Source organism: Nelumbo nucifera, chromosome 1 (genome assembly GCF_055504915.1).
Source record: "Nelumbo nucifera cultivar China Antique chromosome 1, China Antique-T2T, whole genome shotgun sequence".
NCBI lineage: Eukaryota > Viridiplantae > Streptophyta > Magnoliopsida > Proteales > Nelumbonaceae > Nelumbo > Nelumbo nucifera.
In genome coordinates this window covers 145,386,097-145,458,185 of record NC_142649.1, presented here as the reverse complement: position 1 = coordinate 145,458,185, position 72,089 = coordinate 145,386,097, and the positions used below count along the sequence as shown (strand labels likewise).

Genomic DNA, 72,089 nt, shown 5'->3' with positions numbered 1-72,089 from the left:
AAGTTTTTCCAATATCATGTGCTTTTTGGTATTATAGTCGAACCCTTTTTATTTTTAAGCCGTTTTAATCATTATCATATTTATTTTATTTACTATGTATATATAATATTAGAGGTATGTCTTATTTTCTATAAAACTTTAGTATTTTTTTTGCATTTTCATCTATTTTTATATAATTATTATGATATAATTAAATGGTTAAGTTATTAATTTACCACTTAAAAAGTTGTTCTACTTCTGAGTAATTTTCAGAAATAGCTGCTACATCATAAAATAACTGCAACCTCGTAAAAAAATAATTGTCATTTATGAGTGCAGTTGTTCTTGTTTTGAAAAGCAATACCATTCATTTTTCGAAAGACCACCGTATTCCCTCAAAATAAAGAAAACAATTGAAATTTTGGATTTAAAAGGAATTATTTATGAAGCAAAAAAAAAAAAAAAAAAAAAAATTCAAAATGCACACACGTAAGTGTTTTAATTTCAACAAAAAATAGTTTAGTGCCTTTAGGCTACTACTATTCAGCGTATTTCACACACTAAAGTTTTCTATAAACCTTCTCCTATTTATCATACCAACCCACATTTAAATAGACTTAAGTTTAGTGCATAAATAAAAATTAAAGTATAATAAAAAGTGAATAATATTATTTATTAATGACAATCTTAGTGGATAGAGCTTTTGTTTCCTATAAGCAGAAAGTCATAGATTCGACCCTTATCTGGCGCGCATTAAAAACGATTGACAATATCTTTTAGTGTCAAAGCGTTATAGATTTTTCCTTTGAAAATTTATTATTTATATACTTGTTAACGATATATATTATAAAAAAATAAAAAATAAAAAACACTAAAAAATCAAACTGACCAACCGGTTTTACGAACAAAAGAAAATGTCCAACGTTGCTGCAGGGCAATAAATCATGCATAAAATCGTTGTTTTTCATGCATGGTTCAAAATTTCATTATTGAAAAAAAGAAAAAGAAAGAAAAATAATTCATTATTGGCTCTGTCTCAATACTTGAAACATTAAGTAATTTAAAATTTTAATATTTTCGGCCTTGCTGAGACTGGTCCCTGTAATATTTAAGAAAAATAGGAAGCACATTGCCGACATCTTGAACTTGATCACAAGTTGGAATTTTCTTCTAACCAAAAAATTGTATCACAAAGTTGTAAATATGGTCAATGAACACTTAAAAAATTTTTTGACACCTGTCCGTTAGAAGAATACCCTTTACCTGCCCTCGAAAAAGATTAAAATCACTTTTGATGAAAAAAGGAAAAATCTTAAATTGTAGATTTGAAAATATGCAATCAAGTTCATGAGCTAGCATACATGCTTAAAGACCTCGTAAGAGAGTGGAAATCATCGGAGTTGCAAAGTGTGGACTATTCCCATGGCATCACAATAAATAGTAATGACGTTGATATTTCTTCTTTTTGCTTCTTTAAGCCCTAGAAAAGTTGCCTTTCATTCAGCTTCAGCTACATCTTGTGCTTGCACTTGCACTATACTAGTTGCAGAGCCATCACCCTCTTATCATTGTGTGAATAATAAGAGAAGGCACCATCTGTATACAAGGTATAAGGAGACATAGATTGCCCTTCCTCCTGGATTTGTAAATGTAGGGGATTCTCTAGTGAAATAATGTATTTGTGACTTAGTTTTAACTACCCAGATTGGATCAAGACAAAGACTTTCATGTATTTTCTTGTTTTTTGATATCCCATATACATTTCAATTTCAATGCAATGGCCACTTCGCCAAATAAACACTTTTTCCACTCTTAGTAAAGTCCATCTAACTACTTTTTAATGTGGCCATTAATAGAGGTGTTTTCATTAGTTGGGAGACAAAGATTCAACAGTAAACCACACCAAACTACCCTTGCACTTAAAAAAGAGATGCAATTCTGATTCCAATTCCTTTTCGCACAAAACACAAAACCTATCTTCATTTTTGAGAAAAAAACAGCTTGTCTTTCGTGGGTACTACCTCCCACAAAACTTTCCAAATGAACATTTGGAGCCCAGACCAGAAAAACCGGCAACCATTCAGCCCCTGGGTCCAATTATGTACGACCATGTCAATAGACAACCCTTCTTCCGTGCATAACTGGAAAGGAAAATTTTTCTTTTTGTCATGCCCCGAGGGTTGGTCCTTCAAGTCGGGGTGGGGAGAGTTTAGCTAAGTTGTGGAGAAGAGTGCCACCATGCTCACGACTAAGGAGAATGATGGTCTCGCGTAGTTGCTCGACCTGGGAATAGTCTGAGCCCAACCCTTGGTGGAGGAGGAGGTTCCACTAGTTTTTGTGGGGCTCAGCCCTGCTCCCCTCGGTAGGAGAGACCCTGCGGTCCTTTAACACGTCCTTTTTCCCCCTCCCTTTTTCTTCTCTCTTCTTTTTTTCTTGACAATGTACATGTATTCGGCTTGAGGGGCCATGAAACAAATTTGTAAAGCCAAAGGAATTTTTTGTGCATAATGAAAATCAGAGGAATTTTTTTAATCTTTTGCTTTGACTGTTGCACTTGTGTTTTGTTGTCAAAGGGTCGTTGCCCCTCCAAAAGAAAAAACACAGCGTGAGACAAGCGTAGTTCTCTTTGGTTTAATTTGTGCACTCAGAAGCTTGGCGAAGGAGTGGCCGAGGTGAAGCCTCTACAGTTAGACCGGGGCTTGCCTGGCCTAGCTCCCTTCTAAGTGTCTACTTTGGCAAGGCCAAAGAGGCCCGTGATGGAGGGAGGCCAAAGTAGAGCGTGAGGCTCACCTGCTCTCTCCCCTTTCCCTTATACTTGGGTAAATAGCAAGATGACTTGTCGACGCGAGAGTGGGGGCCAAGGCTTAGCCGAGGCTTGCTTGCCTCCCATTCTTCTAAGTGTTGAATTCGGTGAGGCCAAAAAGGCCTGCCGTATTACGAGGTGATCAAGACAGAACAAAGGCCCGTCTGGCTCCGCGGGGCCTAGGCAGAGCCGAGGCTCGCCTGGCTCCCGTATCCCTGCATACTTTTTTCGACGAGGTCGAGTGCAATGCTACGAGGGGTCTGGCTTCCTTTGCTGTTAGCACTAAGTGTGAAGGTTTAGGAGGCTAGTCACCGTCGTGGCGGGGAGCTGAGGCACATGGGAACCCCGTCCGTCCTGGCGTATTTCTGATGCACTAAGTTATAGCTAAGGTGTTCACTACTTATTCGTTAAGTTTTGGCGTCGGTCTAGCGAAGGGGTATAGCCTCGGAGGAGGCCGTGTGCCCCTGCCAGTCGTGAGGCCGAAGAGTTATAAGGACTTAGTAGGTACACGCTCTGAGCATTTAGCCGAAGAGGAACTTTGATTTATTCATTCCACAATTTCAAAAAGATGTTACACTCATTTGTAGTACATCCAGAGGTTCTCCGAATTCCATGTCTAAGGTACAACTCTTTAATCCATGTGTTTCAGGTGGAAAGTGTCGGGGCCGACGACTCACTTGATTCTGTAGGGGCCTTCCCAGTTGGGGCCCAGCTTCCCTACTCCGGGTTCGGGGACCATGACTTTTCTGAGGACAAGGTCTCCATCTTGATAGTGTCTTTCTTTTACATTGGAGTTGTAGTAGCGGGCCACTCGCTGCTAGTAAGTGGCTACCCTTATCTATGCTTGCTCTCGGGCTTCTTCCAGTAGGTCTAAGTTTGCTCTGAGGGCTTCATCGTACTCGGTTGCATCATATGCTTCAACTTGGAGTGTCGGCTGGCCGATCTCTGCTGGGATTACTACTTCTGTGTCGTAGTTTAAGCTGAATGGGGTTTCTCCCGTGGCTGTCCGAGGCGTAGTTCGGTAAGCCCAGAGTACACTATTCAATTCTTCAACCCACAAGCCTTTAGCTTGGACCAATCTAGTCTTCAATCCATCCAGTATTGTCCTGTTGGTAACCTCGGCTAGGCCAATGGTTTGGGGATAGCCTACCGAGGTGTACTGTTGCTTGATGCCGAGAGAGGCACACCACTCCCGGAACTTGGCGTCATCAAATTGCTTTCCATTGTCGGTGACCAGCATATAGGGTAGGCCAAAGCGGCAGATGATGTTTTTTTCAAAAGAAGTTTTGGATGGCTCACGCCATGTTGGCGGCCAAAGGCTCGACTTCTACCCACTTGGTGAAGTAGTCTACTATGCAATAAGATACTTTTTGCCCCCCGTGGCCGGAGGAAAAAGGGTCAAGGAGGTCCATGCCCCATTTGGCAAAGGGCCATGGGCTGCTGAGGGCCGAGAGAGTGGTGGCCGGCCTGTGGCATAAGTTGGCGTGCCTCTGTAGTCGATTCATTCGGTTAAACGCTAAGGCGGTGTTTGGTTTGAAAGAAAAAGATAGAAAAAGGAGCTACCTTTTCCTTCAAAGCGAACGTAGTCTAAAGTTTTAGATAACACTTGAAATTTGAAAAGCAACAAAATAATTAAATTAAAAAAGTATATATTATAGATTCACAAATCACAAAAAGTGACTGAAGAAAACGACCTAGATCTTCTCATTGGCCAAGAGTGGATTCGGCCGAGTGGTTTCCTGGTCTTTCAAAAAGTCATGGAGTTTTAGCAGCTTTTGGGTAATTTGAACGCCTTACCGTTTCGGAGGGTTTTAGACAGACTGAACCGCTTCGCTTTGGAGAAGCTATAAAAAAGAATATAGCTAGCTTTTGGAAAATTTATTTCTCAGCTTATGAAAGCGTATATTTGATCTCTAGTTTTTTTCACTAAATATGACTTTCTGTGTGGGGCTGCTGATTATTTGCAACGCAAGAAGCCGCTGTGTGAATGTGCACCCAAACAGGCATTAAATTTCCGACTTCTCATCATTCAATATCAACTATTGTCTTGGAAGCCATGACCATTATTCCTTTTCTTTTCCTCTAATGTGGTTGCCACATTTGACCCATCAACTAATTCTCAGACCGGTGATGGAGACTCCAAACCCACCCCCAGCTTGTAAGGCCATTTTGTAGCTTTCTTTGATGTTGCAATAACCTCTTATTTTCTCCTTTAAACCTTTTGTTCTGGATAATTCTCCTCTTAAGCCAAGTACTGGGCATAACCACATAAGAATTATTCAGTATGACTGAACGTAATTATATATATAAAAATTAAAAAAAAAAAATTATTGTTGATAAGGGCAACTTTTAGACCCTAATATAATAAAACTAAAAATAGAGTAACATGGTCTAATTCTCCTACAGTCCCACTGTCCAATAAAACAACAGAAGGTGCCTTCTTTCTTCAAATTTACAAATTAAAAATGCAATTCTTCAAACTTGTGAAATGTCAAACGCATTTATTTGTGGGGCATCAGCTCACATGATATTAAATTAGTTTTTTAGGGAGAAGACCCACCACAGTAGCTTATTACTAGTTAGGTCCTTATGCGTCACAGATTTCATGCATTCCTCTTTTTTATTTTTTTAGGATCCGTTTGATTTACAGTCGGAATTGGAATTAGAATTGGAATAAGCAGAAATGAGATTTTATTTCTAAGGGAGAGGTAGGTGTTGGTGCTTGGAATGGTCGAGGACAACAAAGTAATTTCGCCCCTGTACTCTGAAAGCTGGCTGAAGGCTTTGAGGACTCGGAGAGGTCGCTACTGAGGCTGAGGTGTGTAGGCCGAGGAGGGATGGACCCCGAGTACGGTAGAAGCCGAGAGTAGATGGCCAAAGTGCTGCAAGGCAGAGATTCATCAGAGGCCCCGAGTGAGAACCCGACGCAGAGTCTCCAACGGTCAATTTAGTACAGGGTACGAAGGGAGAGTACCAGGACAAGATCCTGGTAGATAATTCTAGACTAAAGTCACATTAGCAGTTGTTGCAACAACCATTATGACAATAATTGTAGGTCTTGAGTTTTTGTAACCCCCTTACCTGGAGCGGGGTACCCCTATTTATACTTGAGCTGCCTGGAGTTAAGTGGAGATGAACACCTGAGATGGGAGCCATACGGGGGCCTATAGCAGGTTTGGTAGGGTCATGGGAGCGCATCGCGGTTGGCTCCGTACAATGGGGGCAGGGAAACCCCTGCTGTAGTGGATCTCATTCCTTGATCTGGCGCTCGTGGGTAGGGCCTCCCAGCCTCAAATGGGCTGGGTTGGGTCACCCCACATCACTTGCCCCCCACTACCAAGGCCGGAGTGGAAAATTCAGCTTCGGCTATTGGGAGTAATAATGGTGAGCGCAAGTGGGCCCAACAACCGAAGTGTACCTTGTGGTGGCATCCTCTTTTGTGTCTCTGCCTGGTTCATCTTTATGAGTTGGGCCGAGGCTGTGAGTGGTTTACGGCATTGCTGCTTCGGACAAGTTATTCACCCGGAGCGTCGTTTTGCCTTCCGAGGGTGAGTGTTGTTTCGCCTTTCGAGGGTGAGCATCTAGGGATGCGGTGCGGCTGGATTGCAGGTGTGGAGGCGTTTGGCATCCGTTGGATTAGGAACGATTTGAGCCATCGCAAGCGCGTCGTCTCACCTTCTGAGGTTGAGCGTCACACTGCGTGCCATGATTGGGTAGTGGAGGCAGTGGCTTCTTAGCCGTTGGATCTCGAGAAATTTTGGCTGTTTGTTCCTCTTTAAATAGGGCCCTTAGCGGCAACATTCTTGTCGTTTTCCTCCAAGAGCCTTTGCCTTCAAGTGAACTCAGCTTCCAGACTCTCCAACCTTCAACACTTTACTCTCACTCTTTCTTCCTCCACATTTCTTAGGTAGCTTTAAACAATGTCTTTCTCAGATTTTGGTCCTGAGTTCTGTGATCTTCTATAAGAGTCGGAAGGGAGATCTTCCTGTTGCCTTCTCCCCTTTCCCCCTTGAGTCCTTCTACTCTTGCCCCCCTTCGGCAAGAGGTCATGGTGCTCCGATGAAGGGTAGCCCCTGAGGGTGCCGAAGGCGCCGTCAAGGCGAGGACCCTCCCTGTTAGAGTGCCGCTTCTGTGACACCAAGGGAGGCCGAAGGGGTTTGCCCAGCCGAGGGGGAGGGAACCCTAGACCATGTTCCCGGGACGAGGGCTGCCCAGGTAGTAGCTGAGACTGATGTCCTCCGCCTGGGTTTCGAGAACTCTCTAGATGGGGGGACCAGGTCAAAGCTCTAGCAAGGTAGTACTTCATTCCCTCGTCCTATGGTATGAGGGTGCCCGAAGTAGGCGAATGGCCGTGGACTCCTAAGGAGGGGGAGATCTGTGTCTACCAACATTTTCTCAAGTTTGGTCTTCGGTTTTCCCTTCATCCGCTGATTTCTGAACTATTAAGGGCGTATGGGGTTACTCTTAGCCAATTGGTGCCCAACGCCATTAGGACCATAGTGGTCATGCTGGTGGTGTCACGGTTCCAGGGGGTGGAGCTGACGCTAAGGCTCTTTCGAGCGTTCTTTGTGCCAAGGAGGCATTCTTCCAAAAACGGCATGTACTACCTCCAACCCCGTACGACCATGTCAATAGACAACCCTTCTTCCGTGCATAACTGGAAAGGAAAATTTTTCTTTTTGTCATGCCCCGAGGGTTGGTCCTTCAAGTCGGGGTGGGGAGAGTTTAGCTAAGTTGTGGAGAAGAGTGCCACCATGCTCACGACTAAGGAGAATGATGGTCTCGCGTAGTTGCTCGACCTGGGAATAGTCTGAGCCCAACCCTTGGTGGAGGAGGAGGTTCCACTAGTTTTTGTGGGGCTCAGCCCTGCTCCCCTCGGTAGGAGAGACCCTGCGGTCCTTTAACACGTCCTTTTTCCCCCTCCCTTTTTCTTCTCTCTTCTTTTTTTCTTGACAATGTACATGTATTCGGCTTGAGGGGCCATGAAACAAATTTGTAAAGCCAAAGGAATTTTTTGTGCATAATGAAAATCAGAGGAATTTTTTTAATCTTTTGCTTTGACTGTTGCACTTGTGTTTTGTTGTCAAAGGGTCGTTGCCCCTCCAAAAGAAAAAACACAGCGTGAGACAAGCGTAGTTCTCTTTGGTTTAATTTGTGCACTCAGAAGCTTGGCGAAGGAGTGGCCGAGGTGAAGCCTCTACAGTTAGACCGGGGCTTGCCTGGCCTAGCTCCCTTCTAAGTGTCTACTTTGGCAAGGCCAAAGAGGCCCGTGATGGAGGGAGGCCAAAGTAGAGCGTGAGGCTCACCTGCTCTCTCCCCTTTCCCTTATACTTGGGTAAATAGCAAGATGACTTGTCGACGCGAGAGTGGGGGCCAAGGCTTAGCCGAGGCTTGCTTGCCTCCCATTCTTCTAAGTGTTGAATTCGGTGAGGCCAAAAAGGCCTGCCGTATTACGAGGTGATCAAGACAGAACAAAGGCCCGTCTGGCTCCGCGGGGCCTAGGCAGAGCCGAGGCTCGCCTGGCTCCCGTATCCCTGCATACTTTTTTCGACGAGGTCGAGTGCAATGCTACGAGGGGTCTGGCTTCCTTTGCTGTTAGCACTAAGTGTGAAGGTTTAGGAGGCTAGTCACCGTCGTGGCGGGGAGCTGAGGCACATGGGAACCCCGTCCGTCCTGGCGTATTTCTGATGCACTAAGTTATAGCTAAGGTGTTCACTACTTATTCGTTAAGTTTTGGCGTCGGTCTAGCGAAGGGGTATAGCCTCGGAGGAGGCCGTGTGCCCCTGCCAGTCGTGAGGCCGAAGAGTTATAAGGACTTAGTAGGTACACGCTCTGAGCATTTAGCCGAAGAGGAACTTTGATTTATTCATTCCACAATTTCAAAAAGATGTTACACTCATTTGTAGTACATCCAGAGGTTCTCCGAATTCCATGTCTAAGGTACAACTCTTTAATCCATGTGTTTCAGGTGGAAAGTGTCGGGGCCGACGACTCACTTGATTCTGTAGGGGCCTTCCCAGTTGGGGCCCAGCTTCCCTACTCCGGGTTCGGGGACCATGACTTTTCTGAGGACAAGGTCTCCATCTTGATAGTGTCTTTCTTTTACATTGGAGTTGTAGTAGCGGGCCACTCGCTGCTAGTAAGTGGCTACCCTTATCTATGCTTGCTCTCGGGCTTCTTCCAGTAGGTCTAAGTTTGCTCTGAGGGCTTCATCGTACTCGGTTGCATCATATGCTTCAACTTGGAGTGTCGGCTGGCCGATCTCTGCTGGGATTACTACTTCTGTGTCGTAGTTTAAGCTGAATGGGGTTTCTCCCGTGGCTGTCCGAGGCGTAGTTCGGTAAGCCCAGAGTACACTATTCAATTCTTCAACCCACAAGCCTTTAGCTTGGACCAATCTAGTCTTCAATCCATCCAGTATTGTCCTGTTGGTAACCTCGGCTAGGCCAATGGTTTGGGGATAGCCTACCGAGGTGTACTGTTGCTTGATGCCGAGAGAGGCACACCACTCCCGGAACTTGGCGTCATCAAATTGCTTTCCATTGTCGGTGACCAGCATATAGGGTAGGCCAAAGCGGCAGATGATGTTTTTTTCAAAAGAAGTTTTGGATGGCTCACGCCATGTTGGCGGCCAAAGGCTCGACTTCTACCCACTTGGTGAAGTAGTCTACTATGCAATAAGATACTTTTTGCCCCCCGTGGCCGGAGGAAAAAGGGTCAAGGAGGTCCATGCCCCATTTGGCAAAGGGCCATGGGCTGCTGAGGGCCGAGAGAGTGGTGGCCGGCCTGTGGCATAAGTTGGCGTGCCTCTGTAGTCGATTCATTCGGTTAAACGCTAAGGCGGTGTTTGGTTTGAAAGAAAAAGATAGAAAAAGGAGCTACCTTTTCCTTCAAAGCGAACGTAGTCTAAAGTTTTAGATAACACTTGAAATTTGAAAAGCAACAAAATAATTAAATTAAAAAAGTATATATTATAGATTCACAAATCACAAAAAGTGACTGAAGAAAACGACCTAGATCTTCTCATTGGCCAAGAGTGGATTCGGCCGAGTGGTTTCCTGGTCTTTCAAAAAGTCATGGAGTTTTAGCAGCTTTTGGGTAATTTGAACGCCTTACCGTTTCGGAGGGTTTTAGACAGACTGAACCGCTTCGCTTTGGAGAAGCTATAAAAAAGAATATAGCTAGCTTTTGGAAAATTTATTTCTCAGCTTATGAAAGCGTATATTTGATCTCTAGTTTTTTTCACTAAATATGACTTTCTGTGTGGGGCTGCTGATTATTTGCAACGCAAGAAGCCGCTGTGTGAATGTGCACCCAAACAGGCATTAAATTTCCGACTTCTCATCATTCAATATCAACTATTGTCTTGGAAGCCATGACCATTATTCCTTTTCTTTTCCTCTAATGTGGTTGCCACATTTGACCCATCAACTAATTCTCAGACCGGTGATGGAGACTCCAAACCCACCCCCAGCTTGTAAGGCCATTTTGTAGCTTTCTTTGATGTTGCAATAACCTCTTATTTTCTCCTTTAAACCTTTTGTTCTGGATAATTCTCCTCTTAAGCCAAGTACTGGGCATAACCACATAAGAATTATTCAGTATGACTGAACGTAATTATATATATAAAAATTAAAAAAAAAAAATTATTGTTGATAAGGGCAACTTTTAGACCCTAATATAATAAAACTAAAAATAGAGTAACATGGTCTAATTCTCCTACAGTCCCACTGTCCAATAAAACAACAGAAGGTGCCTTCTTTCTTCAAATTTACAAATTAAAAATGCAATTCTTCAAACTTGTGAAATGTCAAACGCATTTATTTGTGGGGCATCAGCTCACATGATATTAAATTAGTTTTTTAGGGAGAAGACCCACCACAGTAGCTTATTACTAGTTAGGTCCTTATGCGTCACAGATTTCATGCATTCCTCTTTTTTATTTTTTTAGGATCCGTTTGATTTACAGTCGGAATTGGAATTAGAATTGGAATAAGCAGAAATGAGATTTTATTTCTAAGGGAGAGGTAGGTGTTGGTGCTTGGAATGGTCGAGGACAACAAAGTAATTTCGCCCCTGTACTCTGAAAGCTGGCTGAAGGCTTTGAGGACTCGGAGAGGTCGCTACTGAGGCTGAGGTGTGTAGGCCGAGGAGGGATGGACCCCGAGTACGGTAGAAGCCGAGAGTAGATGGCCAAAGTGCTGCAAGGCAGAGATTCATCAGAGGCCCCGAGTGAGAACCCGACGCAGAGTCTCCAACGGTCAATTTAGTACAGGGTACGAAGGGAGAGTACCAGGACAAGATCCTGGTAGATAATTCTAGACTAAAGTCACATTAGCAGTTGTTGCAACAACCATTATGACAATAATTGTAGGTCTTGAGTTTTTGTAACCCCCTTACCTGGAGCGGGGTACCCCTATTTATACTTGAGCTGCCTGGAGTTAAGTGGAGATGAACACCTGAGATGGGAGCCATACGGGGGCCTATAGCAGGTTTGGTAGGGTCATGGGAGCGCATCGCGGTTGGCTCCGTACAATGGGGGCAGGGAAACCCCTGCTGTAGTGGATCTCATTCCTTGATCTGGCGCTCGTGGGTAGGGCCTCCCAGCCTCAAATGGGCTGGGTTGGGTCACCCCACATCACTTGCCCCCCACTACCAAGGCCGGAGTGGAAAATTCAGCTTCGGCTATTGGGAGTAATAATGGTGAGCGCAAGTGGGCCCAACAACCGAAGTGTACCTTGTGGTGGCATCCTCTTTTGTGTCTCTGCCTGGTTCATCTTTATGAGTTGGGCCGAGGCTGTGAGTGGTTTACGGCATTGCTGCTTCGGACAAGTTATTCACCCGGAGCGTCGTTTTGCCTTCCGAGGGTGAGTGTTGTTTCGCCTTTCGAGGGTGAGCATCTAGGGATGCGGTGCGGCTGGATTGCAGGTGTGGAGGCGTTTGGCATCCGTTGGATTAGGAACGATTTGAGCCATCGCAAGCGCATCGTCTCACCTTCTGAGGTTGAGCGTCACACTGCGTGCCATGATTGGGTAGTGGAGGCAGTGGCTTCTTAGCCGTTGGATCTCGAGAAATTTTGGCTGTTTGTTCCTCTTTAAATAGGGCCCTTAGCGCCAACATTCTTGTCGTTTTCCTCTAAGAGCCTTTGCCTTCAAGTGAACTCAGCTTCCAGACTCTCCAACCTTCAACACTTTACTCTCACTCTTTCTTCCTCCACATTTCTTAGGTAGCTTTAAACAATGTCTTTCTCAGATTTTGGTCCTGAGTTCTGTGATCTTCTATAAGAGTCGGAAGGGAGATCTTCCTGTTGCCTTCTCCCCTTTCCCCCTTGAGTCCTTCTACTCTTGCCCCCCTTCGGCAAGAGGTCATGGTGCTCCGATGAAGGGTAGCCCCTGAGGGTGCCGAAGGCGCCGTCAAGGCGAGGACCCTCCCTGTTAGAGTGCCGCTTCTGTGATACCAAGGGAGGCCGAAGGGGTTTGCCCAGCCGAGGGGGAGGGAACCCTAGACCATGTTCCCGGGACGAGGGCTGCCCAGGTAGTAGCTGAGACTGATGTCCTCCGCCTGGGTTTCGAGAACTCTCTAGATGGGGGGACCAGGTCAAAGCTCTAGCAAGGTAGTACTTCATTCCCTCGTCCTATGGTATGAGGGTGCCCGAAGTAGGCGAATGGCCGTGGACTCCTAAGGAGGGGGAGATCTGTGTCTACCAACATTTTCTCAAGTTTGGTCTTTGGTTTTCCCTTCATCCGCTGATTTCTGAACTATTAAGGGCGTATGGGATTACTCTTAGCCAATTGGTGCCCAACGCCATTAGGACCATAGTGGTCATGCTGGTGGTGTCACGGTTCCAGGGGGTGGAGCTGACGCTAAGGCTCTTTCGAGCGTTCTTTGTGCCAAGGAGGCATTCTTCCAAAAACGGCATGTACTACCTCCAACCCCGTACGACCATGTCAATAGACAACCCTTCTTCCGTGCATAACTGGAAAGGAAAATTTTTCTTTTTGTCATGCCCCGAGGGTTGGTCCTTCAAGTCGGGGTGGGGAGAGTTTAGCTAAGTTGTGGAGAAGAGTGCCACCATGCTCACGAGTAAGGAGAACGATGGTCTCGCGTAGTTGCTCGACCTGGGAATAGTCTGAGCCCAACCCTTGGTGGAGGAGGAGGTTCCACTAGTTTTTGTGGGGCTCAGCCCTGCTCCCCTCGGTAGGAGAGACCCTGCGGTCCTTTAACACGTCCTTTTTCCCCCTCCCTTTTTCTTCTCTCTTCTTTATTTCTTGACAATGTACATGTATTCGGCTTGAGGGGCCATGAAACAAATTTGTAAAGCCAAAGGAATTTTTTGTGCATAATGAAAATCAGAGGAATTTTTTTAATCTTTTGCTTCGACTGTTGCACTTGTGTTTTGTTGTCAAAGGGTCGTTGCCCCTCCAAAAGAAAAAACACAGCGTGAGACAAGCGTAGTTCTCTTTGGTTTAATTTGTGCACTCAGAAGCTTGGCGAAGGAGTGGTCGAGGTGAAGCCTCTACAGTTAGACCGGGGCTTGCCTGGCCTAGCTCCCTTCTAAGTGTCTACTTTGGCAAGGCCAAAGAGGCCCGTGATGGAGGGAGGCCAAAGTAGAGCGTGAGGCTCACCTGCTCTCTCCCCTTTCCCTTATACTTGGGTAAATAGCAAGATGACTTGTCGACGCGAGAGTGGGGGCCAAGGCTTAGCCGAGGCTTGCTTGCCTCCCATTCTTCTAAGTGTTGAATTCGGTGAGGCCAAAAAGGCCTGCTGTATTACGAGGTGATCAAGACAGAACAAAGGCCCGTCTGGCTCCGCGGGGCCTAGGCAGAGCCGAGGCTCGCCTGGCTCCCGTATCCCTGCATACTTTTTTCGACGAGGTCGAGTGCAATGCTACGAGGGGTCTGGCTTCCTTTGCTGTTAGCACTAAGTGTGAAGGTTTAGGAGGCTAGTCACCGTCGTGGCGGGGAGCTGAGGCACATGGGAACCCCGTCCGTCCTGGCGTATTTCTGATGCACTAAGTTATAGCTAAGGTGTTCACTACTTATTCGTTAAGTTTTGGCGTCGGTCTAGCGAAGGGGTATAGCCTCGGAGGAGGCCGTGTGCCCCTGCCAGTCGTGAGGCCGAAGAGTTATAAGGACTTAGTAGGTACACGCTCTGAGCATTTAGCCGAAGAGGAACTTTGATTTATTCATTCCACAATTTCAAAAAGATGTTACACTCATTTGTAGTACATCTAGAGGTTCTCCGAATTCCATGTCTAAGGTACAACTCTTTAATCCATGTGTTTCAGGTGGAAAGTGTCGGGGCCGACGACTCACTTGATTCTGTAGGGGCCTTCCCAGTTGGGGCCCAGCTTCCCTACTCCGGGTTCGGGGACCATGACTTTTCTGAGGACAAGGTCTCCATCTTGATAGTGTCTTTCTTTTACATTGGAGTTGTAGTAGCGGGCCACTCGCTGCTAGTAAGTGGCTACCCTTATCTATGCTTGCTCTCGGGCTTCTTCCAGTAGGTCTAAGTTTGCTCTGAGGGCTTCATCGTACTCGGTTGCATCATATGCTTCAACTTGGAGTGTCGGCTGGCCGATCTCTGCTGGGATTACTACTTCTGTGTCGTAGTTTAAGCTGAATGGGGTTTCTCCCGTGGCTGTCCGAGGCGTAGTTCGGTAAGCCCAGAGTACACTATTCAATTCTTCAACCCACAAGCCTTTAGCTTGGACCAATCTAGTCTTCAATCCATCCAGTATTGTCCTGTTGGTAACCTCGGCTAGGCCAATGGTTTGGGGATAGCCTACCGAGGTGTACTGTTGCTTGATGCCGAGAGAGGCACACCACTCCCGGAACTTGGCGTCATCAAATTGCTTTCCATTGTCGGTGACCAGCATATAGGGTAGGCCAAAGCGGCAGATGATGTTTTTTTCAAAAGAAGTTTTGGATGGCTCACGCCATGTTGGCGGCCAAAGGCTCGACTTCTACCCACTTGGTGAAGTAGTCTACTATGCAATAAGATACTTTTTGCCCCCCGTGGCCGGAGGAAAAAGGGTCAAGGAGGTCCATGCCCCATTTGGCAAAGGGCCATGGGCTGCTGAGGGCCGAGAGAGTGGTGGCCGGCCTGTGGCATAAGTTGGCGTGCCTCTGGCATGGGTCACACCTTTGCACCAATCTAGCTGCGTCCTTGTGGAGGGTAGGCCAGAAGTAGCCTTGCCTTAGAACTTGGGCTAGGGCTCTCTCGCCGAGGTGGTTACCTTAGATGCCTTCGTGAATTTCTTGTAGCACATAATTGCCCTCTTCCGGATTGAGGCATCGAAGGTAAGGCAAGGTGAAGGATCTTTAGTATATCTTTCCCTCCAAAAGGGTATAGTGGGCTACCTGTTGCTGGACTGAGGTTCGATCCATCCATGAAGTTGACGATAGTATATCTGTCTTCGGGCAGCTATTCAGTTGACAAAAAGTTGACGATAGGATCCATCCATGAAGGTTCGATCTCTATGGAGAGCACTTGAACTTCTCGATTGAGGGCCGAAGTAGCTTCTTGACGTGCATGATTCGACAAAGGGATCCGCTCGAGGTACTTGCCAACTTGGAGAGAGCGTTGGCTCATGCGTTCTTGGCTCGCGGGACCCGTTGCAGGGAAAAGCGCTGAAAGTGGTGGGCTAGATCTTGGACATTGGCGAGGTACTTGGCCATGCTTTGTTCTCTGGCCTCGTACTCACCGTTCACTTAATTCACCACCAGCCAAGAGTCGCTGAAGACTTCGACAAGGAGCTTTCATCGAGGTTGAGCCCCGTCGTCCACATGATCCCCCTCAACATTTTCTGCGGTCTAGCAAAGGGCTCGGCTGAAGGTGCACTCCTCTATGAAATCTGCCAGGGCTTGTGCTTTGATCGCGAGCCTCGGCTGGTACTAGATGTCAAACTCCGACAGCTCGATGGCCCACTTCGTCAGGCGTCCCGAGGTCTCAGGTTTGGCAAGGACTGCCTTGAGGGGTTGGTTTGTTAGGTCCACTACAGTGTGGGCCTGGAAATACAGCCGGAGTTTCCTTGCCGAAATCACGAGGGTGAAATCCAACTTTTCTATCTCAGGGTACCTGGTCTTGGCGTCGCATAGGACCTTGTTGGCATAGTACACTAGCTTCTGCACGCCATCTTCCTTCATGAGGACTAAACTGACTGCTTCATCCCTGGCCGAGAGGTATAGGTACAAGGTTTCCCCCTCAGCCGACCGGGCAAGAAGGGGAGGCGTAGTAAGGTATGCCTTGAGCTTGTCAAAGGCATGTTGGCACTCCTCCGTCCACTGGAACTCTTTCAGCTTCTTGATGGCAAGGAAGAAGGGTAGGCAGTTGTCGGATGGCTTTGACATGAAGCGATTGAGGGCTGCTATTCGGCCGGTGAGTTTTTGGGTCTCCTTCACCATCCACGGGGGTGCCATATCTAGTATAGCCTATATCTTCTCAGGATTAGCCTCAATGCCTCTCTGAGTGATGACGGAACTTAGGAATTTGCTTGATGTAACGCCGAAGGCACACTTGTTGGGGTTGAGTTTCTTGTTATACTTCCTTAAGGTGTCGAAGGTCTCAGCTAGGTCTGAGATGTGGGTCTCGACATTCAGGCTCTTCACTACCATGTCATCCACATAAGCTTCGACATTCCTCCCCATCTGCTCTTTGAACACCTTGTTGACAAGGCACTAGTAGGTGGCCCAAGCATTCTTGAGGCCGAAGGGCATCACACGGTAGCAGTACATGCCACGTTCAGTGATGAATGAAGTTTTCTCTTCATCATCTGGGTGCATCTTTATCTGATTATATCCGGAGAAGGCATCTATGAATCTAAGTAGCTCGTACTCTGCAGTGACGTCAACGAGGTGGTCTATCATCGGCAAAGGAAAACTATCCTTGGAGCAGGCTCGGTTAAGGTCTCTCGGATGAATCCGACGTCGAGTAGCTTTTCAACTTCCTCCTCTATGGCCTTCCAACGTTCCGGTGCAAAGTTCCTCATCTTTTGTCGAACTAGCCTAGAGCTCGGGTCCACGCTCAACTAGTTCAGATAGGCTCTCGGGGGGAAGGTTGGACTCGACGCGGACTATTTTGTCGGGTTTGTCCTCGTCTAGGGGGACTGAGACAAGGTCCTCGGCCAGCTAGCCTCGGCTTGCTGGCTCCTCCCTAAGGTCGAGACCCTCTAGTGGCAGAGCTTCTTTATTCATGCACTTCAGCGCTGCCACATAGCACTGGCGGGATGCATGCTAGTCCCCACGAACGACCCCGATGCCACGCTCGGTGGGGAACTTCAAGGTGAGGTGGCAGGAAGAAATGGCTGCCCGGAGTGCGTGAAGGGTTGGCCTCCCCATGATGGCATTATAGGGTGAGCCAATCTTCACGACTAGGAACTCTGTCATCCTTGTCACCTACTGGGGCTCCGTCCCTACTGTGACCAGTAGGGAAATCTTGCCCTTTTGTTTGACGATGCTGCCGGAGAAGCCGACAATTGGGGCATCTACTGGCTAAAGGCGCTTTAGAGCTATCTTCATCTTTTCAAAAGCTTCGTAGAAAAGGATGTCGGGTGAGGAGCCACTATCAATAAGGATCCTTTTGACTACGAAGTTCGCAATAACGGTCGAAACCACCAATGCATCGTCATGGGGGACTACTACCCCCTTCAAGTCCTCGTTCGTGAAGGAGAGGGGTTCTTGTTTTTGCTTCTTAGGCGCTGGCTCCTAGATGTTTAACTGCCTGGCATAGGCTTTATGAGCCAAAGTCGTGTTTCCACCTGAGGTCGTGCCTCCCACTATGATGTCAATGATGACTGCTGCTTGCTAGTGCTACTGATGTTGTTGCTAAGAGGACGAGGTGCCAGAAACATGCTAGAACATGCTAGAAAATGCTAGAGGATGAGGCACCAGGAACACTCTTTTGAGGGCGTCAGCTGCTGATGAAGCGCATGAGAAACATGCTAGAAAATTGCTCCCATGAGCTGATGGACTGAGGTGGGAGGCTTGAGAACCACCACCGAGCGACTCCCTTGAATGTTGCCTGGAAAGTCTAGCACGTCAAGGCATCGGAGTACCCATGTAGGATCATGAGAGCCTTGAAGCTTTCCAGGTGGTCGTCCAGGTCAGTGTTCCCGTCGTACTTCTCTAAGGCGAGAGCTTTGAAGTTTGGGGGTAGAGGCTCAATGATGATATCAAGGGAGAAGGAATCCATTCTCCCTTGGTAGGAACTTTGTCTGGCCGAAGTGTCGGTTCGACCCTCCTTGACTTGTTTGAGCTCGGCTTTGACGGCACCGAGCTTGGCTCAGAGCTCGGTGAACATGGGGTTGGGCTTGGCCTGGGCGCCATCCCAGTCTTCGCGAACGCAATGATGCTCGGCGTAGGCGCTAGACTGATCGGAGTTGAGGCCGTGTGCTTCGCGCCTGGCATGACGGTCGTCCAGGACATCTCGGAGGTCCAAGACGTGAGGGGAAGAGGCTCGGCACCAGCCCTCGGCTCGGGAGTGCACGCAGGGGCGACCACGACGCCCTCCTTCGTCCCTCGGGTCGGTCCTCCAGCGTCAGTGGTGTTGCTCGGAGGGTTGGTGGCTGTCCTCCAACTGTTCTGGTTCTTCCTCCATTCTACTGAGAGGTTTAAAGTTCCCCTCCCTTTGGCTGGGAGGTATGAGGGTGCTAGAGCGTGGGTCGGCTGGGCGACTGCTGCCAGACTCTAAGGGCTCGGCCCACCGTGCGTAGCCGAGGCTTGGGGCCGACTGGGTGGTGGACCCGCGCCGGCCCGACTGTTTTGACTCCCCGGTAGGTCGGCAAGGGGAGCATGGTAAGGATGCTCCTGAGTCCAGCAGCAGGCCGGCCGAACAGCCATAGAGGCAACCTCCAGAAGAGAGGTCGGTCCGGGAGACCATCCACATGATAGTGGGAGGTTCGATCATTACGGGTTGCACTTCAGCAGCAGCTCGGATGTCAATTCGCGAGGCCGCCCGGGAAGAGCAAAATCCTCCAAAGCGGCCGAGGAGAGAAGAGCCAATTTTCTTCACAGAAGATGATGCGCAAGGGGTCCACTACCCCCACGATGATGCACTCGTAATAAAGCCAAGAATCAACGACTTTGGGCAGCTCGGCCAACATCCTCTTCAAAGTTGCGTTCGACCAGCTTCAGCTGTAGAGAAGCGACCTGAAGCCTGCGGACACTCCTTTGGTGGGCTTTAGTGGAGAAGAAGTCCGACCCCTTGGGAAAATAACGGTACCTATGGAAGTCGGCACATGGCCTTGCGTGGTCAGGTTCAAACACGACTTCCTGGTGGTCACGACCCCCTCCCCCTACAATGTCATAATAGGTCAGCCAATCACCCATGTCCTACGGGCGGTGGTCTCCACTTACCAATTGGCTATGAAGTTCCCAACAGACTTCGGTGTGGGGGTAGCACGGGGCGACCAGCTTGAGTCCCGCAAGTGCTATGTCACCGCCCTGAAGGGAAAGACCAAGGTGGTCGACGACCTCGAACTGGAGCGGCCTACGGAGCCAGGCGAAGAACGAGCCGCGCCTACGGATGAAACAGTCGCAGTCCCAACCTCAGCGGCAGACCCAGCCCGGACGCTTCAGATTGGAACTTCCGTCCAGGAACCTCTACGATCCGAACTGGTAAGTTTCTTACTTTAGAATTTAGATATTTTTGCATGGTCCGCGGCAGAGATGCCCGGTATAGACCCCGACCTTATAACTCACAAGCTTAATACTGATCCTGTAGTTAGGCCCATTAGACAGAAGAAACGCAACCTTGCCCCGGAGCAGTGGAAAGCGATCGATGAGGAGGTCGAGAAGCTCCTCGCAACTGACTTCATAAGAGAAGTCCATTACCCAAGTTGGGTAGCTAACCCCATCCTGGTAAAGAAGACCAACGACAAGTGGCGCATGTGTGTCGACTACATCGACCTGAACCGGGCTTGCCCAAAAGACTGCTTCTCGCTCCCCAGAATTGACCGCTTGGTGGACGCGACCTCAGGGCATGAGTTGCTAAGTTTCTTGGACGCCTATTCGGGCTATAACTAAATCAAGATGGACCCGGCGAACGAAGAAAAAACTGCCTTGACCATGGAGTTCGGTCTATACTGTTATAAATTGTTTGTAAATAAATTGTTTGCACCGTTAATCGGCAGAAAAGTAGAATGCTATCTAGACGACATGGTCGTCAAAACCCAATTCTCACATGAATTAATACAAGACTTGCATTCTGTTTTTGAAATTTTGCATAAGTTTAATATGAGATTGAACCCAAACAAGTGTGTATTCGGTGTGACCTCGGGTAAGTTCCTAGGATACATCGTTAACCGGCGCGGCATTGAAGCCAATCCGGATAAGGTTAAGGCCATCTTAGATATGAGACCACCCCGTAAGTTGAAGGAGGTTCAGAGGTTGAATGGCCGCATAGCCGCCCTGAGCCGCTTCATGTCCAAATCGGCGGACCGTTGTCTGCCGTTCTTTAAGGCAATCAAGAGCAAAGGGTTCAAGTGGACCCAAGACTGTCAGCTCGCGTTTGACGAGCTCAAGAAATACCTCGCTAGTGTGTCGATCTTAACCCGGCCCGAGGAGGGCGATGTTTTAGGACTGTACCTCTCGGCAAGCGACGAAGTGGTTAGTTCGGTACTAATAAAAGAGGTAGACCGGGTTCAACGACCCATTTATTATGTTAGTAAAGTATTGTAGGGAGCAGAGACGAGATACATAGAGATAGAAAAGCTAGCATATGCACTAGTAATTGCAGCTCGGAAGCTCCACCCGTACTTCCAGGCTCACACTGTTATCGTTCTCATCGACAAACCTCTGTGGCAAGTTTTACTTAAGCCTGAGGTCTCTGGTCGGTTGACGAAGTGGGCCGTTGAGCACAGCGAGTACAATCTCCAGCACAAGCCGCGAACTGCCATTAAGGCCCAAGCCTTAGCAGATTTCATCACCGAGTGCACATTCAGCTCCGAAGCCCCCAGGCCGGTTGAGCACGAGGCTCCCAACTCGGGTGAGCCCGAAGCTCCCAGTCCAGTCGAGTCCGAGCCCCGTGAGGTAGCAACCAGTGTGGCATCTCTCCTAGTTTGGCCAAGCCTGAGCTGGGATGAGGAGCCCTGGATCCTTCACGTAGATGGCTCCTCGAACCAGCAGGGCAGTGGAGCCGGAATAGTTCTGCACGACCCAAGTGACACGAAATAGGAGTACGCGTTACACTTCGAGTTTGCGGCATCTAACAATGAAGCGGAGTAAGAGGCATTGATAACTAGACTAGCTCTAGCTAGAGAAGTAAAAGCCAAGGACATCGTTATCTGCAGCAACTCCCGGCTTGTGGTCAACCAGGTCACCAGCGAGTACAAAGCTCGCGAGCCAACCATGATCGCCTACTTAGCCAAAGTCAGAGAGGCCTGCTCAACTTCCAGTCACACTTTATCAGGCAAATCCCAAGGTCGGAGAACGCTGAGGCCGACACTAGCAACATCACCATGAGAACCGTGTACATAGAGGACTTGCCTCGGCCTAGCATTCTTGGGGGGGCAAAGGAGGCCGCACCCGTCGGTCAAGCAGAGCAAAGCTAGATTGACCCGCTCTCGAGCTTCTTGCTACACGAGACCCTCCCCGCAAATCGCAATGCAGCCAGAAGGGTACAACGCTAGGCAGCCAAATACGTCATGATAGACGAACGGCTATACCGGAGATCTTACACGCTCCCCTACTTGCATTGCTTGCGACCCACCGAAGCCGAGCTTGTACTCCGTGACACTCATGAGGGATTGTGCGGCGGACACTTGGGGGGGCAAGGCCCTCGCCCAGAAGGCACTTCGACAGGGGTATTATTGGCCAACAATGACAGCAGATGCTATTGAGCTTGTTATAAAATGCGACAAATGCCAGAGGCATGCCAATATTCACCACCAACCCGCTGCCAACCTTAAGTATCTCACCAGCACATGGCCCTTTGCACAATGGGGCATCGATCTGCTCGGGCCATTCCCGCCAGCAACGGGTGGGAGGAAGTTCTTAGTAGTAGCGGTGGACTACTTCACCAAGTGGGTAGAAGCTGAACCCCTTGCAACGATCACAGCCCAGAACGTCCAAAACTTCTTTTGGAAGAACATCGTGTGTCGTTTCGGGTTACCTCGAGTATTGATTTCTGACAACGGCAAGCAGTTCGAGGACATCAAATTCCAAGACTGGTGCCAAGACATGGGAATCCGACAGAATTTTACTTCAGTCGCACACCCTCAAGCAAACGGTCAAGCAGAAGTCACGAATAGAGTCATCCTCCGCGGACTGAAGGCACGGCTGGACCGAGCTAAAGGGTTGTGGGCAGATGAGCTGCCCAGCGTTCTATGGGCATACTGGACCACAGAGAAGACCACCACGGGAGAAAGACCCTTCAATCTCACCTATGGCACCGAAGCAGTGATCCCCGCTGAGATTGAAGTACCTACACTGCGTCTAGAAGCATACAGTGATCAGACAAACGAAGATGAGCTACGTACCAACCTCGATCTACTCGACGAAGTAAGGGACCTCACATACATCAGGACCACAGCCTTCCAGCAGAGAGTAGTTCGGTACTATTACGCCAGGGTCAAGAGAAGGAACCTCCGCATTGGCGACCTGATCCTTCGCAAAGTTATGGTACCTGAGCCCGGCGCTGGCAAACTCGGGTCCAACTGGGAAGGTCCCTACCGAGTGAAGCGAGTGCTCGGGGAAGGAACGTATGAGCTCGAGACCCTCGAAGGGAAACAAGTACCTCGGGCATAGAATATTGTCAACCTAAGACAATACTATCTGTAAGAATTGAGTAGGCCACGAGCCACTCCCAAAGCCTAAGGGCCAGAATGCCGAGCTAATACGACCTCGGCACAACAGGACCCAGTCGCCTCCATGGCATGGGCAGACTCCAGAAGTGGGCCACGGGCCACTCCTCCAGCCTAAGGGCTGAAACGTCGAGCTAGTGAAGAAACCTCGGTAGCATACAAAACTAAGTTACCCCATCAGCGTGAATTAAGTACATGCAGCGCCTGAGGTGCAAGCGGCTCAGGCACAAACCTTACAACAAATAGCCCGCTCTGGTGTGCGAAGACTTGAACCCGTAAGAACAATTGACGGCAAACTACCCCGGGTGCGGACAGGTCGGGCATGCACCCTACTATGTCCCTCACCCCGGCATACGCAAGGCTCCCCCTACAAAACAGTTCGGGGCCACGATGACCGTTAAGGAACACCCACTTCGGAAGTTCAGTACGATAGGTTAACAGCTTGGGGTGAATACCACTTTGACAAAACAAAATGCACAAACTCTTGGCAAAAAGAAAGAAAAAAATCTCTTCATTATAGGAAGTTCAGTACATAAATTCCATTGAGAATGTCTTAACTACAAGAAAGAAAAGGGGAGAAGATTCAGTTTACGAATACAAAGAGCAAACTACTTCGAGAGCTTGTCGCCTTTGTCAGGGACCTCCTCGGGGGCAGTAGCTGGACCAACATCCTCTGCCTCATCTTTGGCGCCCTCATCTTCAGAATCGGGGTCATCTTTAGACTGACGCATGATGTCGTTAGTAATTCGCGAAGTAGTGATGGCGCTTGTATCCAGGTCGGGGTAGAGGTGCCTGATTAGCCATCGACTGAGCTTGAAGCCCTTATGGTAGGCCTCCATCATCACGTTGTCAAACCTTGAAGAATGGATGTAGTCGATGACGGCCCGAGTCTTGGCCTCCTCGAGAGCACCCTCGAAGATCACGGTCTTCTCTCTTATATCTTCCTGGAGGTACCCCACTTCGTGCTCCAGCTTCCCCTTTGCCTCCTTGAGGCCTTGCACCTCGAGCTTCAGGGCATCCCGCTCAGCCTTGAGGCTATTCACCTCGAGCCCTAAGGCCTCATGACCGACCTTGATGTAGGGATGAGAGATCCATCGTATGGATGCCCAAATCTTGCGGAATAAAGGGGCAAATTTCAAAAAATTTTCTCTCCCTTCAACTGGGAATCGCATTCCCTATTTAGAAAATCATATTTTCAATGAACAATCTTGAACCATAAACTGAACTAGATCTGAACCAAAAGGAATAGGAGAGGATTATACCTGATATGGAGAAATAATATCTTCCAACGAAGGTGTTCACGCCCAAGGAAGGATCCAAAGACTGCTCCCACTGAATATGGCGCAGTGTAGGATGGAGCAGAATCAGCAGTGTCCTTCTCCAAGAACTCTGTCATTCGCAAGAAACAGCAGGATGGCACGTGAACACAACTTCCTATCAATTCTTTCTCAAAGAACTGATGTCAAGATCGAATCTTGACTTCTCCCACAACTGGAGATTGAACTGGCAAACAGGGCGGCAAGAACAAGGAGGCGGCAAGAAAGAATTCTGTAGGGTTGCTTAATTCTTTCTTCTGTGTTTTCTGCTCTCAAGGAGGATGTGAATTATCTCTACCAAAGGCTGCCGCCCCTTTTTTCTCTTGTAACCCTAAAAGATCAGCTCCTAATCCAATTAGGACTTGCTGATCCAAATCTAATTTGGATCAAACATCCCTTTAGGTGATAAGGATAAACCCTTATCTTATCTGCAGATTAGATTAGCTTTCTCCTAATCTCATTAGGAGGTTTCTAGATCTGAATCACATTCAGATCTAGACTCTCTAAGTGGATAGGGTTAAGACCCTATCCTATCTGCAAATCCATCTCAGAGTTCGCCCCATATTTAACTAATTAAATAGCCCAGTTCGAAATGGGCTTTAGGCCCATTAAGCTTATGTGCTCACTCAACCTTCCTAACTGCTACCCAGTTGGGCTTCCTTGTATGGCATGGGACCCAAGCATTGATCTACACATCAACCACATGGGTTCGGCCCAGCCTTTGTTACAAGGCCTGGCCGAATACACTGCTATGAACAGTGCACCCCCTGAAACCCATCAAATGGGCTCTATGGGCCCAACACTTACCCTAAGTGGTCCCTGCGCCAAGCCACGTTGTAACACCTAGGGACTGTGGGCAGATGCAAGATTAGCCCATCAGGTATTATCCTCAATGGTCTTACACTTAACCTCTCAGCCCATAATGATCATACACTGCCCGACAAGAGAGGACCTCTCCCTCGGCTGCAAGGAACAGTGTTGCACTCTCCACTTATATGGATCCCGGGAATTAAAACCTTCTTGCAAACATTTTAGAAACCATAATATATATACTTTTATATCTCATATAAAATATACTTTGCAAAACAAATTTCAACGATCGAAATCGGCTGCCGGCAGTCTTGCTTTCCATCAGTGAGAGTGCATCCCCGATCATTACCTTTGTCCGACAAAGGGGCTGATCCTGTCACTATGATCACCCACTCAGATGAATTCTCAGACTGTCCCAACATACCCAGGTTTTGACCCCCGCTAAGGATCTCACTGATTGGTACATCAAAAACAACCCAATCCGACACCTAGTGCAGTATCATAATCGAGTCTAGGGGTCGGGTGTATTTTTCCAGTTTTGCCCATCAATCTCCAAGGTCTAGGGCAATACTGGAAATCTGGTCCAGTTCATAGATTCAATTAATCCTACACTATATGTGCCTAGGGTCTCACCCTGGAAGCTGAGACAGGCCACCCCAACCGACTTGGTGGCACCATAGTGTCAGCCTTATCAGGATAGGTCTCCCCAGACTGACCCACTGGCTGTGAACATTCTAAACTAACACGAGTCTCATTAAGTGTCCAGTTTAAGGGTATTACACAGAAACATACCAACGGAACATGAATCAAATATGCACTTTTATTGATTTACAATAAACTCATAAATTACATCATTCTGATTGAAGCTAAGGGCATACAAAACTGTCTAACAACTCCCACTTGCACTTAGGTCCAATCAGGTACAAGCCGGAGTCCCATACTTTCCATGTGTTTCTCAAACACTTTCTGTGATAGTGGCTTCATCAATGGGTCTGCTACATTTCCCGCTGACGCTACCTTCTGAATCAAGATGTCCCCTCTACCAACAATCTCCCGCAGTACGTGGTACTTCCTCTCGATGTGCTTCGACTTCGAGTGGGCTCGTGGCTCCTTGGCCTGAGCAATGGCTCCATTGTTGTCACACAACAATGGGATGGGTTTTCCAGCAATGGCTCCATTGCCCATTGCTGGACGGAACTACTCCCAACTCGTGAACAAACTTCTTCATTCACACGGCTTCTTTGGCAACCTCACTTGCGGCAATGTACTCGGCCTCGGTCGTGGAGTCTGCAGTGGACCCCTGTTTGCTGCTTTTCTAGCAAACAGCACACGATCCTATCATGAAAACATATCCAGATGTAGACTTTCTATCATCTGGATCCGATTGGAAATCGGCATCTGTATACCCTTGAATCGGTAGTGAGCTACCGTCGAATACTAGAGAAAACTCTTTTGTCCTTCGAAGGTACTTAAGTATGTTTTTTACAGCAGTCCAGTGCTCCTGCCCTGGGTTGGCCTGAAATCTAGTTACTACACTCACTGCCTGAGCAATGTCAGGACGAGTGCACAACATGGCATACATGATGCTCCCTACGGCAGAGGCATAGGGAACGTCTTTCATGTCATCAATCTCCTCAGAAGTCTTGGGAGACATCTTCTTGGAGAGAGTGACTCCATGCCTGAAAGGAACATTTCCTTTCTTGAGCCCATTTACCTCGGCCCTCATCTTATCTTTGTCTCGGGCCAACTCCCCCTTCTCTGACATTATCACCTCGATGAAGCTCTTCTGAGTCGAGGCGTCACTCTCCAGGTGGTGGATCTGACAGCGAGCTGCCCTCAATTCAGTATGGGCTGTGCGATATGACTTCTCAGCCTCTAGAGCCCGCCTCAGGTGTCGGTCTGATTGAAGCGTCAAGGCGCGAATGGCGGAGTTCACCTGCAAAAGGGAAACCGGTCAAAAAAAAAAAGAAGGGAAAGGAAGAAGGGAGACTCACCACCATAATGTGAGTGGCAGCGCGGGCACCGAACTGGCCAGGAGTGAGTTCAGCCCACTCGCTGACCTCCCCTGGGTACGCAGCCAGCTTGCTCTTCTTCAGGCTGCACTGGGGGTTCAGGACAGTTTGGCTCCCTAACCCTTCGAGTTGGATGTCGTCATCTTCACATCACGAGTGGAACTCTCAGAGGCCTCGCCGGCAACTTCGGTAGGATGAGCCCCGGCAGCAGCACCTGCAGCACTAGCCTCGGCAATGCTCTCGCCAGTAGGACCAGCGGGTTTGGCAGTAGGTTTGGTGAGCCTAATGGCAGGATCCGCTATCACCTCGGGCCCCTGAGGCACAACCCCTTCATCCAAATCGATGACAGGCTCCGCTACCACCTCGGGCCCTGAGGCTGAAGTCTGCGGAGGTTGGGGCTCGGCTGAAGCTCGCGGGGACTCAACACGCGCCTTCTTGGCTACGCGTTTCTTCCTCTTCATCTGGCGGAAGAGCTTCTGGTTATCTATTCTCTCCGCCTCCATGGGATCTGCAGCAAAACGCATCAGCAACCCGAAGTAAACATATAGACAGAAAGCCAAAATGAAGGAAAACCTACCTGGGCTCAAGCGAGCCTGGATGAGCTTCTCCTCGAATGTGAAGTCTTTATAATTCAACCTGAGTTGAGCCAGTGACTGGAGCGCCTTCTTGGTCTTCCCGTCTAGGATGACACCGGAGTCTTGAACGGCCATCCTCCAATCATTGGGGAAGGGCCACCCCGTGCTACTCCGAACTACAAAGTAGTCTTGCTTCCAAGCTGGGACTTTACTCGGAAGCTTGTGCATGAGTTTGAAACCCAGGCGGGGGGACAGGTAGTAGGACCGCTTGTGCCCGGGGAGAGCGCCCGAAGCACTCTTCTTTATGGCCAAAATTGTGCTGAGAATATCTAAATCTATGGAGAGAGAATGGTCAAAGCAAAGAGAAATGGACTCCACCACATTTCGTATGGAGTTTGGGTGGAGTTGGTCCAGGGTGATGTTAAAGTGTACCAACACCTCAACGATCAAAGGGTGAAGAGGAAGTTAGAGCCCGGCTATCAGTTGCTCCCTAAAGATCATAATCTCATCAGGACCGTGCTCCCATGGAAAGTTGCCGGTGGGAAGGCTATATGAGTATTCCTTAGGGAGGTGGAACCTCTATATGAGGTCCTGAAGCCTCTCCGGAGTCATTATAGAAGGGTCGAACTGAATTGGCTCCTGACCTCGGTGGGAGGTGGACGCCAGATGATCCGAAGCCACCCGTACTTCGGATGGCTGAGCAGCAGAGGAGCCACCCCGAGCCGAGGTACCCACCTCGGGCTCGTCGATAAGGCTATCTACGCTAGATGACATAGCGGACCGAAGGGAAAGAAACAAACTAGAAGGGAAAAGGAAGCTCGGGAGGACTCACCAAAGAAACTTAACCAGATTGGGAGAACAGAACGAACTGGAGGACTTGAGCTAAGAGACCCCTAACGCGAGCTCAAACGCTAACGACGAAAGCTTTGTGGCGAAGAAAATGGCCAAGGGACCCCCTATTTATAGCCACAGCTGCGGGTTCATCGAGGCAAAAACGATTTAGCGCGTTTTTGACGTCCGCGAAGTCCAAGTTGAGTGAAGTCCGCCCATAATCTGGACGCGACTCAAGTCTCTTTTCGATCGAACCGGACGCTAGACCGGTACAGCTGGACAGAGCGTGCGACAAAGCGGCATAAATACCGACACCAAATCCACCCGGCGCGTCATGACCTCCCCGCGTTGGGTCATAGCCGCCAACACAGGGAGTGAGGGGCAATTAATGGAGGGTGATTTGGCCCGTCCTCGCAGCACGGGTACACGTGGGCGTGACCTTGCTCAAACAGTGACTCAGCATGACAGCGCAACGGACATGACGACAACTCGGAGGGAAGGTCCCACCGAGTTCAGCTCGGCAACTGGACGGATAAGCTACTCGCCGGAAGCCGCCTTACCCGCACCTCCTCCCTGGGTCAAGGCACTTCGGGGCACCTGTTATGGACACACCACCCGGCAGCGCACTGCGGAGCAGTCATAGGCAGCAGCACACACAGCGGGCCGCCCAGCAGCACGCACCGCCTGGCCGCACGCAGCATGCACCGCCCGGCAGTGCGCATCACGCATCGCACGACAATAGCACTAGGTAGCAGCACGCACCACACGGCAGCAGCACGCACCTCACGGCAGTAGCACGCACCGCACGGCAGCAATACTGGGAGTCGCACGCACCGTCCAGGGCAGGGCCCCCATGACAGCTCATCAGGGTGGGGTCACACTTATCTAACCACATCAGCTCTGCTCGCCAACTCGCCGCTAGATAGTCCATTCCTCATCCCTTATCCTCATCTCATCTTATCTTATCTTCTTATTAGGAGTTCTGTTCTTACTTATCTAGTTCTATTCTTATCTATTAGAGATAAGAACTGTGTTGTTAGAAGTCTGCTAGAAGTAGGAGTTTGATTTAAAGTTGGATTGTCCTAGCTTAGTCGAATGTCTCCTCTTGTAATCTCCTATTTAAGGAGCCATGAATCGAAATAAAGGAATTCAGTTTTCCAGTTAAGAAAAGAGTGAGGAGAGTTCGGGTGGTCTCTTGGACAAATCACCCCAAGGGAGAGTTCGGGTGGTCTCTTGGACAAATCACCCACTAGATAGTCAAAATAGGGTCTGTGCGCAAGGCCAAAGGCAAGGGAAGATCAGGGGTTCCTGCCGTGGAACGACCCGTGACGCGATCCTACGCTCGGGCCCATAACACCGCCCCGAGTTTGGGGCACCCTGACCTCTCTTGAGGCCTGAGCTCCTCCCAATAGACTTCGGGCCACTCCCAGACAGGAACGCACCGATCTATCTCTGAACACCCCGAGGCATAGACACCTCGGGTCAGCCAACTCGGCATAACTTGCTACAGGCAGCTCGTCACTCATGAGAGCCCGACGCAAGGTAATCTGTGGAAGGATAGTTTGGTATACCACAGGAAGGCCTCCTACTCGACCATCGTACCTGACAAATCTGGGGACAACAGCCATGTCCCTCGTCAGATAGCATCGCGTTTGTCACCTTTAGAAGGTGTTTCAGACTTGACAGGCACGTACCCTGCAACGGCGGCCCCACGCATGCCACCTCAGCCTTGCCTGTAACGGCTGTGGCAGACTGACAGTGGTGGTTATACCTGCCCTGTCAGAAGCCAAAAGGCCTGAAGCAACGGGATTCTATTATAAGAAGCTGATTTTCAAGGAACAAGGTATGTTCTTCGAACCATCTGCGCAATCTGCACTCTTAGCCTTCGTTTTCCCTTTGCTTCTCACATAGAATACTGACTTAATCATCGGAGTGTTCCCGTCGGGCAAACCCCCCGGGAGTTCTTCTTCTTCCTTCTCGTCTCGGGTACCCCTCAGGAGTCGCGTGAGTGCTAGCTAGGAGTGACCGGATCGCGCTACATCACTACTCAACCAAATAGTTGGAATCGGAATAGCCCATTCGCACAAATCAAATGAGGCCTTATTTCTTATGAAGGGCTATACAACGGGAATAGCCCATCCCCAACCAAGGTGCAGGCAGGATTCGATCCCAAGTCTCTACTATAGCCAGTAGGAGAGCTTACCAACCAACTAGTTGGTAATTTACAATGCATTCTTCCTTTTTAAGCAACTAGTAAACGTGTACGTGCATTTGCACATGGCAGCATCTCTAGGACAAAACTATTTATAATTCATGGACAATTTCTGAATTGTTATAACTTATAAGTGGGTAGTTTCTGAATAGTTATGACTTATGAGTGGGCAGTTTCTGAAGTGAGAGTAAAGGACATATATGCCCTCTTTATGGCCACTGTATGCTTAGACAAAAGGGGTAGAAATGTCCAAAAAAATTCCAGAACAAAGGGGAATTCGCTCTTTTATAGGTAGTATAGATTTATTGACAAATTCTCTAGCTATTTATAGTTGAGACGTGGGATCAAACCCTGTCACTAGAGTTGGGGAAATGGAGCCTTTGGGGCAATGGGTTTGATCCTTTGAGGACAGGCTACCCCCTTTATAGCTCCATGCATAAATGCATGGTTTTCAAAACCGGATCAGACCGGACAGTCGGATTGGAAAAACCGGGAACTGATCACTTGATTGGTTTCGCTTTTCTCCAAAACCGCTTTTTCCCCCAAAACAATTGATTTTGGTCAGCAAACCGCTGAACCGGCCGGTTAACCGTTCGAACGGTTTTGACCATTTTTCAAATTTTTAATTTTTTTTAATTTTTTTATCAGAATGGGCCGACCGTTTGGGTCAAACGGTTGGACTGTTCAAACCGGTAACCGGATCCTTGACCGGTTCCGTCACCGGATCGATTTTAAAAACCACGCATGCATGTATGTAGCAAAGGAAGACCCATTCAGGCTACTTGTATATTATTAGAAACCAAAAGGTTTCGCTGCCTTGAAAATGCAAGTTTTACCCAAAGCTTGGTCCAAGTTCAGCACTCCGGCTTATGAAAGAAAATAAGGGAACGTGGCAGTGTTAATCTGTTGATGAGAATATAGTCTTCTGGCACAATAGTGCGTTTTGCAGAGGCAATCAGGTGGAGTAGTACTCAACAAGAAAGTCGGACAATCTCATTCCCAGTTTAATTAATTACCCAAATTCACGAGTTGCCGCCAAACAAGCTCTAATTCATGATTGATAATTGTTAAGATTAATTAATTCCTTGATCGATCGATTCGAGCCAAATGAGAAGAAGAAAGAAGAAATGTACAAAGAGTCAACTGAAAGTTTAGTTTGAATTTGAAGCCTGGGGCTCTTTCAACTTTTTGAACTGAAAGTTTACAGACCCAAGACTCCAAGAGCCACCTACGCTTCATGGGACATTTTCCAGGGACGTACGGCCAACGAAAAAAAGAAACAACTCAGCCCATCATCGATCCTTCAGACTTCAGAGTTCAGACTCTGAAATGGACCATATGGAACAATTCATCTAAGTTGGAAGCATTGACTAGTGCTTCCCCGTTTTCATGTCTGGAGAGGTTCTGTTCCGACCGGACAATTCGGAAACGGGTCAAGATTGTCACCCATCAATTACCAATATCAGTAGCCAGGCCCAGACTTCAAAGTGTCGCTTTTGAATATGAACCGTTTCTGAATCAATTGAGGTCCCGTTTGTTTCATGGGAATAAGGGCCTAGAATGGGAATCAGAATGGGCTATTCTCATTCTAATTATTTGGTTGGATGGATTCAGAATTCTATTCCCATTTCTGGTGGAATGACATTATTTCATTTGAGGGAATGGTCATTTCCTACCCCTCCTTTGGGATTGTTAACTCTCATTTTCACTTTCATTCCTGTCCTATCTAAATCAACCAGCTTATGGGAATGGACCATTCCAACTACAAACCAAGCGGGCCCTGAATAGGTTAGATTTGTCTAATTTAAATTCAATCCTCACAAATCTGTACTCACAGCTATACATGAGACATATTCTCAACGCACAGCTGTAAGGAACTGTGAATATATAGGATGTAAGAACTGAATCCAAATCTGGATTTGCCAGTTGGGGTTTGAAAATTCTCATTCCCGTCTAGGTTCGATTATTCAGACTATGTTGACTTGGATAGGTATAGATGAATTTTGAAAGGGACGTGAATTGAGTTAATTTTACTTTTTGGAGAAGTAAAAAAGAAAATAAAAGAAACCTCGAAACCTAATTCAACAGCTTAACTACCACCACTATTAAAAGGGAGTTATCAGCTTCAATTTTTTATGTATAGTTGCCGCTCAAAAAAGTTGTTGAATTGTTATAATATTGTTAGTCACCTTATACAGTTTAGTGTAGTGTAAATGAATTATTTTATTTCTTTCGTTTTCTTTGCAATGAAAATGAGGAAATTGGCAGAAATTACAATTGAATTGCAATTGTAAATATCAATTACTATTACACTGACACTAAACCATTGTATTGTATTCCATCCATAGTTATTTAGGCAAGCACAAAGTAATCAAATCTGTTCAAAGTTCAACTGGAGTTCTCTATCAAATATAGTCTTCTTTTGCCCGCTTTGACACAAAAAGTTTGTCCGACTAAAATGGAATCAAGTATATATTCCCATGTACCTACCTCCAATATTGCCACTGCTACTTCCATGGTTGTCGTCGTCTGCAGAACCTCCCAAACAGTCTCAAAGTATTCTCATTGAGAAAATAAAGAAAACACGATATGCATGCAAAAGTAGTCCATATACAGGGAGGTGGGGGTTGGTGGGATGGGATAGACCTTACACCATACATCTTGTTTTCCTCCCAACCCCGAGTCCTAGCGTGGACCTAGCACTCTCCCATTATATATTTGTAATTTTTTTTATGACATACAGAGGGGGTTGGTAAGACCAATCAAGATCTTCAAACCGGGACCCACTGCTTAGCTTATATCCATAATCAACTAACCAGATAAGATTAAACTAAACAGACCTCTGAGCTCTAGCTACTTCCACCTTAATGCGTTCTGCCGTCTGCATTGGCGTTTGGAGCTTTGGATGATATAAAATCGTCCACGACTCTAGGACCCACGGGACGCGCGCGTGCCCAGATATATGGACCAGGAACTGGTGATGGTGAATCGGTGATGTGATGAGGTGTGACCGTCCCATGAGACATAAACCACAGTGTTGAGGTGGGGTGGGTGGTTGATTGGTTTTTACGCATCAGAATTTTGGATTCCACTACTGTAAATCAATAATAATTAGAAATTTTAAACACTGATATCAATCCGTGTATTAGCATCAATTTCGAACTGACAGCTACCCAATTGTAAGATGGAACTAACACCAGTCACTAAAAACCCCGAAAAATTATAACCATTCATAGCGTCCGGCCCTGTGTATACAATATTCTTTTCGGTTAATCAAAATTCACATGATGGACCACACATTATTGTACACTTCCGACATCGTAGATTCACCCGTTTATACTATTTATATCAAAATAAACTCAAAATCTAGGAAAAGGGGTATATGACTCCGTCCAACATTAATTAATTATAATTGGCACCTCACAATCTCACTAGTCCAATCCTCCAAACCGAATAAGCTTCTCTTTCTTTCTTTCTTGGTAACCACTGTAGACTCTTTCTTTGCTTCTTCATTTAAAGTTTAAAAAAGAAAAGAAGAAATACATTTATTTAAACTAACACGTATACATAGACAAGATGGTAGGCCACCAACCACCACCTTTGGGTGTTGGGGTTTTTGGAAGTTAGGCCTATCACGGTTGACTCAATTTTGCGCCTCACTTTCAATCAAAGTTGGGATGAAACATCTATTGTAGAGCCAACAACAGTAGTAGTAAAAAAGAGAAGAAAGTTTTCCATTTCAAAGGATTAACAGGCAGCTCTCTCTCTCTATCTCTGTCTCTCTGCATGCATGAATTCAGTAATTGTTAGGAAGATAATTGTCTTATCAATGAATCTATACAATACGTACGTCATGACTGCACGGTTGTTTTCTAACTAGTTAATGCTAAATTAAACCCCTCCTCTCTCACTCATCTTTCATAGGGTGTGGACTTCGCTTGTCTAATACCAAGTCGTGTGAGCTGTGATGGTGCATGATTTGGTAGTTCCGACAGTTTGGACGTGGGACCATGTAGGTCGTTTGGTCGAGTTGCAAAGAAAGAGAGAATATCAAAGTATTCAAGTTACTTTTATCTAGTGTGGGTACTTTAATGTTCAAGTCAGCGAGTTGTAGTTTTTGAGAGCTAGAAAGCAAGAGAAATAAAGAGCTAAAGAGCTTGAGTGCTAAATAGCACGTACCTCATGAGGTTGGAGGTGAGGGCCTTATATAGGTGAGTTGTTGTGATCCTTACGAAATGCATCCGAGATCTTTAGTTCATCCGTTCGGAAGTGAACTCCGTTTAAGCAGGTAATGTCTATCTAATCCCGTGCAAAACGAGTGAGGTGATAACCATATCTTCTAACGTGGTGTCATAATTTCAAGGAATTCGGAAGCGATTGACCACTTAAGGGAGATGTCACTCAGCACGTCAGGCAGGTCACCAACCGGGGCTAAGGCAATTCAGTGAAAGCAAGTCGCCTCTTACAGTTTGGCCCACTAGCGTGGTGCTAAAGTCACTGATGCAGTTACAGAATGTCCGAAATGGTCTATTTACGTGGTGCCGAAGTGTCACCCAACTATTTTACGATGTTATGTGTTATGATGTGATTGTAGGACAAAATTACCCTCATCAATTTGTTATGATCATTTAATTGATGATTATGTTGTTGAAGACTCCCCACGTCCACGAGAGTGAATGCCTGAATTGAATTCAAACAAGTTAAAAAGCAGAAGATTCAATCAAAACTATCCTGATTCCCGAATAATCGATTAAAGTAACTATTAACCAGGAGGTAACTTTCTCTGATAACCAATTTATAAAGCTAATTACACTAGCTGAGCTTCAACATAAGCAATATTTTAAGCTGTAATTAATGCTCAGTTTACATATAAATATGTACAGTGGAAAACCTTGTATTTTGTATCGTTTGATATGTATTTGGACTGTATATATAATTAATTAAGGGGGAGGTGGTGAGGAAGACCTGGTAATTAATTAATTAAGTGGAGTTTTTCTGACGCGTTCCACCAACTCCATAAACAATATGTACCCAGACTTTAGACTGTATACTGTAGACTTGGTTTTCGTCCAAAAGAAGCGGACAGCATATATAATTGAAGTAGCCTTATCCACAGGTAGTGACGGGTGGTGGTGTAGTTTTTATATATACAAATTAATTGATTATATACCTACAGTTAATCATTCTTTGACAAAGTAAGCTCGAGGTCTTCTTCCCTGAACCGGTTGCTCCTACCCAACTTCCTAAGCTCTTTTCATTTCCAACATGACTAGTTTTCTCTTTCTTCAATAATTTACCTAGGAAAAGTACACCACAACAGGGATACTTTGGTCAATAAACTGTCTCTTGTACCTTTTCTCATATAGAAGATATGAGTTAAGAGATTGAAGAGGTATACTTGTAGATGTAGATTGAGAACTGGTCCACGGCAGCTCCAGTTTTCAAAGGTTCAGTCCTCACTTTTAAATTTCATCTATGAATAAGTAAATGAACAAATAAGGTAGTGGACTATGTGACGCGGTCTTTCTGCTGCAACCAAGAAGATATATGGCCTAGAGACGTGGAAACAAGAAAAAGGCAAATAGATAAAAAGAAAAGAAAAAGCTTCTCTCCATCCCAGACTCAGCTAGCTCCAGATTAGTCTATAAATAGCATAGCGGCATCAGTTGGTTTGGAAGAGCAACCAACATATTTCTTGGCAAACCAAGTAAGATCTAGAGTCGGTCACAGTGTCTCTCAGCAGAAATGGCTATTGGGTTAATCAACAATACTATCCTGAAAGCTTCTCCTGTATCAGATATAGATTGCCCCGCCTCCAACACTCTGGTACCTCTTACCATCTTTGACAAAGCCGCCTTCGATCTCCATGTCGCCGTCCTGTACGCCTTCCGGCCACCCATGCCTTCTAATGAAGTCATGAAAGATGGCCTCGCCAAAGCCCTCGTTCACTATCCCCACCTGGCCGGTAGGTTCACCACCGACGAGCACGGCCGCCCTTGTATCATTCTAAACAACGCCGGCGTCCGGGTTATTGAGACTTACGTGCCAACCGCCCTGGCTGAGCAGCTCCCCTTTACCCCTTCTTCTGAGATGAGCCACCTCCTCCCACCCCTAGAAGGTGTCGAACCGTTGCTCCAAATTCAACTCAACCGCTATGCCTGTGGTGGCCTAGTGATAGGCCAAACTGCCCACCACCATGTCTGCGATGGTCAGTCCATGAGCTCCTTCTTCATCTCATGGGCTAAGTTGGTGCGTGGACTCAACCTCGAATCACTTCCTTATCACGACCGAGCTGCTGTTTCCGTCCCAAGAAACCCACCCAGAACTGAATTCGACCACCGTTCTATCGAATTCAGAAAGAGCGCGGCCTCAAACAACAACGAGTTCCTATCCTCTATCGTGAACTTGACCCTTCATCTGTCGCCCGGTTTCATAACCAAGCTCAAACAAAAAGTGAGCCAGGGAAACCAACGATACAGCACTTTCGAGTGCCTTCTCTCTCACATGTGGAAGAAGATTACACAGGCTCGAGGCCTCCCACCGGAAGAGCTCAGCCAAGTGAGGGTGGCGGTGAATGGTCGAGCCCGAATGAAGCCACCGGTGCCCATGGAGTATTTTGGAAACCTGGTGCTCTGGGCGTACCCAAAGCTGAAGGCAAAGGAGTTATTAAACGAGAGCCATGCATACATCGCCAAAGCAATCCACGATGCAGTGGCTCGGGTGGATAATCAGTATTTCCAGTCATTTATCGATTTCGGAGAGCTATCGAAGGGAGAAGAAGAAGAAAAAGAGTTGGTCGCGACGGCGCCTGAAGTCGGGAACGCGCTGTGTCCCAACTTGGAGGTGGATAGCTGGTTGAGGTTCCAGTTTCATGATCTGGACTTCGGTGGCGGAGGACCTTGTGCTTTCATCCCTCCAGACTTGCCAGTTGAAGGCTTACTAATCTTCGTTCCTTCCTGCAAGGAGAAAGGTGGGGTTGATGTCTTCCTTGCTCTTTTACACCACCATGTCCAATACTTCAAAGAAATCTGCTACTCTTTGGATTGAAGCTAAGCTGCAGCAAAGGATCGAGGAACTCTACCTTTAAGCCAAGATGTCTTAAGTTTTTTTCTTTTTCTTTTAACTTCCTCTTTTCTTCTTTTGAGTGTAAGATATATGAATTATTATTTATTTCTTCATGCGTTATAGTCTATGTACTCGATCATCACATGGGTACTGTATTGTCTATTACTATATATGTATGGTCACAACAAATTTAAGGAAATATGATTAATTATGAATTATACATAGTTATAATATATCAGACTTCAATTTCACACTTGCTGTCAGCTGCGAGCTCACATCGTCTGTCTGTCCACTAGTCCTATCCAATGAAATACTGCCACGACACCTATTTATTTGAAACTCAAATTTAAGTGAGTCCAGACTTAAACGGCCGTCGGGACTCCAAAAATCATCTTAAATTTTATTAACCCGCTCAATTTTAATGAATTCCTCCTTTCTTTTTTTTCTTCACCGCCACTACAACAAACTGCCGTATCTCTTCCTCCTCCAGTCCTCCTTTCTCTCGAGGTGACTGTTGAGAAGCGATCTTAATAAAAACAAGATGATGGAATTCTGGCGAAATGTTTCTTTGCTTCTAACACTCCTAGTCAGGATGCTATACTGTTGCTTTGTCCATATGGCTAAGGAATTGGGTTTCCTCTGTAATCCTCTTATTACAGAAAAAAAAAATGTAAATTATTGAAACCTTTCCTAAAGTTTGATAATTCTAAGTAGACTCCTCTATTAAAATATGTATACAGTTATTATTGAGCTGGTTCTATAGAAAAAAAATGCAAACTTTATTAAAATAAAAGAAAAGAGAATTTAAAATTGCATCTTTACCTTTGAGTGAACGAAATAAAGGATAATATTGGAAAATAAATCAATTTCAAAAAAGAGATCGGAAGGATTTGGGTAGCGATTCATATGTAGAGAAAACTTGAAAAATAAACATTTTGGTCAAAGTATATTTTGAACATTTTCCTACCTCCCTTTAGAGGTTTCTATAGGAATCTACTTACAACTATGTGAGAAAGTTCAGGAAAGGTGATTGCAATTAATAAGCTTCAAGGAAGGTTTTAGCAATAACCTAAAATTTCAGGGGAGGTTTCAGCAATTTACCCTATTTTAAATTATACAATATACCTCATCATCTAACTCATCATGAATGACATGATATTTTATTTTAAAAATATCACTTTGTTGGTTTCAAAAACTTAAAACCAACTTGCTTTTCACAAGAAAACAAAAACACAGTTTTTTTTTTTTTTTTTTTTTTTGTATGTATGGCTCAGTAACTCAGTTTGAGAGAGTATAAATACAAATATGTGCACTGCAAATACAAATTTTACAATACAATATGCAAGGTTTTGCATTGCACATATTTGTATTTGCACCCTTACCAAACTGAGTCATTGGAAAGAATACAAATGCAAATATGTACAGTGCAAATGCATGCAAAATACAATGTTTTATATTCTACATATATTTGTATTTGTAATCCTTCCAAACTGAACTTATTTGCATCTGTACTCTTTCCAAACTGAGCCTAAATAACAAAATCACAGTTCAAGAATATATATATATATATATATATATATATATATATATATATTTTAATTATTTGGTGATGTAGCAAATTCATAAACAACACACGCGTCCTTAATTTAGGCTGCGTTTGGTTGCAATGCAAACTAAAATATGTACATTATATATTTATCCTCTTTTCGGTTCATGAGTGCAAATATGATTCAGATTTTAAACCGTTTTTGCACTCATATTGTTTGTTTGAAACCGGTACCAAGTGTGGGCCACACCATTAAATGCTCCAACTACCTTATTCTCCAATGCATTAAATTCAGTTAAAAAGTTGATTATCAAAAGAATTCATAATTGTATCTAAAAAATAGATACAACAATACTCTCTTTCTTAACTACAAAAATGTTAGAAAATATATTTTTAATTTGATAATCACAATAGATAACTACCCCGATTCGACCTTTGTATGCGAACAAACGGAGCATCAATGGAATCACCTGTTCGACGGGGAAGAGGAGGAAGCATTTTGAACCAGCAAGAATTCAGCATATGCAGCTGTGCAACAATCAAGAAAAAACACCAGTTCAGGGCTACCGGTCAAAAGATACAGAGAGTTGCTCAATCACATCAACCAACGCTTTAATTTGCCTGCATTTCTTATAAACACATGTTCGAATGAATGTATTTTTCTATTGTTTTGTCTGTAAGTTACGCTACGCAAATGAACGAATCTTTTATAAAATTAATCTTTTGACATAGAAGTTTGGTAGGCAAGAATATTATATGTGATAACATAGAGAAGTTACCAAATAACAATCAACATGTTTTGTTTTTCATCTTTACTCAATAGTTTAAAGGTGTTCGATTATGCCTTTAGTTAGACAACAAACTGAAGGTGGGATCTTTGGCAGATTTGATTACGTAGTTAGTATTGGATCTTCAACTGACCATAACTGATTCAATTTTCTTATGGGTCCGATTGGTGCCTATTGTTTTAAGTTGTATTTTAATTCCGACCAAAATTTACATGGAAGTTGGTTAAGAGTAATTAATCCAAAAACTGAGCTTTCAGGGCCCAAAAAACAAATAGGTTTTTCAGCATTTTTGTTTAATTTGAGCTTTTGGTCTTTTATTTCAGGTTTTGCATTTGTGCTATTAACCTTCTCTTGATTTTATTCTGCTGAATGTTGGGAGCTGAAAAAGTCAGATGCTTCAGTCTTGGTTTTAAAACCTTGGCTTCAATTAAAGTTTCGTCAGATTTGGGTTGGTTCAATTGGAGCTTATAAGCTTTTTGGGTTTGGCAAAAGCCGCAAAACCTCAACGTTGCATCGCGTTAATTTCAGGAATTGGTTATTAGGACACTCATGGAAATACAAAAAGATAGGAAGGATGAAGGTATCAGCAAGATTTTGAAAATTTCTAAAAATCTAATTGTTTTGGCTAAATTTTGAGACTTAGGCTGCGTTTGGTTGCAACGTAGATGAAAATATGTACCCTGCATATTTACTCTCTTTTAGGTTCATCAATGCAAAATGTAACTCATTTTTTGTATTCTTCATGTTTGTTTGAAATTGGTGTAAAACGTGGGTCCCATCACTAAAATGCCTTTTTTTTTGTCAAGTACACTATTTATCAGAAGAGCACAAGTTTGTATCCAAAAACTGAGTACGTGTGCTCTTCTCACAATTAAGGTTCAAAGTATCGATACGTGTCGATGGCTTTCCGATATGCCCCTACAGAGGTTGTATCGGGTCAGCCACTAGCTCAGAGGGTAGGTGGACCTTAAACTGGCCTGTCTGAACCGATTTCAAAAAAAAAATAAGTAAAACTAAAAAAGCCACTGACATACAACATATCGGCCAATGTTGATACTTTGGACCTTGTTCACGGTACAAAGATGTTAGGAAAAACATTTTTGACATCTTAATCATTACGTTTTTGTATGGCAACCAAATGCTCACAATTGCAAACCGGGATACATAAATACTCCGGTTCGGCATTTGTATTGGAAACAAACGGAGCCTTAACTTTTAAAGTCTCATGACCGCATAAATGGGCCAAGGCCAACAACATAGGCTTTGAGAGGGTTTTTAGGCTCACGCCCATGTCTTTCATTGTTATCAAAATAAAATAGGAAACAATTACTTAAAGGGCAAATTTCTTAAACTACCCTTATGATTTAGCTAGACCTGTTCATGGGCCGGGCCGGGCCGGGCTTTCACTTGTCACTAATGAAAATATATTAGGCCCGAGCCCGAGCCCGGCCCTGATAAAAGCCCGAAGCCCGAGCCCGAGCCCGAAGCCCGACCTAATTGAAAAAAAAAATAATTTTTCTTATTCAAATTAGAATTAAAAATTCAAATAGTATTTTTTTCTATTTAAATGAACAATGGGCCTACAATATGGTATTTTTTCCCTTTCTTTTATATTTTAAAACACAATTTTACATTATTAAATCAAAAAATTTATTCAAATGGACATAATCACATAACTCATTTTAAGTTTAATATTAGGTCGGGCCAGGCCGGGTTATTTTGGCAAAGCCCGAGCCCGGCCAAATTTTATGCGGGCCGGGCTTTTTGGCCTGAGGTTAAGCCCGCGGGCCAAAAAGCCTGTTCAAGCCCGTCCGGAAGCCGGGCTGGCCCGTTGGACCACCCGGCCCGTGAACAGGTCTAGATTTAGCTAATTGACTAACTCTACTCTTATTCTTTAATTATTGTCTTGCACAGTTGCACTACCTGTACTATTTCTAACAATTGACATCGATGTAAAGGGCTAACAAGAAAAATAATGAAATGTCAAATTTGTCCACTATTTCTCAAATTTTTAAAATAAAATGCAACTGATAAAAAATTCAAGAAGATATGAAACAGATCACTGCTTCATCTCCGCCTAAAATTCCCTTCAGGAAGATATAAAGTGATGGTGCGTGCATATGTGTTTTATTTTCTTGTTAAGAGTGCCTCACGGTTTCCTTCGTCGCAACTTGTCACCATTTGGGGGTGCCTTGTCACCCTTTAATTTTTTGGGGTTTTTACCATTCAGTCCACCCCAGAAATCATAGTTCAACTGTATAGTTTAGGGTAGGATTCAGCTCGGAATTGATGCTAATTCATAGACGGGTATGGGTGTTATAGCTTTATAGGTGGAGTTATTTATAAATTTGAATTGTTGTAAGTCTGCAGTTCAAATCAGAATTACGAGGGGGAGTGCAGTCCTGATTCCAACTGTAACTTCAATCTTGAAGGAAAAAGAGAGATACCATCACAGGACCCATCCATCCTACAGGCTACAGCAACTGGACCCCATTACAATACCGAAAAGAACAGAGCCATAAGAGACCAGAACCGAGAGATCCATGAGATGCCTGAACAATAACTCGGACACGTTGCAAAAATCGTTTCCTCAATCCATCTTCTTGGACTCCCATTCAACCTTTCCCTCTTTCTTTCCTCTTTCAAAAGCCCTCCTAACAAATTTCTCACCACCCCAAAAAGAAAAGAGGAACAAGACTTTTAGAAACCGTGACATCTCTCTCCACTAATTCCTAAAGAGACAGGCATCTTGAGTCTTCAACCTTTTCTTCAGTTCTCACAATCATGTTCACAGCCCGTTAAAATCCATCATCACTTTCCTTCTGGTCTTGTTATCAGTTCTGAACATTACTCTCCAGAAATCATTGAACAATAAATAGTGAGTAAATGATGGGAGGAAATCGACAATGTTGATATGAACAATAATACTTGGACCTCCATTAAAACCATTATTTGGATTCCTCATGGAAATGTTTAACTATCCAAGAATAGAAGGCACACACAATCACGAGCATCAACTCAGTTTGTTGCATCTTCCATTTTTAAATTACTATTACAAGCAATAACCATGAACCAAACTCTTCTTCCCAATTCTTTAGACCCACTGCTCCATTTACTCTTATTATTCGCTCATCATCTGAGTACACGTAGATAACCTTTTCTCCAATCATAAGCATGCGGCACTACATAAATGTCTAGTACTACTGACTTGTAGAATCACCACCCACACACCACACTAACATCTAACTCATGCAAGGTTTTAAAAACATCTAAAGGAGAACTGAGGAATAAATTAATGCAGGGTTTTAATCAGTGCTTCTACCCATCTACCATCCCAATTCCCATAAGCATTCAATTTACTTGGATTAAGATTGATATTCATAATCGTTGCTCCAAAACAAGGAGACAAGCAGTCTGGGAAGCGTTTCTCTCGAAAAAGGGATTATAGCTGAGAATTTACACCGGTTTTGCGTTCTTTTCCTTCAGTCTTTATTTACATATTATATATTTGACTGAATCCAGGGTCAGAACCCAAATGTGTTCTCACCACTGTAGGTCATGTAGAGGAAACCATCTTCATCCTTGTTCTCCTCATAGATCGCAGACATCATTGCAGCTGCAAGACACGAGCGATTGGTTTTTACATTACTAATGCTAATTACCCATATATATATACAAGACATTCAAATTAGAAACATAACCGTGAAGATAATATGACATCTGTCTCACCAGTGGGCGGTAAAATATTCTTGACAAAGATGAATATGGCCTTCTCAGCGCTAAGCTTTATCCTCTTCCGGACAACATAAACAAACTGCCCAACTGTCAAATCAGCAGGAACAAGATACCTGCATTCACAACCAGAAGGGGGTATACATATTAGCAAAAACAACTAAAAAAACTTACAGATAGAAGTCTAGCCAAATGAGGGAAACATGTAGAATCAAACCTTGACCAAACAAACATATGTTTCGTTTACCGCATTGTATACACATAATATTATCTGCTTATTCCAATATTAAAAAAAAAAAAAAAAAAAAAAAACTTATTTTCATGGTTTTAATTCAAGCACCCCTGGGCCTTCGATGGTGGGGGAACTTTTAGAGATCATAATGGCAACGTCTTACCAAGCATTCTGGACCCTATTGGTGAATGTATTTTGCACAGCACAAGCTCTTTCACAAGCCCTATACAGCCTACCTTCAGGTTAGAGTAGACTAGAATCTGGATTGATAATTCATTGGTTGGTTGGAGGTCTTCAGCTGCAAAAGATCTTTGGTCTCTTAGATTTGTAACTGAGAGGTGCAATATCATTTCTTATCTCTATGAACAGATCGTTCAGGTTTAGCTATCCCACTTGGTAGAGAGGTGCAATATCATTGAACCTTTAATACAGCCCCAGGCCCAGAGGATAAGTTCTTGTCTGTTCAGCCATATGCTGTTCTGTACATTGGTTGTGTATTTTATATCAGCCGTTTAAGTTCCCTCCTATTATTTTACCTATTGATCAGGATCTATCTTTTATCATTCATCATAATCATCCAAGCCTTATCCCAACTAAATGGAGTTGACAACATGAATCCGGTTGCACCATCCCATTTTGTTTAATGCCATATCCACTGTTAAATTATGGGCACTTAAATCATTTCTAACTACTTCAACCCAGTCCTTTTTTGTCTACCCCTAGCCCTTCTAGTCCCAATAACTTGCAACAAATCTATTCTTCTAGGTGCTTTTGGTGGTCTTCCATGCATGTGACAATACCATCTTAGTCAATTTTCTATCATCTTATCACCTATTGGAGCTATTCAGTTCTCTCTCTCTCTCTCTCTCTCTCTCTCTCTCTCTCTCTCTCTCTCTCGACCAAAGAGTAACTGAGGTTATATTAAAAGTAAGAGATACACGAGAAGATGTACATCAAGGAGCAAAACAAGGAAACAAAGATTACAAAGGAAGAGCATTATCACTAAATAAAAATTCTCTATGAGCACCAGATTCAGCTAACCCATCCAGTTCCCTGGAGATAGCTCAGCTTTACCTGCATCAAGCCCATAATGTCTCTAGCTTCAGCAAAAAAATGGGCCAAACTCCAAGGCCCGCTGTCTTTTTTCCTTTAGCCATCTTATCATATTAGCAGAATCATCCTCAACAGCTAGAAAGAAAATACCTAACAATTTAGCATAGCAAAGCCCCATGAGGGTTGCCACTATTTCTGCCTTTGTAGAGTTAGCATTTCCAATCTCTATCCTGGATTATACCTCCAATCCTGCTAGACTGGAAGACCCTTGGACACTCCCATCAAAACTTAATTCTCATCATTCCTTCCTCCCATTGACAGCAGTGGATAAGAGCAGCCTGACTTGGGGAACAGAAAAAGATTTCCACTAAGTTTTTTTGTAGATCATTCAAAGAGAACCCAGCAAACACTCCAGAATTTACAGCCCAAAGGTTGCAAAGGAAAGTAATAGAGGAGACCAGATCTACTGTTCCAGCTTTTGTTCTCAAAAACCCTGTTGTTTCTTTCTTCCCACAGACCCCACATAACAGCTTGAGATACCAATCTCCAATACAGCTTGCCTCTTCTGCCTAATCCTGGATGTATCTCTGACTGTGCAGTATACAAGCATACATATATGTGCACGTGCATGCAAGAGAGAGAGAAATCAAATAACACAAAGAAGCAATCTTCAACAATAAGAAACAATAAACAGTATAGACCTGTTCACGGGCCGTGCTTCAGGCCCAATTTTACACTGTCACAGGCTCGGGCTTCGGGCCGGGCCCATTAGAATTTTGACAAAAGCCAAGCCCGAGCCCAGCCCATGAACAGGTCGAAAACAGTAAGATATCCACTTGTCAAATTTGTCATTGTAGATAATTTGATGCTGCCGTGCTGGCAACAAATTTGAAAGATCTTAATCTAACTTGATGGTAATTAAGACCATGGCTAATGACACCAAAATAAATACACGTTTTGACCTCAAGCTTGGACAGGAATTTGAAGAAACTTGATTTCTTCCATGGCCATTAATTGCATTGAAGGAGAAACTAAAAGGTAATATACTGTTATTACTTTTCAATACAAGTTTTGGCCTCTTAAAATGTATCTAGTGGCACCGAATAGCTATTAATTGCAATTAAGGAGAAACTAAAAGGTATATAATATTAATATACTTGTACTACTTTTCAAATATGTAGCCATCAGAAGTTCAGAACAAAAATAATACAAAGTCAATATGTTGAAATGGAAGTTGTGTAAGTAGGGAAAAGAATAGCAATGAAAGAGAATATAAGACATAAACAATTCAAATATATTACATATGAAACCCAAGGCAAAAGATACTACTAACTTTTTCTTATCTATGTCAGGAATGTCACTCCTTTCAGCCTTCTCCACAATTACCTACATAGTAAAATCAAAGGTAAGCAATCAAACTACACAAAATCAGGAAAAGTAAGAGATTAAAAAAAATTCTTGATCAGTAAGTAGTTAGGTTTTTACTGGTATTCTATCAGGATACTTCTCTCTGATACGAGCAGCTTCTGCCTGCCTCCTCTCTGGCATGTAGAAGCACATAAACTTCAAAACATACATAACTTCAAAGCATGTTAACTAGGAAACAAGAAAAGGGCAAGGCGAGGAGTTACACATTGACATATTATTGTTTTCTTGCTTGTGCATTGAGGTATAAGCAGCTGGTAGGTGGTCAGAAAATTTAAATCCTATTCCAGGATTTAAAAAAATAAAAAGAAAAAGAAAAGAAACTAAGATGTTTGGTCCATCTTACCCAAATTTCCCGTGTTTCAGAACACAGAGATGCAACTCCAGGCAATAAACACCCAAGCTCATGCTCATGCAACACTGGTCAATATACTGGTCAATCCCCTCCAAATTACATAACAGCATCAGGGGTAAGGGTAGGATTTTTTATTTGAGTGGGCCAAAACCTAACATACATAGATTGGGGAGGTGGGGGAAAATAAACATGGATGGGGCCAGGGGGCAACCAGGGGAGGAGGGGGAACATACATGGATGGGGGCATAATATAAGTGGGGATTTTGGGGCATGGGGGATGGCTCCCCCGGGCTCTGCCCCCAAACATCATGGTTACATCTTCAAGTGTTGTTTTATTCAATCAAAATAATAAACTAATTTCAAGAGAGGTGATGAGCAATGTTTTGAAAATCGTAATTGTATCATAAATCGTGGAGAAAGTTTAAACAAATCGATCCGTATCGTAAATCATAAGATTATTTCTATTTTTTACAAACTTGTCAAAAAATAAAATATAGATATGCTAAGAGGCTAAATATATATAGGAGAGTGATATTACTCTGTCTTTAATCTATATCTACCATATATGTACCTAAAACAATAGAATTTACCACTTATACAATAGAAGCCTAAGATGATATAATCAAATTGGACTTGAAAATCAAGCAAATCTACATACAACGGCTCTTTAACCTACATATATGGAAAATAAACTCAATTTCTTGTCTTAAATAACATAAAACAGGGCACAACTCGAGAGACACTATTTTGGGCTGAGTTGTAATTTTGTATTAGTACACATGTACATTTTGCTTTAAATTCTGTTTTTTAAGATTTTATGTGCATCATGTTTGGAAATGCAGCATCTCGCGCCTTCCCAAGGGAATGATTATATAACTTCTTTCTGATTTAATGGAAATATGATATTTTATCTATAACAAAATAAATAGTTTTCTAGTAAGGGCTTTAAAAAAGTCTCCCTTGAGAAAACTAAATATAAACAAAAAAAAAACAAAGTAGAGAACTAATTCTTAATTGAGTTTATTGAATAGTAGTGAATCATATATAAATTGTAAGATTATGAATCAAATCATAGGATTCAAACAAAAATCGTAAGGTTTTTGCAGAAAAGGATTCAGACATAAGATTCGAACCAAGACCCTTGGGGTTCATGATTTGAATCATGAATCGTAAGATTTTGACAACATTACTGATGAGAAGTAGATTCCTCAGGCAAACCTTCCAGTCAAAGGAATTATTTCTGTTTTCAACAAAATAAAATAAATTAAAATGAGTTGCCTCCTTGTCATAGTTAATAAGTTTTCCATATTTCATTCTCTTATATCCTAGATCAAGTTGTGGTGACGAGAGGATAAACACCAATCCTTAAGTGAAGTTCATGGTTTGAAGAGCTAATTGATATATAGGAAATATGAGTGACTTGGAATGTACTCGTAAGCTTCATATTGACTTCTAATTTCCCAAAATATATTTCAAGTTATGCATTTTCATAATACTCCGTTCTAATAATGAAATTCCTGGAAACTGATCATATTTCCTACAATGTATATTTCACCTTAGAGCTACCCAATATCTTATTCTTTTTTTTTTTTTGGTAGAAGGATGAAAATTTCATCCTTGTTGTCGGTCAGTTTGTATTCTCTTTTGGTTAACATAGAGCTACCCAGCAGTTCAACAACATAGTTTATCATACCTCCTAACTTATTTAGTAAACAGAGAACATGAAAAGAGTCACTTCAACAATGCCAGTTAACAATATCATGATTTCTTCCATTTAATGTGAATATATTGATAAAATTCAGCAAGATTGATATTGGAATAACGAAAAAGGGGAAAAGAAGATTAACAGATGAAAGTTCCTGCAGATTGCATTCCCCCCGGCTAAACCAAGAACAATGCCATATGCATTTTCTAACTTCTTAAAAAATTGAAAATTTCCCAATATATTTAAGAAATGCTCCATGATTTTTCAAGATTGGGGGTGTGTTAAGTTCCTCACCTAAGGTACAACGAAGTAAAAATCCACCACTCAAATTTTACATATGGATAGGAGTAATCAGCTGAAGTAAGAAATGCAACTCGGTGCCATAGGTATGCACATGCAAAAGGCGAAATATTGAGATACTCGGAACAAATTTATCACAATAGCCGTGTATATACTAGGATCCAAGAAACCTTTAGCCATCCACCCAATTATTTAGAAAAAAAAGGGGTGAGTGGTGCAAAATTCTGAACGAAAAGAAAGAACAGAAACAAAGCCCTCTATAATTCATGGTACTCATATTGCGCGGTTGCTTTAGAAACAACTAAAATTCAAGAACAAAGCCCAACAAGGAAAAAGGTAAGAAAAACTGAAGAAACTCAAAACTAGAAAAAGCACAAACCCAGAGGATGTTCCAACTTGAAGGAGCTTTTGGCCATGGCAAGACTGCTGGTGCGACTGTTCTCTGCGAATTTCAAACATCGAAAGAACATAACAGACGGATCAACCAAAAGATAATCATAAACACATGAAACGATAATGAAACAGTCAAACCAAGGCTTGTTGAGAGAGGAAAAAAAATTAAATCTTAATCCTACCAAGACGAAGACGAAGACGGGAAAGAAGGACTGGCGTGCGACTTTAGGATTTGAAATGGAGCAGAAGAATGATGTGAGAAAAGAAAAATCTCGGCTGTCAAAATCAAAAAGAGGAGAAATTAGGAAACGTGGTGGTGTTGATGTAAAGGGAAGGACTTAGGGGAGAAATTAGGGTTTCCGATGCCAACACGAAACCGAAAGCAACAGCAAACGGGACCTTAATTGCCTGCTAAAGAAGCAAGCGGAGGGTGGTTCCTCTCCCTCCCTTCCTTCTCTTCTTCTTCGCTGAATTTCTTCCTCCTCAAAATAATAAAAGAAGCGGTAATAAGCTTCAAACGATAAACTGATAAAGCGTTTATATAACATCTACTGAACACTGGAATCGTGTCACGGAGGGAAGGATGATGTACGTATAGAGTGAAATCAGTGAACAGGGAACACTAACCAAAGTAGTGGGAGTGGGACCCAATCCACTGCTAAGAGATGCCCTGGTTACTTTTGGATTAGAATTTTATAAGATTTTCTTATAGACAGTTTGCGCCGTCTGATTGGAATATTTTTCTTTTTTGGATTAGAACATTTTTTTGTTAAAAAAAATGGTGTTTTTTGTCTTTTTGAAAATTTTGGCTGGGATCAATGAAAATATAAAAGGCAAAGGACAAGACAAAAAAAAAGGAAGATAAAAATATCCCAAGTTCAGGCAATATTTGTTTTGTTCAGCTGAACCAACCTGGACTGACCAACGAACCAAAGTTGTGATCAAGGTTCAAAAAATCAACATGTATCGAGAGCACGATATACCCTTGCAGAGGGTGTATCGGAGTTCTGACTGGTTAAGGGGGTGAAGGAACCTTAAACTAGCTCCCTTAACTGATTTTGAAAAAAAAAATAAAAAAGTATCGATATTGCCCAATACACCATTACCGGCATACATCGGGAGTATCAATATTTAAAACTTTGATTGTGACTGGTTATATGATATTGGTTCACACAAATGACAATAATTGTGATGCAACACTTAAAAATAGGTTCAAAATTAAAAAAATAAATAATAATAATAATAATAATAATAATAATAAAGCAAACTTGGTACATTGAACCGCCATTGAATAGAACATTTTTAGGGGTGGTCATGGCTGGGCCCGGCCCATCTGGTCTTTGGGTATATATATTAAAAATTATGTTATACTTTATATAATATACAATCTATACTATATTATAAAGCCGTTAAGTCCCACGTCAGCAGCAGCTCTTTCTTTTTCTTATTCCCCCTTCTCTCTTTTCTCCTTAAACCTCTCTACTTTCTTCCTTATCAGTTTCTAATCCTTCCATGTAGCCACGTGGCATCCCTCTCTTTAACACTAGAGCCCCACTCCAAAATTTTCTCTCTCATGTCCCCAATCACTTAGCCAACCCCTTCATAAAATTTCTAATAAATTATCTCTCCCACCAAAAATTCTTCCTAAAACACCTCTTAATCTATATTGCCCATGGCACCCCTATCTTCTTCACTACAGTTCAACTCCAACTCTCTCTCTCTCTCTCTCTCTCTCTCTCTCATGTCAACCCCCTCATAAAATTTCTCCACAACAATCTCTCCCATTTAAAATTCCTCCTAAAACACCTCTTAATCTATATTATAAACCATCTAAAAACCAAAAACGTGATTAAATTAATTTGTCAATTTTTTATATTTTCAATAATTATTGATATAATTGAATATTATTTAGTAGATATCAACACCTAAACTATAATTTTTCATAATTTTGATAAATTGAAAATTTTAATTACTAAGAATTACTTTATGAAAATTACTGATTTTGGTCATTTTTTTTGAAAATTAATTATTGAAATCAATAATTAATTAAAATATTAATAAATACAAATTTAATAATTAAAAATTCTCAGTAATTTTTAGCAATAAGTAGTTATTGATATTTTAAATAATTTTGGTCAATTTATTAATATTTAATGATATTATCAAATAATAATTAAAATTTTTTAGTGGAAATTTATTTTTTATATTTTCAGTAATTTTGAAATTTACTATAATTTTTGAGCAATAATTAGTGATTTTGTTAATTTAGTGAAAGTTAAATTACAAAACATTCATTTTTTCAAATAAATAATTGGAAAATTTTAATAATCTCCATAAGTATTGGATACTACATGTATAATTACCATAATTAATGGAACTATATTTATGGGTTTGGGGGTATCATGGATTTAGGGGATGACCCTCAGGGTAGGAATAGCAATGGGCAGGTTTAGGGCGGGGATCATACTCCCCATCCCAACCTTAGGGTTTTAAATTAATCCTTATAAAAAATTTTAGCATGCATCCCCGGTCCTCGACAGAGAGGGCTTCCCCATTGGGGATCTAAATCCCTGAATTTTTTAATTAAAAGTTTGTTTTTAGAAAGGTATTTATTTAAAATGCAAATAACAATTTAAATATATTTTGATATATATAGACAATATAAATAATATTATATACATAATATAATATATGTGCACGTATATTTAGTATATATAATCGGGGTTGGGGAAAGGTGTGGACTTCACTCCCCATCCCCAATCAGGTATTCCTATTAATCCCATCCCCACTTTGTCCCCGCCAAGACTCAAAATATCGATACGCTTGATACGTTAGTAAGGGCATATCAGGCTATATCAGTATTGTTTTTTTTTTTTCCAAAACCAGTTCAGGGAGCCGGTTTAAGGCACTTTCATCCCCTAAACCAGTCAGAACCCTGATACACCCTCAATAGGGGCGTATTGGGGAGCTCCTGAAATGATATGTATCAACTGATACGGGCTAATACATGTCGATACTCTGAACCTTGGTCCCCGCTGTCAATCTTCATTCCATCCCCGCCTGATCAGGGATGCCAGGTACTTGGTGGGGATAGAGAAAATTGCCATCCCTACCCCCAAGTTGTGTAACTCTATAGAATAACAAGTTTTAAATCCAATTTCATGCATTGCACGAGGGAATGCTAGTAATATATACATGATATTGGAAAGGCTTTGATCAATCAAAGCCCTTGAATGTTGATTTAAACCTACCTGATTGTTTACCGCTTGTCCACATTTATGATATCGGTTGATTGGTCTTTCTAGTATCATATCTTTACAATATCATAGCCGAACCAATATATATAAAATAAATTATGGGCCACAAAACCTAGGCCCAAGCTCGAAAATATCGAGACGAGGCTAGAAAATTATCACCCCTAATTTACACACTACCTTCACTAGTAATAGGCTGGCCAGTTTGCAAATTAACACTAATAGACCGGTTTGAGTTAATGAAACCATCTGGTTCATCATTAATATGTGTAATTTGTTTTTATTTTCTTTTGCTTCCAATATGTGTGATTTTGTTTATAAGAAAAAATGCTTCCACATCAACCAAAACACTATACACATATCCATCCATCCATCCATCCATACATACAAAAATGCATACATATATAAGGTTTCAATGGACCAATTTTGAATTGGACCTGGTTCAATCCATAATGAATTTATATTAGATTGGGTTGGATTGAACCAATATCTGGTCCATTAATAGAAGATAAGAATAATAGGTGTCAATGGACAAGGTTTGAGTTAGAAATAATCTAAAATTAAAACAAAACTGAACAGATTGGACAGTCCAGATATTGAATTGGACCGATCCAAAATGGTCCAAAATATCATTAGATTGGGTTGGACATGGTCCATTTGTAATGAATTCACATTGGACTGGATCAGATTGGACCAAATCCAATACAATTGACACTCCTATTAGCCAAGGTGGATAGGCCTCTAATTTTTCATACATTTTACAAGCAGGATCAAATTGCTTATTTGCTTAGGCATGTGGTGAAGGAATGGAGACAATATAGGAATCTTCCATGTGAAACCAAAGAAGGTCACAGATGTTTGCCACTGCTCTTTGACATATTTCAGCTCAGACAAAATGATTTCGAAAGTTAAAAGATTGAAAATTTGAGTACAGTTCGTATAAAGTAAGAAAACTCAGAACAAGGTGGAGGGGAGTGGAGACGGTGTTGTAGCGGCAAGAAGAGTGAACCTTTTTGGTAAATTCAAAGCCAAAAGCCGAAGGGTCCTCCCAAGTCCCAGCCAATGGGCACTTCAGTTCAGCCACAACTGATCCAAACTAGGAAGACTAGAAGTAGATGGGTGTGGTCGGTGGATCCAAACTAGGAAGCCTCACTATTTCTAATAAAGCTTTCAGAAAACAAACTTGGTTTCATCATTTGTTAGTATAAAATGTCTTGGGTCTTGGCGGAGGATCTGATTGTGGGCCTAGGCGCTAGGCCCCCATAATTTGCCAAGGATCATGTGTCCCATCTCTCGAGTCTTGTCTGTTCCAAGGAAACTTCCTCCATCTCCCAATTGATCAATAAATAGTTCGTACAGATAATTAGGCCAATTATTCCTAGGCTCAATTTGTTTGCTGTGCAAATTTCATTTGGATTGGAGTAAATGCATGATAATGGAGTGTAAAGTATGATTTACTTTTGCTTCCTTCTTATATTCATGAGAATGGAGATGGGAACAGGGTTATTTGTATGTATGGTAGGAAACAAGATAAAGTGGTTCCCACTTCCCATTATATATGAGAGAAAAATTGGGGTAAAAGGAAGGAGGTGCAATTTTTACATGCAAAACATGCAAATTTTGCAGCACAGATAAGGCAAATCTTAAGCTGTGTTTGGTTTGAAAGAAAAGGTAGGGAAATCTATACAAGATTTGTATAGATTTTCTACCTTTCCTTTCCTACCTTTTCCCTCAAACCAACCACAGCCTTAAACTCAGTTTGGAAGGAATACAAATACAACTATGTACAGTATAAATGTATATAAAATATAAGGATTTGCACTCTACATATTTGTATTTATACTCCTTCCAGACTGAGCCTTTGTATAAAATCTAGGGGTGCAATTTAGGCAGGCTCGATTGTGCTTTTGTCAAAATTTGAACGAATCTGAAACAGTGTAAAATGCTAACTCAGGTCAACCCGATTTGCACCCCTGTTAAAATCTAGTTACTTTTGCTTCAGATTTGACTATTATTTGTTTGTACAAAGTAAATTAGGAAATAATAATGTGGTTGGTGCTTTATATAAAACAGAATGTAGATAGGAGGAGGATTATTTGTATGTGAGTGAGGAGGCAAGAAGGATGCAAGATAATGTTATCTCCACTTTATACAAGAAAAAAAAATTGAGGTAGGAGGAAGGTGGTACTGATTTTAAATCTGTTTCTGAGATGCAAAAAAAAAAAAAAAATTGCAGAAGCCCTATTACAAAAGAAAAAATAAAAAAAAAACATGCACCGTTGCTTGGACAATTTTCATATAAGGAACATTTTATCTTTCTTTCCACTACTAATACCACATACCATTTCGCTTTATGCATATGTTATGATGTAAAACCAGCTACATGATATAACATACTCAAAATAAATAATAAATAACATAGTCCACTGCTCAAAGTAAAAGCACAATGAATTCGCTACAAAAGACTAAAGCTCTGTTTGGATAAGCTTTTGCTTCTGAGCTTTGGGCCGTGTGAAACAAAAGAAAATTGCTAAAAAAGATTAGGGATTGCAGCTTTTATTTTCTTGAAAATGTTGTAAAAGAATGAAAGGAGTTCAAGAGACAACCTTCTTTTTATGCACTTTGTTCTTGCAACTGAAAAAATAAATAATAAAATAATAAAAAGGAGAAATAAAATCATTTTCCATCATTGTTCTACACACATTCTTCTCAACCCTGCACTCAAGTTGGTATGCTCTCATTGAGTTGTGCTGTTCTTCATCCTTTATTATAACAATTTCTTCAATTTCTATTGTTTTTTTGACTGAGCCAAAAAAACTAATTAACTCTTTGAATGATAGCATAGTACTTGTATTACAAAGTAAGGCTATAAAAGATGAAGATATATTTCTCCACAAAAAAAAAAACAGAACTTATAACAAATAATCTATAATATCTAAACAAAACCCCTCTCATATATCTTTTACTTGGATTTTTTTCCTCCCTTCAATATTTGTGTTAGTCCAAATACAATGGATATCGCAATAAATAGGGTGGAATGGCAAAATAGGATTCATGTAGCCAACACCATATGGTTGCGACAAAGATTAGAAGATGATGAGTTTTATTGATTAAAATGTGCCTAAAAAAGAGAGTTTGATAGGGAAGATGGAGGTATATATTGTCTGAGCTTAGGCTTATTAAATGTAGTGATATAGTACATATTGATTCCTTCGCAACTCATCTGGCAAAATTTTGGCTCTAAATTAATTAAAAATATTAAACAACAAAAAATGGTGAGATTATTATCAAATATTAATTTTATATAGTGAGCTGATTTTTCTTCTATCATGATAAGCTTTAGGGACATACCCACTGAAAAAAACAAAATATCTGATTGGAATTGTTTCTAATGTTCTTTTAATCTATCTATACTACTTATAAAAGTGTGAATGAGGAGGTATTGGCTTCTTGAATTTTTCTTTACTGAAATACCCCTCTTCTTGAATTTAGTTCATCTCCATTGAAATGACAAAAAATGTAATTAAAAGAAAACCATTAAGTACATTCAATTACCTCTCATTATGTCTCACATTTAAGTCATTAAATAAATCACATTCTCTCATTGAATTCAACATTTATAGTTTTGTTTATCATCATTAAATTCCACTAATAAATCTATACACAATGGTTATTAATAGAATAGAATTTTATATTTTTAAAACAAACATTGAAATTTAATCATATTTTTCATCTAGGTGGTGGGTAAGTCGTAGTTCAACCATTTGGGTCAGATGGATAATTTAATGATGTCATAAATAAATAATACAAATTTAAAAATATAAAAAATACTTTTATTTATCATTATTAAATTCCACTAATAAATCTATACACAATAATTATTAATAGAATAAAATTTTATATTTCTAAAATAAACCTAGAAATGAAATCATATTTTCCATCTAAGTTGTGGGAAAGTACTTCAACCATTTGGGTAAAATGGGTAATTTCATGATGTCATAAATAAATAAAAGAAATTTAGAAATATAAGAAATACAAAAAAATATAGAAAAAATTTTGAAAAAAAAATGGAAACATTTCTATTATTATATATTTGGCATATCAAAAAATAACTATGATAAAATAGACATAATTTTATTAATGATGGACATCAAGTATACAACTTAAAACCGATGGGAAATTAAACCATCTTCCTATCTAGGGAGTGGGCTAGTGGTTTAACTTTGTAGGTCAAATAGGTTAATCCATGATGTACAATTAAAAATAAAACTTTTAAAATAAAATAGTACAAAAAATATGAAACAATTTTGGACACATCTATAATATTATATGCTAATAATATAAACAAAAATAAGTATGATAAATAATAATTATTTTATCAATGATATAAATGAAATGCAATATTTAAAACCATTTTGAAAATGAAACTATTTTCATATCTAGATAGTAGGTAGGTCAATGATCTAACATTCTAGGTAAATGGGTCTATCTATGATGTCATAACTAAGTAACGAATATTAAAAATATATATACATACATACATACATACATACATACATACATACATACATAAACTCAAAGAAAAATATAAGCATTGCATTTTAATACAATTCTATTGTTATATATTCACCATATTAAACAAAACTAAATGTAAAAATAAGAATTACTTTTATCAATGATAAAAATGGAATACATGATTTAAAATCAACCAAAAAAGCAAAATGGTTTTTTCATCCAAGTGATGGGTTAGTGGTTAAACTATCCATGTCAAATGGATGTTATTATTAAATAATAAAATGCATAAACTTCTATAAAATGTAGACTTTTTTCGGTAATTTTGGGTACATTAATTCTATAATATTATATATTCATCATATAAAAAAGTGTGAATAATGAGAATTATTTTCATTAATGATAAAAATAGGATAAAAATTAGGATAAAAAATAAAGAGCATTAATGTCTAACACATGACCCCATTAACCATGTTAAATGGTTCAATAATTTAATTAGTTAGGTCATCATAGGCAAGTGGTTCGGTAAGGATGCAAATAGATCATATCAGATTTGAATTAGGGTATATTTAAATATTATTTGATCCAAAGATTCGATTGGATCTCATAAATATTGATTTGAATCCGAATCCAAATCCAACCAAGATGTTAGATATTCGAATATGATATGATCCGATTTAATTTTTTAAAAAGTAATAAATTATTAAAAGAGAAATAAAAATATAAAATTTGAAATAAAAAACAAAAAATACAAGTATAATTTCAACTATTTCCATCATATAAAAAGTTTACAAAAATTCAATATAAATAACAAATAGCATATATATTATATACAAATAAGATATATACTATATATAAATAATTTATTTGACCACAATATTAAAAACCAATGTTCAAACAATATATTGGGATTTCTTTCCTCTTGGTAAACAAGTAATTTTTATTATTTCATAAATTAAATAATAAAAAATAAAAATATAGAATTTTTTATAAATTTTGTAAAAAAATTGAACATACATTAATATTATATATTCTTCATATTAAACAAAAATATGTTTGAAAAATGAGAATTATTTTTAGTAAAGATAGAAATAGCTAAAATACAAAAAAAAAATTAATTAATGTCTTAATCATAGCCCATTTTCCTGGTTAAATAGGTTAATGGTTCAACCAATAAGGTCCTTTAGTTACTGATTATTACCACATGCAAAAATAAATGCGGAAATAAGAATTACTTTTATTGATGATAAAAATGTAATACATGATTTAAAATCAACTGAAAAAGAAAACATGGTTTTTCCATCCAAGTGGTGGGTTGGTGGTTCAACTATCCACTACTATCCTCATTTTCTAACATATATTTATAGGTTTGTTAATATGAATAACCTCAAATATAATGCTTGTCCTTTTAAAAATGGAAAAGATATAAAACTATTATTTTTTTTAAACTAAAAATCAAAATTCATTAACCACTCAAAGCAATATCAACTTGTAAAGCTTGTAGAATGAAAAGAAGTGCACGAGACCAGGTGTAGTGGTGAGACAGAAAAAGAGCATGCCTAACTAAGATATGTGCAGCTCTATTGCAAGAACATTGTACAAACTTAAGAGAGCAGGGGGTATAAATTCAAATAACACTTTCATTACAATTGGCTACCAAGGTTTGGACTTGAAAAGGAGGAGAGGAATATTCTCTCCCAACAAGGTGTGGATGGTAGTGAGTACATCCCGACCAGAGTAAGCAGTCACTTGTCAATGTAGTCATAGTAAGCCATTATTAACAAAAAACTTCAATTAATGTTGTAGCTATTTCTTCAATAAAACTTGCTTTACTTGATTACATGCTTAATAGAAAGAAAAGCTAAAGAATGCTTTTCCTCCACTTCCACAGTTCCACCCTATAGCACTGGACCTTTTTTTTTGTCCTAACTTTCCATTTCTCCCACAATAAAGAAGAGAACCTTAATAAAAACCATTTGGTTGAGCTTTTGAAAAGAAGTTCCCTAATGAAGATAAATTAGAAATACAAGGTTAATAAACAAATAGTGGAAATGGAAAATGCTAAGCAACTTTACAAATTGAATGCTGGGTATGCTGACACCTTTAAAAGAAAAGTAAAACAATAATACAACCTTCACTCACATATTTTTAACTCAGAAATCTCATGCTAGGATTGGTGTTTCACCTATGTTTGCCTCAACCTCAACCTCTATCCAATCTGAGTAATTTCTTTGAGAGTTTGAGACCTGTAAAAGCATTAGAAAAATGATGAATGTTTGGAGATAAAAACTGGGGTATGAAAATATTTGGTGAGATGGCCATGGGGCACCTTTAAGAATCATTTTGGTAATACATAAGAAGGTAAGTAGAATATAGGAATCAATCTAACTTACCATGGAAGATTATCTTGTGCAAAAAAAAAAAAAGGTATTGCAGCAATAAGTGATTCGTGAGAATATTACTATTTATTTTGATATGTAAATATAAATGGAGGAATGAAGACAAAAAACCTCAAATTGCATGGGAGAAACTATAGATTCAAACAAAAAACACAATATACATTAGCCAAAACTGTAGTAATTATGGCTCTCTACCTATAAATTCAACAAAGTTGATCCCCCTAAACATTTGAAAACATCTTAGGAATATTGTATAGGTACATGATTCCGAAAGTATATAGTTGGAACAATGCTTTTTGAGTTTAAGTTTATATGTCTTGGAAGTTCTACCATAAAGGAACTAATAAGTTCATATGTTTCAAAAGTTCCGAAACCAAGATTTAGTTTCGAAAAGGCCATCAAGGATGAAATAATAATATAACATGCATAAATCATTTCAAATAATGCCTACAACACCATTTCAAATACAAAACGCAGCAGCTAAGGAAATGGACTTACCATTGTCACTTCGTGCATTCTCCATTGTTCATGGTGATTAGAGAGAGCTTAGAAATAACAAGGATGATGAAAGAGGTCAAAGGGAAATAAGGTATGAAAATATTAAATCTTGGGTTAATTAGAGCAATTGAACATATGTTGCTTCTTAGGGAGAGTGTGTGCAAGAGGAAAGCGTTTAGGAAAGAAAGGTTTGAATAGATTAAATCTTGGGTTAATTATAGGAATTGAACATCCATTTTTTTTAGGGAGTGTGTAAGAGAGAGAAAGTGTGTATAGGAAAGAAAGGTTTGAATAGATTAAACCTTGGGTTAACTATAGCAATTGGATATCCATTATTTTTTAGGGAGTGTGTGTAAGAGAGAGAAAGTGTGTATAGGAAAGAAAGGTCTGAATAGGTTAAATGTTGGGTTAATTAGAGCAATTGAACATACGTTTACTTTTTAGGGAGTGTGTGTGTAAGAAAGAGAACATGTATTTACGAAAGATATTAAGAGATTTAAAGAGGTTGAGTGGGGTGGGAGAGAGAGAGAGAGAGACAGAGAGAGAGAGAGAGATAGAATCAAAGCCAATTAAACATTTATAGTAGAAAATAATAAACATTTATATTAGAACTGTAGAGGGGCCCAAAAGGATGGAAGGGGTAATTTGTTGACAAAAAGGATCATTTTGGTAATTTCAAAATAGAAAATTCACTCGTGTAAGAACTGAGAAAAGCAATGCCTACATGTGAGCAATATGGTGATAGGACCCTTGCCTCCTCTCTTTCCTCTTTATTATATAGATATAGATTAGTTGTACGTGAAATATAAATATGAATCAATCATGTTAAAGTCTACTTATTTTTCATTGGTTCATGTTTAACAAGATTTATACAAATTAACAGTATCAAATCGAGAACCCTGATTAGCAGGTAAACTGAAAAGAGGGAGAGAGAGAGAGATAGGAGAAGGAAATTGAAGAGACAAATTGAAATCATTTTCCTACATAAGGACGAATGACCCAGGAATCGTCCTACTGGCAGCCTAAGAGAGGAGAGGTGCCCATTGGCTGGTTTCACTCTCATCAATGAAATATTCCAGCTTAGCTCTCCTTGCCTGGGCTTGCGCCTAAGATTGAGGCTCAGTGCAATAGTGGTTTGAGAACTGGCCGTGCCTTTATATTTTCTCTAAAACTAAGTCAAAGCCTCTGGCCTAATTGGCTAATTGTTTGATGTTTATAGTTTTAGGTTGTGTTTGGTTTGAAGGAAAAAGGTAGGGAAAGGAAGGAAAAGGTAAAGAAGCTTTTACAAACATTGTCTAGGTTTTTCTACCTTTCCCTACCTTTTTCCTTCAAACCAAACATAACCTTACAGTTTATACCCCTGTCACAAAGAGTGAACCACTGACGTTCATCCTTCCAAGAAATCCAAATACATTGCAAATTCAAAGCATCCCTTGTCTAATGGATGGATGGCCCACATGGCCAAACCACCCATTCAAAATCAAGAGAAAACGAATAAAGGCCCTGTTTGGAAAATTGATGCGGGCGAGATATTTATTTGTCTCCCAAAGCCCAACCATGATTTCAATTCTCACGGACAAAGGGCCAGATTAAATCAAAGTCAAAATCCTGAAAATTTCACTAACCTTGCTCTCCCTTGCAATCACATTCATCGATCCAAATGGCATTAAATATAGCTTAAGAACCACACCACAACAGTGAGAGCCTACTGTATTCATCTCCTTATATGGGCCTTTGATAATAATGCCATAAGTTCAACCTACTTGCATGGATCATTAGGCCATATGTTTCAGACCAAACTGATCTAGGGAGATGAGAAATGAGAAGATCTAACTGAAGACCAATAAGAGGCATACCTTGAAAAAAAAATATATAGAGAGAGAGAGAGAGCATAATTATGTTTCCATGCCCTTATTTTGACTGTATAAGTTAAAAGGATAGCTCTGAGCTTTCATAAGTCATACCCGTCGATTGATTAGCAGGTTTTTCCTTATCCTTGATTTCATGATAAGCCCACATAGATGATAGGGGCAAATAGGTTTTAGGTGAGCAAGATTACATGGTTTCCAATACCAACAGTCCAACATGCATGAAAACCTTTAGTATGATCAGTGTTTGTTTTAATCTACCTTGAACTCTATCTAAGTATCTATATTACACTTTGCTAGATGGTTAAAGGTTCTAAATAAACAGATGTCCAAAAATAGTTTCTTTTTTTTTTTCCATGCAAATGCAATGGCCAATTATATTAGACCACGCTTCTCTGATATATATATATTAAAACAAAGCGGTCAAAAAATTTTCTCCTTTTTTTTGAATTTTTTTTTTTATTCCATGTCATTTTTTTAAAGAACCAATGAGATGCTCTCCTTCCCCATCAATCCCCTTTCCTAAAATTTATCCTAAACTACCTCCCCCACTTTCTCCTAAATCATTTCCAATTCCTATTTATCTCCTAACTTATCTTTAATTTACTAGAGAATTTCTCTCCAAATTATCTCTAATTCCTATTTATCCTCTTTGCCACTTTTTATCTATATCTATCTAAAGAAAGTTTAAATTAAAAATTATTTAAATATAACAACTTTAAAAATTATTTATTAAAAATTATATAACAACTTTAAAATATTTATTAAAAATACAAAAAATAATTATAATAGATTTAATAATATTCATATTACTAATAGTTTTATATTTCTACAAAATTCATCATGAAATTATCTACTAACAAAATACTAAAATATCATTTCCAGATTATTGAAATTAAATGTTATTCAAATAATAGAAATTTAACATTAAAAAAATAAAATATCATTTCAATATTTCAATAACTAAATATCTTAAATAATAAAATACTAAAAATAGCTAAAATTACATAGAAAAATATTTAATTATTTAAATATTTCAATAAATAAATATCTTAAATTCAAATAATGAGTATTTTTAAATATTTTATATATTATTTAAATATTTCAGTAATTAAGTATTTTAAATAACAAACTATATAAAATAAGTATATTTTAAATAGTTAAAATAATGAAATTAAGAAATAAAATAAAAAAATCATAACACAATATAAAAATTAATAATAATTTAGTATTTTTACAAAATTAATAATCAAATTATGTAACAATAGTATAAACTTTAAAATAATTATTAAAAACACAAAAAATAATTATAATAGATTTAATAATATTCATATTATTAATAGTTTTATATTTTTACAAAATTCATCACGAAATTATGTACTAAGAATATAAATTATGATTTTCCATATTATTCAAATTAAGTGTTATTCAAATAATAGAATTTTAACATTAAAAAAATAAAATATTATTTCAATATTTCAATATCTATATATCTTCAATAATAAATAATAAAAATATCTAAATAATTACATAGAAAAAGGTTTAATTATTTAAATATTTCAATAAATAAATATCTCAAATTCAAATAATGAGTATTTAAATATATTATATATTACTTAAATATTTAAATAACAAAGTATTTTAAATAACGAAATATTTAACATAACTATATTTTAAATTGTTAAAATAATGAAATTATGCAATAAAATAAAAAAAAATCATAACATAATATTCAAATTAATAATAATTTAATATTTTTACAAAATTAATAAATAAATTAAGTAATAATACTATAAACTTCAAAATATTTATTAAAAATACAAAAATTAATTATAATAGATTTAATAATATTCATATTATTAATAGTTTTATATTTTTACAAAATTCATCACGAAATTATGAACTAACAATAACAATTATGATTTTTCAGACTATTCAAATTAAATTTTATACAAATAATAGAAATTTAACATTAAAAAAGTAAAATATTATTTAAATATTTCAGTAACTAAATCTCTTAAATTCAAATAATGATATTTTTCAATATTTTATATACTGCTTAAATATTTAAATAACTAAATATTTTAAATAATGAAATATTTAACACAAATATATTTTAAATAGTTAAAATAACGAAATTATGAAATAAATTAAAAAATTAAAAATAAAAAATCATAACATAATATTAAAATTAATAATAATTTAAAAGTTTTACAAAATTAATAATGAAATCATGTAATAATAGAATAAATTATAATTTTATAGGTTATTAAGTTCAATTAATAATTAAAACTATAAAATTTAAATAAGGATATTGTTTAAATAACTAAATAATATTTTAAATAACCAATTTCACTTATATCAATTAATAATTCTAGAAAAATAACTTTCAAAAAAATAATATTCATTAATAATGATTTTAAAATCTTAATCTATATTTGTTATATATATATATATATATATAATATACTGAAATTAATATTTATTGTATTTTCAGCAATTATTTATAGTTTTTTAAATATATATTTTCAATAATTATGTATAAATATATATTTCTTTTGTTATTTAGTAGAAAATTTTTAATATTTATTGGATATTAAACTGCTGTTATTTAACTTTTTGAATTTAATTTATTATACTTATTGTATTTATTGTATTTTGTTTGTACTTTATTCATTGATATTTATTAGAGATTAAACTACTATTTGAGATTACAATATTTATTGACTAACTTAACATATTTTTTAGTATTTTTGAAACTATTATAATTATTTTATTTTTATTAGTTATTTATTATATTTTCATTATCAATATATTCTCAATTATTGTGCATTTTTGCTATAAATTTTTAATAATTATTGGAGATTAATCTACTTTTATTTATTAGAGATTAAAATATTAATTTAGATGAAATTAGGAGTGTTGATCACAGTTTGGTTTAGTTCGGTTGTAGGCTATTTGGCCAATTAAATTGATATAGTTAGGTTGGGGAGTTGGTTACCTGAAATCTACTAACCATTAGTAAAAACCAACTAAATTGTGTTGTATTGATTTGGGTTGATTTTCAGTTTGCTCAATTGGTTTACAATATTACATTGAAAACTTAATTTTAAATTTTAAAAATTACATTAACATTATTAAAAAATAAATTTATAATATAAAAATATTTGAGACTAAGAAATATGGGAATTTCCCCTTTCCCGTATTAAAAATTATATTTAAAATATAAAAATATTAATATATATTTGTGATTGGGTCATTTAATTTTGGTCAATTTACAAATGGCCACAGCGGAACTGATCCCAATTTCAACCGGAAATATTAGAAACTGAGCAATTCAGGTCGAATTGGTCGGATTGGTTGGTTTTGTCAGTTCAATGAACAAGCTTAGTTGAAATAAATTAATGTTATTTTTGTATTGTAAAAAGTTATTAAAAGTATTATAAAATATAAATAATTAATCGTTATTTAAAAAATTAGAAATATAAAACAATTGTATACTCTTATGTGTTTTATTGTTTAGCTTTTCTTAAGAAACCCCGTGCGTCACACAGGTCCCCGCTAGTAAAAAACAGAAAATGATGTTTTGTAATAGATTTTGGCAGTTTAACGTATGTCTTCGATAAGAATGTCAATGAATCCAGTTTGATATCAATTTGCTTTAACCCATATCCGACCCTAAGGCAGATCCATTAGAAACCCTACTTTGGGCCATTTGATAACAGTTGAAATGGCTGGGTTATATAGCTTAGGGTACGGAGTGGTCTATTCTCATGGTCTGTTTAGCTCAGATAGGAATTTGAATGATGAGAGTTATAATATGCAAGAATAAGATTTTATTTCTAAGAGAAAGGTAGGGAATGGCTATTCCCTCAAACGGGGAAATACTATTCTAATAGAAATGAGAATGAGATTTCAATTTTACCCAACCAAACAGTTGAAATCAGAATAACTTATTCCTGTTCTAATTCCAGACCTTATTTCCACAAACCAAACGGGGCTTTAATACTTTGTCCTTTGTGAATAACTTATTAGGGAATAAATTAAGATGTTGTAAATTGCTGCTGAAGTTGGATTGAAAACAATGTCCTCCAATACTTTATTACTTGATTATTTTCCTAAAAAAAGTGAACAGTGTAAGTCATTCAGTTCAGCCACTCTTCTCAAATAACCCTTGAAATAGAATTACTAAACCCTCACCATCTTTATTGGGTCCCAACTCCCAAATGCGAATTCACCCTTGGATCTTAGTAAATGATATATTTACAAATACTTCAATGTCACTATGTCATCTACAATTCAAGTTTCACAAATATTTCATTGTAAATATTTGTCACCTATTGTGTCTTCATTAAAAAGTTATATGTTAAATATAGTTTCAAGTTAAACAAAAAAATGGTTTAGAGAGAGAGAGAGTAGAAAAGGAATAGAAAGAACTTAACAAGAACAATGGTACATGCATCGACACGCAGGATCAACAGTGGAGCCACGTCATCAGCTTTTAGAAGCAACACATCAGCATTTATCTACTGTTTATTAGGAATTTTATTTTTGCAAATTACTATGTTTGCCTGTTTGGGCGCCTCAACGGAGTTTGGATCTCCTGCCCACTAAGGGGTGTTCACGGGTCGGGTTGGGTTGGTTTCATGGGATTTTCCCAACCGACCCGACCTAGTCGGGTTACCAGAGGTGGGAATCGAAATTGACCCATTGATAGGCCAAATCGACCTAGTCGGTTTGAGTCGGGTTGGATTGGTTTCGGTTGGTTTCGGTTTTGCTCTTGTACAAAGCCGAATAAACTTTGAATTAATTGAGGACTTGAGTTGAGGACTTGAGTTGAGGGGGGCGGACCAACCAAGTTAAGTTAGAGAATAGAAGATTTTAAGAGAAGACAAAAGTGGAATTAGAAGACTAGTAGGAAACTAGGAATTCTAATTTTAAATTGCCTAATGGGCCTTCTAGTTCTAGTAGGAATTCTAATTGTAATTGCCTAATCTAGGTAAAAAACTAAAAAAGGACATCTAATTAATTGAATTCTAATTGTAATTGCCTAATGGGCCTTCTATTTCTAGTAGAAGTCTAAAAGACTAGTAGGAATTAGGAAACTACTCAAACTAGGAAGTAGGAACTATCAAACTAGTAGAAGAAAGACTAATTCGGGTCGGGTCGGGTCGGTTTTTGTATGTACCCAACCCGAAACCGACCAGTACGGATGAAAACCCGGCTGACTCGAGTTGAGTCGGTCCGGATTGGTCGGTTTGGTCGAGCTAGCCATTCTTATGAACTACCCTACTGCCCACATTTCTCGCAATCACATATGAAGAAGAATATCTCATCCGCATAATATTATGTAGGGGGAGATGTTCCCAATTAATGGGGATAATATATTTTGGGTAGAGATGGGCAAAATTCTCATGAGCAGCAGATCCAGAGTTGCCTCAACGTCCCATTAGGCAGGCATTAACACAAGCCTTTCCACCGGAAACCATTAATTATATTTAAAGCTTTTTCCTTATATTCATAGGCTACATAACACAACTCGCAAAATGTCTCTTAAAAAGTAACCAATAAGTTACATGATGCATCATCAAAGTATTTTCCATGTCTCTTGGTGAGCTAACACATCACAACACAGAGAAAAAGATGAAGAGGAAAGCAAAACTATGATATAGCTAGGAATGTCAGCAGGCCAGAATTTTGGCTTAGACTACTGAACATAATGGATCCTATCCCATTTAACCCAAACCGGACCCTAATCTGTAAGTTCTGAAAGCCATATTTGTCACATTAAATATTGATGATTGATAATAAATATTAAAAAACCTATATGTCAGACAAAACTCTTTTTCTAGCTACAGCTACATGATGTGGCCAACCCCACCAAGTCATCATCAAACTCTCTCAACTGTCCATTGTAAAACGAAAGATCAGATATCTTGGAATTAATGTTTTCATAATCACCACCAGAACCTTAACGCTTCCAAGCATTTCTTATTTGGTGGTTGAATCATTCATCTGTAGAATGTCTGATGGTGTCTCCTGATCATCAAGACCCTAAGATGATTTCAACAACTATTGCTGAATCTACAGTTTAATTAACCAGACAGAAAGTGAGAATACGTACAATTTCTTATATGATCACAGGTATAAGAAAATTAAATCAAATCTTGAGCCCGTTATATGAGTCTCAAAGGTCAGATCATTCACCGGATCGGTACGTTTTTGTCTTTGATATGAGATAAATACTTGAGGAATACCCTAACCTAAGCTTCTTCCATATACAAATATCTTGACATTCCCCATGTCAGACTCCTGAAATGACTTCGAATTGAATGTTTTCTTTGCACCAAAATCTTTATTTCTTTCTTACATGGAGGCAAAATTAGAAAAGGATCTGACATGGGTTGAGATCAACATACAAGAACCTAACTGACTGATCACGATGATAAAATGTCCAGTCCGGCCGACCCAACTGATGAGAGTTTTCGGACTTGGCCGGGGCAGTTATAATTTTCTTTTCTCAGTAAGGTTGGTTGTTTAAGAGGAGGACAAATATTTTGGGACAACTTCAAATTCAAATATATATTATAATTATTAGCTCATTACGAGTGGTTGGAGTTAGAGACAATGATGTTACTGATCATCCATCGTCTAGTCATTTATTAGTGTCTCAGATCTAAGGGTGTTACTATAAGATTAATATATAATGGCCTGGGTCCTCCATTACTTGTCATGTTGTACTTTGTGCCCATTTGGGCTAGCTAGGGTTTTGATGCGCGCAGTGCCTTCATTCTTTCATTTCATGAGCTGAAGAATAGAATCCAGAGAAAAAAATTCTGTAAATAAGCTACATCAGGTAGCTCTTCTCAAAAGTAGCTCAATCAAAGCAAAGCAGGTTTACACAGCGGCTTCTAGCATTGCAAGATGGCCCCATATCGAAAGCCAAGAAACTGTGCTTGGTAAAATATTAAAATCTGGAAAGTAATTGAGCCCAACAACTGACTTTCCAGTTAAGTTATTTTTGGTAACTTTTTAGAAGCAGCTCAACCATCAACACTGAAGCACTCCCAAATGGGCCCTTAGTCTTGAAATGATGATGAGACCCACCATCAATGCATCCCAACTAAGAGATTGCCTATCTTCTAACTCCACTTGTTTGGTTGATTTTGAATTTGAATTCCTTCCCTTATCCTACTTTGAGGGTAATTTTCATTTTGGTTTATTCAACCAAACCAACAATTGAGTACCTGATGTGGGTTTCATCAGCAATTCAGGATCTCTATATATATAGAATAGTGAGGCATAATGCATCCCCATATCTTAAGAGATCCATCGTGTCATTTATTTATTTTTTTAAGTATCCTATAGCAGAGAAATCAGATTGTTCCCAATTTCAAAGAATATTGCCCTTATGAGATCGATGATCATGCTGTCTGATAATATATAAATTAATGTATTAATATAAAGGAAACCCATATTGGATATATACATCTCCCCTTAGCTATATATCATTGACACAATCAACTTTTTGTAGATATGCTCCCTTGTAATTTAATTTTTGTTAATTTTAATCTATCTTTTCACTTATAAATTAATCACACGTTTCCTTCTTTGAACTTTTCAAGATGGTGGAGCCCTTCATTAATGTGAAGTGTCAATCAATGCATATCATCTCAAATCACATTACCTTTTCTTTTCATCCGGTACGAAAATCTTAAGAAGGCTAACCCAACTTTAATCCCCCATTCCTCAAAAGCCAACAAAAAGAACGAAAAGAAAGAACATATATAGAAGAGAGAGAAAACGCAGCAAATATGCCATTTTTAATTGTGGATGACAATATCGCTTATCTTTTGACAAAGACAAGTAAATAGTTTTGTACCTTATCATCGATAATTTGGGTTGGACAGGTAATAATAACTGGTAAAATTAATGGATTCTTTTAAAACGGCAAAAGGGTATTTCAGTCATTAAAAATGGTGGAAGGGTATTTGGGGTATATGGGTATTTTCTAATAAATTCCATCAAATTTTGAATTTGCCCCAGCTCTCTTTTTAATGATTATAATGAGATTAAAAAAAACAAAAAATCTCTCTCATTTTTTCTAAACATACCAACTTTTACCCATGGTAAGAACCATAGTTTGCTGAGGGGCCATAATCAGTCTTCTCTCCTTGTTCTGTTGGAGAAGGAGAAAATGGCTTCATTTTTGGAGAGACAAACACAGCCTTAGAAGGCCAGTACACACATGGTCACAATTCAAATGGGCCGGATTGCTGAACTTAAAACTAGCTGAAACTTTTTTGATATGTAAAGCTAGCTGAAACATGAGGAATGCAGTGCATTATATTATGGGTAGATGTGGCTGCAGTGTGTTGCATGTTGTCGTTGACGAGGTCGTAGCTAGGTGAGTTGTGCAGCTGCAGTATATTGTGGGTAGAGTGTGTATAGAGTCCAGTGAGCAGGAAATCCGGACTGGTTTTGTTGGCAAATTAAACAAAGTGGGGTATAGAGCTGATGTGCATGGCCTCTGATGAAGAATTGATCGAAAAATCTAGAAGATGCCTTACCCAATGGACGGTGTGGATTGAGCACAGCCCGTTTAGGTGACAGAAATAGAAAAACTCATCAAACTCTCTATTTGACTCCATTAGAAAAACAACTCAAACCGGGTAAGTGAGACATTGAGACACTGATCATAATTCGCAGGCAACAACTGACAGACGGCTGTGTGCAGGATAGTGAAGCAGCTCTGCAGCTGGTAAATGATTTGAATAACCCAAGGAAAAAGAAAACCCAAAACCAATGAGAAAGGAAACATGTTTTCATCCACTGTTAAAACCATACTCAGCCATTAATATTCTGGCATGCGACAAATGTAACCATTCAAGGCCATTCCATGAACCATGTGCTTGCGACTGTGTGCATGCATGAAGGCTTTGGGTTAGATACTGGAGATGATGAGAGATGTAGTTGAGACTGTGAGACTGTGTTGTCACTTCACCCAGCCTTCAGCCTTGTCGCTACTCAGTTGATTAGACATTTTGGCCCAGTGAATAAGTTCTCTGTGCTGTTTACTAGGAGCCTGCCTCCCCCATTAAAGTATAGATGCATCCACTGTATAGTAGAGCTAGATAGATATCCCTGTTCTTACGACATGATCGAGAGAGCGAGACTATATATCCACCCTGATTACCTTGCTTTCTTCTTTCTTCGTTGTAAATCTGATCACATCTCTGTAATTCTTTTCTTCTGGGAAACATTACAGTTTGGAAATATGTGTGGTACAGTGATGACAACCAAGAAGCCAAACCTGATAGCTAGCCGAGAATGTAAATATCATATATACCATCAAGACAATTACTGCATTTGCAGTAGAGCTTACGACTATGCATATCAAGCTAGCACTAGCAGCTGCAGCAGTCCATCATTGTTTGGTTTCATATTTTCTCTTGCGGTACGTGTCAAATATACGAGTCCCCATCCATATTTGTCTCCTTGCATGGATCAAGAACACTTTTGAATGTTGTTTTCTGTTTTTCTGGGAGTAAAAAAATAATAATAGAAAGCTAGGAACAGAGACATATTTTGCTGAGTATTGTCCAAAATAATTCAACAAAGAGAGATAAGAGTGTGGACGGACGGTTAGGGTGATGTGGGGTTCGGGCCGGGGTTCCATTCCATTGAGAGTTGAGAGTTGAGAGACTCCTCACCAGTCATCACCTCACCAGCCCCTCCCCGTCGGCCCAACCTCTGCAGGTTAAAAGATGTTTCATAACAAAGCCAGTCTCCATCCACAATGTGGTGGGTTGGTTCAGGTTAGGTCACTAATCTAAGCGTGACTTAGTGGGCCCGCTGTGGCTCGTTCTAGCGCAAGCAAGCTTAAGGGGAGCCTTCCGACCGACCCTCGAGATGTATTAATCTTGTCCCATGGCTTCATCCAAAGCCATCTCCTGATTCTCTTCATCAGCTCACAGTCACATGCATACTCCTCCTATACCCTAGCTGATCACTCTCTAGATCGATCTTCTCTTCTAATTTCTCTTTGAATTGAATGTCGCCTACAAATGGTGCAGGATAGAAGCAACGGGGATCAGCAGAACATGGGTCAGTGCTACTCTGCTCCATCTATGCAAGAGCACCACTGGGAGAAGCATTCGAGCTTGAAGAAGAGATGTCTGGCCAGGGTAAAGGAGCAGAGGTCAAGGTTCTACATACTGAGGAGATGCGTGGTGATGTTACTGTGTTGGCACAAGTACGGGAAGCATTAATGAAAGGTAGCGACCGGTTCTTCATGATCCCATGTTGAGGACAACCTCCAATTGCTTCAACATCAGACCCCAGATGACCACCCTCATCAGCACTAGCTACATGACTCCATCTGCAAAGGAATCAAAGCAAGTCAGCAACAATGAAATGAAGATATATATATATATATATATATATATATACGAGGAGGAGTCTGCATATCGTCAACGTCAAGTCACCCAAGTGTCACGAAAAGTGATGGAATAAGTAGTTAATTGTTCATAGCTTTTATTTTGGTTTGCTCGATCGGTCTGTGTGGCAGGGTTTTTACGTGAGAACAGTGCTAGCTAGCTGAGGGTTGGTACTGTTGATGATGG

At 40.6% G+C, this 72,089-nt stretch overlaps 2 protein-coding genes across 5 annotated transcripts; one reads left to right on the top strand and one right to left on the bottom strand.

Annotated features, from left to right (window-relative positions):
* The first annotated feature begins 35,897 nt into the window (after positions 1-35,897).
* Positions 35,898-37,619, top strand: LOC104610952 (tryptamine hydroxycinnamoyltransferase 1-like). The gene has a single exon (XM_010277825.3). The coding sequence runs from the start codon at positions 36,085-36,087 to the stop codon at positions 37,384-37,386; it is 1,302 nt and encodes a 433-aa protein (XP_010276127.2). The 5' UTR covers positions 35,898-36,084; the 3' UTR covers positions 37,387-37,619.
* A 5,457-nt stretch (positions 37,620-43,076) lies between these two features.
* LOC104610951 (autophagy-related protein 8C-like) lies at positions 43,077-49,534 on the bottom strand. 4 transcript variants are annotated; one of them, XM_010277823.3, is made up of 7 exons: positions 49,333-49,534; positions 49,116-49,209; positions 48,920-48,982; positions 46,241-46,296; positions 46,089-46,141; positions 43,468-43,586; positions 43,077-43,354 (listed from the first exon to the last, which is right to left on the bottom strand). In XM_010277823.3, the coding sequence occupies exons 3-7, from the start codon at positions 48,954-48,956 to the stop codon at positions 43,263-43,265; spliced, it is 357 nt and encodes a 118-aa protein (XP_010276125.1). In that variant the 5' UTR covers positions 48,957-48,982; positions 49,116-49,209; positions 49,333-49,534; the 3' UTR covers positions 43,077-43,262. The 4 variants fall into 4 exon arrangements, with proteins under 4 accessions (XP_010276125.1, XP_088750719.1, XP_088750718.1 ...); XM_088894593.1 differs by having other exon boundaries at positions 49,304-49,451; XM_088894592.1 differs by lacking the exon at positions 46,241-46,296 and having other exon boundaries at positions 49,333-49,529.
* Between the last annotated feature and the right edge of the window lie 22,555 nt (positions 49,535-72,089).

What these genes read in the sequence shown, in the direction of transcription:
- LOC104610952 (XM_010277825.3), top strand. Translation starts at nt 36,085, where the DNA reads ATGGCTATTGGGTTAATCAACAATACTATCCTGAAAGCTTCTCCTGTA.
- LOC104610951 (XM_088894592.1), bottom strand. Translation starts at nt 49,481, where the DNA reads ATGTTATATAAACGCTTTATCAGTTTATCGTTTGAAGCTTATTACCGC. An exon ending in TTCTTTAGCAGGCAATTAAG is followed by an intron (nt 49,210 to 49,332) that starts GTCCCGTTTGCT and finishes TGATTTTGACAG; the next exon opens with CCGAGATTTTTCTTTTCTCA. An exon ending in CCGTCTTCGTCTTCGTCTTG is followed by an intron (nt 48,983 to 49,115) that starts GTAGGATTAAGA and finishes TGAAATTCGCAG; the next exon opens with AGAACAGTCGCACCAGCAGT.